The following is a 72,089-nucleotide window of genomic DNA, read 5'->3' on the forward strand; positions in this document are numbered from 1 at the left end:
GGGTAGGTTTCCAAAAGCACATAATACTGGACTAGCGTTAGGTCAGTGCTGGGCACTTCCCAAAATCCCACCCTAGTTGGGGCTCCGGAGCTCATAGCGATAGATATTTAGCTCTGAGCATTTGCTGTAAGAAAATATCTCAGTAAAAGTGTTTTTAAAAGACAAAAGTGATTGTGGAAATGACTTCTTGAGAAGGCTGGGAAATAATCCCACCCACCCACACAATGCTGAACTCAATGTGTCAATTATCATATGCACCCCCTCCCTCCCCCCCCCAAATAAGTGTATGGCTTTTGTGTACTGGAAGTAGCAAAGCAGACTTGCCAACAGGAGAAAGCTATATTAGTTAACTAAATAGTGTCATTGACACCTCTTTTCTTCTCAATGGTTGTTCGCTGTTCTTTAAGGTTAGAAAGCTTTTGCAGTTAAGTTCAGTAAGTTCCCATTCATATACAGCTGCCTAGTCACACTTGCTTGTTTATACCACAGTTGGGTCTCTTTTGTTGTTTGGAAAGTCAAGCACCTCAGGTGATGTTAGACTGTGGAGTCTATACACAAATACTGCAAGTCCAGCTCCTTGGTCTCAGGTAACAAGTAATCTTTATTCTTCTTTTAAAGTGTTGTAAAGCCTTATCTTCAGATGAATTGGGTTAGTTTTAGTTGTAGTATTTGGGTATTTAATCTAAGCACTATACCCAGATGTACAGACACTCTTTTCTCAACCTATGTATTACATACTATTTTTAACATTAGCTTTAATAAAATTTTTGGGTGGATATGGATAGATAAAATTGAAAATGCTTAAAAGGCTCCTTTCTGCTTCTATTTCAAGACTGTGGTGCATGGTAATGAACAGCCTTTCTGTGGCACCTCTCCTCCCAAGATCCTCAAATGCTCCAGAAGCATTAATTCTCACAACTGCATTATTGTCCCCTTTTTACAGAGAAGGGGTTAAACTGAGGAACAAGAGGTTAAGTGAGTAACCTTCAGCAAATCTCTTTGCAAGTCAATGGCACAGCCAGGAATAGAACCTAGGAGTCCTGATTCCCAGTCCCTTGCTCTAAGCAAACTGAATTGGCAGTACTGTGTGGCTGGGGAAGAACAGACAGTCTGTTTACACCATCACTGACAGTAACTTTTACAACTGCTAAAAGAGATGGGTTGGGGGAAAGAGTTTTGTTTAGTCAAGTTTGGGACTGTGCAAAGCTTGGTGGTTTGGGAGCCACGGGCCTATGAAAACCTGTTTTTTCCCACCATTTCAGTTTAGACCCTCCATGTTTCATTCTGAATTTTGGGTTCAACAGAAAACAAAAACTCAAAGAGAAACTCAACCAAAACTTCCAAATTTTGCTTGATTGTGAGTTGAAACTATGAGTTTATCATGGCTTCCACCTGCAGCTGTAAATGGAACCCAGGCCAACTTGAGACTTGATCAGAGCTGGTGAACTTCAGCAAATGTTTCAGTGAGTCAGAGTTTCAACTTTATACACACCTCCACTCTGAACTCAGGTGAGTTTTGCCTTGCTTGGGCTTTAAGATCGTTTTGCACTTTTTCAGTTTTGGCCACAGCATTGTCATTGCTCCTTTGCTATTACAAGTAACATTTCCGCATTATTTTTCCTGCCTTCAGTTTCGATTGTCAGCTCCTCAGGGCAAAGAGTAAATCAGGGTAAATCAGGAGTTACCTACTCAAGTCAATGGAGTTACACTAGTGAAAAATGAATGTGATCTTTAATAAAATAATAAGTGTGCATTCTGCCTTGCCAGCTATTTAAACAAGCCACACCAAAAAATGTGCAAATAAATAAACAATGCCACACGCTACAACAAATTTATATTCCAGATGCCTTCAAGACTTCTTAGAAAAGACCACATGTGTTTTTCTAAAAACATTTCTTTTGGCAGTTTGTTCCTGGAAGACCAGGGGCCTGAGATGGCACAGGGGCTAAATGAACAACTCCTGTGGTGATAGTTACAAGGTTAGCTGCTGTTGTAAAGATTTCTAGGGCGCTTGGCAAAATAACAGAACAAAATGTTATTGAATTAGGTCTCAGATAATTTTTGAGTGATTTTGTTCCCAAGAGACAAAATATATCACAAGTTATTCGGATCTTCCTATCATGCACAAATATAAAGTCCGTTAATACTAGACCTTTGAATCCAGACTTTGTCAAGGCCAAATATATATATGTGTGTCCATTTAGTTTCAGTCTGTAAACATTCCAGTCACTGTTCTAAATGCTGGAGGGATTTCAGAAATGCTTCTTCCACTGTGTACTGGAAGGCTAAAAACAGAGGGACATATTGTACCATTGGTTTTAAGCAGAACTCCCTAGGCGTTTTTTAGGTTCCAAAAGAATTGTGGTTAAAAATGGTGGCACACACAGCTTTCTATATAACCTAAGAATTAGGAGCCTGATCATCAGTTGGTGTAAATCAGCAGTGGTGTGATGCTGAAGATGTGGTTCCTACACCAGAGTAAATATGTTGATGCGGAGGATAGGAGCATATTGTAACTTCGCTTGGGGCTTGTCTGCGCTACCATTTACATCAGCAAAATTGATGTCACTCGGGGTGTGGAAAAAACACCCGAGTGACAAGTTTCGCCAGCTGAGTCCTTGTGTGGTCCATCACGGCATAACTCACTAGTAGATTTTTTTTTGAGCGACTCAATGGATAGCAGGTTGGTATCACTACTGTTGCAGGCTCAGTGGAAATCTGGCTTGGAATCACACACGGCCAACATTGGAGCTATAGAATCTCTATAATTTAGGACTCGTCCACACACACAAGTTGCCCTGCTTTAAATATGCTGGTATTGTTAAAGCAGTACAGTCCCCCCCTAAGGGTGGACACGGGTATGTGGGTATAAAAGGATTTATACTGGTATAGCTATTGCTATATGGAAAGGGGAATAAGCTATACTGGTATAAGCCATCTCTATAGGGGTATAACTGTGTCCACATTAGTTATTGTACTGATGTGACGTTATTGATCTACTCTGGGACCATATCGATCATTGTTGCAACCAAGGTCCTGTAGTGGCACCCAGATCTTGTATAAAGGGGGTCAAATGGGGTGTCTAAGACAAGGTTATGGTTTACTGGTTATAATTATGCTGTCTATATGTGTGTATCAATTTTGTAGTTGAAGTTATGAATATTGGCTCTATACTGTCTGTATTTCAGACTTATGCTATGCTGCTGGGTGACATCCCAGACAAAATGGTGTTAGCTCTGCCTAGCCCACTTGATGTCCCATTAAGGACCATCAGCTATACAATGGACCCATTGAGAGAAGGCAGATACGCCTTGTAACTCAGCAAAGCATGCAGGGACTAGCCCATGTGACTCCAGACTCCATTTTGCTGTAATTTTCCACAGTAAGAACAAAGGTGTTCTTACACCTGGAAAAGACTATATAAGGCGGATGCCTCATCTCCATCTGGTCTTCAATCCTGCTTCATGCCTCTGGAGGAACTTTGCTACAAGCTGAAGCTTTGAACAAAGGACTGAGGACCCATCCCAGTGGGGGATGTATTCCAGAGACTTGATTTGAACCTGCAGTTTATTCTATCGCTGCTGCAAGCCTGAACCAAGAACTTTGCCATTACTGTATGTAATTGATTCCATTTAACCAATTCTAGCTCTCATCTATATCTTTTTCCTTTTATGAATAAACCTTTAGATTTTAGATTCTAAAGGATTGGCAACAGCTTGATTTGTGGGTAAGATCTGATTTGTATATTGACCTGGATCTGGGGCTTGGTCCTTTGGAATCAGGAGAACCTTTTTCTTTTACTGGGATATTGGTTTTCATAACCATTTGTCCCCATAACGAGTGGCACTGGTGGTAATACTGGGAAACTGGAGTGTCTAAGGAGATTGCTTGTGAGACTTGCGGTTAGCCAGTGGGGTGAGACCGAAGTCCTCCTAGTCTGTCTGGTTTGGTTTGCCTTAGAGGTGGAAAAACCCCCAGCCTTGGGCTGGAACTGCCCTATTTGAGCAATTTGTCCTGAGTTGGCACTCTCAGTTGGGTTCTGCCAGAACCGCATTGTCACAACTGGTATAACCGTACTGGTAAAATATCACACCCCTAATCAACATAGTTGTACAATAACTGTGTGTCGACCAGGCTTAAATCAGCATGACCCATTGCAAATACAGAGGTCGGAAGTTGAGCCCAGACCAGGAGGAAGAACTTAAATGCTGTTGATGGACTGTAATTCTGAGTTCATTCCTTCCTTTCTGGCCTGTAAAACAGTACAAAGGCACTGATTGGAGCACCCATAGAAAAAAATGGTGGGTGCTGAGCACCCACTAGCAGCCCCACCGATCAGCGCCTGCTCCTCCCTCCCAGCACCTCCCGCCTGCCGTGGATCGGCTGTTCCGCAGTATGCAGGAGGCTGGGGGGGGGGGGAGGAGCGAGGGGGGGGGCACACTCGGGGGAGGGGCAGAGAAGGGGAGGAGTGGGGGTGGGACCTGGGGCGGAGCCAAGGGGAGCATCCCCCGGCACGTTAGAAAGTCGACACCTATGAAACAGTATGTCTTGTTGCAAAGGCAGTTGTGTTACAGGTCACTGCATCAAGATGGAGCATGATTATGGAAGTAAAATCATAGAAAACAGGTTATTTGAAATCTGAATTTGGACACTTTTTAGTAGGCTTGTATTATTACCATCCAGTCAGCTCAGCGTCAGTCAACTGGGGTTTTAGCACATTCTGATTGAGTCAGTCAGAAATTTGTAACAGGCTAGATGCTGAAAATGCAAGTAAGTTGGTAAAAGAGTATCCGTATCTAAGGATGGAAACAAAAGAGTGGGGTACCTAGTTAGCTAGTAAGTTGGGTCCTTGATTATTGTGTTTCCTGTGTTTTGCTTATATACTTCCACGCTTTTCTGACAACATTTCTGCCATTTTATGGCTGAGAAAGACAATACGTATTATTGTTGATATTATAACAGCCCCAAAAGATCCTAACTGAGATCTGGGCTGTTCTGTGCTAGGCACTGTATATACGTATACTGAAGCCAGGTCTACACTGGAAAAGGTTTGCCTGTATAGCTATACCAGCAAACCCTCCGAGCGGAGGCATAATTTACACCAGCAAAAGAGTGCGTTTGTGGTATACCGTATACTCGTTCCCCAAGTGAAATAAGCCATCCTAGCAAAAACACTTTTATACTGGTGATAACCGTGTCTACACTAGGGTTTTTGCTGGCATAGAAATGCCGCCAAAAATCACACCCCTCACCAACATTGCTTTACTGGCAGAGGTTCTAATGCAGACTTGGCCTGAGAGACAGTTTCTGCCCCAAAGACTTTATCATCTTAATAGACAACGACAGATGAAGGGAAGTGGGGATACAGAGGCACCAGATACTACAGTAATGGGGGGTATATAAGTACTAAAGAAGTATCAAGGTACAGAGTGATGAAGTCACTGTCCCACTGCCACATAGCAGCTCAGTGTCAGAGCTGGGAGTAGAACCAGGTAGCCTGACGCCTCAGCTAGTGTTCAGTCCGCTGATCTGCACTTCAGAGTCAAACACTGTATGGTTTGTGTTTTACTTCATAGAAACCTCTCTGGATTTTTTCAGCCAGCGAAGAATCACAGCAAGCCTGTGCAGTGCGGAGGATCAGGCCCTCCATGTTACTGGAGAGGATACATGAGCCAGAAAGAACACATCTGGATATCACAGATCCCAGGTTGAACTTGTAGTGTGGGCAGTTAGAAAAAGTAACTTTTTCCTTGTAAACTGAGCAAAGTTGCTATGATGTCATTGAGACATAATAAACACAGAATTCCACAATGCCATTTGTATAGTCACTTTTCTGAGTAAAACCCCGCTTCAATATTACTTTCACTTGAACTTTAATGTAGCTTCTACTTAATGTTTTAACAGTTTTATTACTAAAGGCCCCAACAGAAGAATGTGCCATTCTTAACCTCTTCAGGGTCGCTGTCCTGAGCTGTGAATCTGCTTTGTCAGTAAATTCGCTTAATACCCCTTTCTTATGAACTGTTGGCAGAATACATCCTAACTCACTTACCATCTGTTGGGTGAGTGCATTGCTAGGCAGCTTTATTCTGCAAAGTATTGATTTGATAGATTGTAAATGTATTCAGCCATGCCACCTTGTACTATCTATGTTAGGCACTTATGTGACTCCCACTTCCAATCATATCAGCACCTCACAATCTTGAATATATTTATCCTCACAAGCCTCCTGTGAGGCAAGGCAATGCTATTACCCCCTTTGTACAGATGGGTAACTGAGGCCCAGAGAGGCTAAGTGACTTGCCTAAGGTCACCGCAAGGAATTAAACACATGTCCTAACCTAGCACCCTAACCACTGGACCATCCTGTATTCTCATTGGCGCTCGAAGAAAGCTCTGCACGATGAACTTTTGCTGGCATAGCTGTGACACGGTGGGATCCCTGACTGACAAAGCTGGGCTGGCAAAATCCCTAGTTATACCGGCAAAACTTTGCTTTGGCAGTATAGCTCATTTCATTTGTGTGCGAGGTGCGGGCTGGAATGGTGTGGGCTATCCAGGGAAAAGTGCGGTTTTGCTGATATACCTGCGCACTGTGACGGCTTTGTTGGTATAGCCACACCAGCAAGACCTTCCTAATGCAGGCTGGCTGCAGTCAAAGCAAGGCCAGGTCAGTACTTAGATTGGAAGCCTACAAGGAAAACTGAATTACTGCAGGAGATGCTGTCTCTTTTTATATGTTCGTTCAGTGCTTAGAACAGTGGATCCCTGGCCTCTGGATACTACTGGAATGTAACTATTAAAAACTAGTGTTGCTGGTTTCATAGAGCAGCTGTCTGCCATGGTGGTAAAGCCCCAAAGATTGAACATCTGAGTTTCACCCTTCTAAGTTGACAGTTCTATTGTTTCAGTGGGATGTAGCTGCCAGGGGAAGCCAGAGTCCTGCAAGGTGAATCTGTCCCTGCAGGGAAGTTGGACCGATCCATGGAGAGATTTGTAAATGAGGACTTGAATCTGGTTTGGTATTCAACAGGGAGGCCAGGATAGAGTGGAGCATGGGGCAGTGTGTTCTTGGGTGGCCTGGGTTGCTGAACCGACAGCTGTGGAGTGAACCAGTTGTAGATTTTTTTTTTTTTTTAAGGTCAGCAGGTTCATAGCTAGGTAAAAGAATTCAGGAACAAAGAACTTAGGAATTGACAGCTCAGAGGGTCATTCATCTGGCAGGATGAGGAGTATTTCCAACTAGTGACAAGGCAGGTCATCTGGGTGCCTAGTGTGGGGGATCCGGAAAGGTTTCAGGCAGGTGGGAGGCAGCGTTGCTGAGCAGGACCGTGCCCTCTAGACAAAGGATCCAGAATGCCCAGAAACCCTGCCTGATCTCCCTCACTAGCGCACGCAGCAGTCTGGCCTCCCAGCACTTAAAGCATTTCGTTCCAGGAATCATCCACCTGAGAGCTGCTCGGTATTCTGAGGGTTAAATCAAATTTGGTTTTCATCCAAGACCTTGCAGCTGAATTTCAGCCCAGAGTGAGTTTTTATGGCTGAATTATAGACCCCAGAAAAAGGGGTTTATAATGGAAATTATGACAGACCCTTAATCGTAGTAGCAGGAACCGCGCCATTGTAATATACTTATAAACTGGCATTATCCTGCAGGGTATTATAAAAGAAAAAAGGCTGCTGCCGTGGTCTGCACCACCAAATATCAGTACAGGTTGGGGCCTCCGTTGGAGGAGGAAAAGGCTGTCTGCCAAAACGAATTTTGTTTAAAAAAATTTATCCCCTTCAACCCACTGTCAAATCCCATCTCTGCTTAGGAGCAGGATTTAAGGTCAGTGTCTGGATAAAGCCTTTTTGCAGCCCTGAGAAAGGGAAAATAAATGCGTAGGACAAATACAAAGTGATGCCAGGTATACATTGATCAACTCAAGTTATACTATACAAAATGACACCGTGTATATCGTAGAGAACAGTTCTGTGCTGACCCAAAGGGAGATGGCCTAGGTCAGTGGTTGTCAACTTTTCCATACCGTGATCCAATGTTATAAGAGAAAAAAGGTTCAGGGCTCCCACTCTCCCACCAAGCCATAAAGAAAGGGACCTGTTCACAGCCCTCAGGTTCCAAACTTAGGGTCTATTCTAAGTGTCCAAATTAGGTTCATCTGCCCCCTCTAGGATCACTTAAATCAGGGGTCGGCAACCTTTCAGAAGTGGTGTGCCGAGTCTTCATTTATTCACTCTTATTTAAGGTTTTGTGTGCCAGTAATACATTTTAACGTTTTTAGAAGGTCTCTTTCTATAAGTCTATAATATATAACTAAACTATTGTTGTATGTAAAGTAAATAAGGTTTTTAAAATGTTTAAGATGCTTCATTTAAACTTAAATTAAAATGCAGAGCCCCCCGGACCGGTGGCCACGACCCAGGCAGTGTGGGTGCCACTGAAAATCAGCTTGCGTGCCACCTTTGGCACACATGCCATAGGTTGCCTACCCCTGACTTAAATAATACAGAGCTGAATTTACTGTGGCTCTGGCAGAAATTGAATGCAGCAAATGATAACATAATAAGTGGTCAAATTTTATTGGCTTATTCGCTGATGATTTCTTGAAAATGACTTATGGGAGCTATGATTTATGCTGCTCCAGGCTTTATCTGCTGCTGTCTTGGCTGGCACATCCTTATTACAGAGCATTATGGGTTTCAATTGACTTTCCCAATTAAATAAATTAAAACAAATATATATACTTTAATGGAAGAGACTTTATTGATGGCTAGCTTTAAACGCTTTTGTATGCAGCATAGACCAGATCCAAAATCCACTGACTTCAGTGAGCTTTGAATCAGGCCTTATCTCGGCTTTTAAAAAAAAATTACTACCAACAATCGTGCAGTAGCCTAACTCCACAAGAATTTAAAATTAGGTTCTGTTTCCCCAAAAAAGCTTTTCCATGCAAGGCTTTTAAAGTTCAGCACCTCTGGGGAGGCACAGCTTTCAAGATATTTTAGTAGCTGTTGTTTGAAGACTCAAGATATTCCTCCTGTAACGAACCTCCCCTTTTTTACTCTTCATGCCAGCCATCCCACCCTCTCAATATCTCCTAGCGAAACATTTTGCAATGCATCACACACTGTTTGTGGCCAAACACATTTTTGGCTCCTACATGTGATGTAGAACCTTTTTCCAACTCTTTAGACACTTTCTCAGATTGTTCCTTGCCAGACCTTTTTTTTTTTTTTTTGGCCTGGTGGAATGAACAAGAGCTTTCTGCCTCTCTCTCTCTCTCTCTCTTTTTTTGAGTTTAAAGATGCTTTCTCCCACATGTGCTTTGAGCATGTCTGGCTTGTCACTTCAGTGTCTGTCTCAAATGCATTTTATTTCTCAAACAAACATTTGGTCCTCCTCCTCTCCCGCCCCCATAGCTTTCTAAAACAAAACAAAAACAAAAATGGAGCAATTACACACTATTTTTGCACCGGTGAGAATAAGATCACATGAAAGTGGGTAACACAAACATTATTAACTGGAAAAACATGGGAGTTGTCCTGCAAAATATTAGGATGACTCAGTTATCTACTTAAAAAAAATAATAAAGTGGCAAATTTAGGGACGTTGTTAGCATCAGGTCATAAACCACTGCTGTTATCACGTGTCTCAGAGGTGGGGAGGGGAGACTAGAGGTAGGGTCAGATTCTCAGCTGATGTAAACCTCAGAGTGTGACTCTGAATCAACTTTTAGTGCCTCATCCTGCCCATGGAAGTCAGTGGTTCTTTACCATTGACTTCAGTGAGTACAGGATTCCTAGATGTTCAGGGCAGAAGGACCACTGTGATCATCTAGTCCAGTGGTTCCCAAACTTTAACAACCTATGAACCCCTTTCACTAAAATGTCAAGTCTCATGAACCCCCTCCTAAAAATGAGTATTTCCAGGGATTTTCTCCTTTACCTGAGTATAAATTATAAAAGCAGTGATCTTGGAAATACAAAATTTGTTTTTATGACATACTTATTACACACTATTAATTATTTATAATTACACTATTTTTATTACATTATGAAAATGGCAACACTCTTCCAAGATCTTACTTCCGTAGCTTGTATCACTCTGAATAAGTCTGTTATAAGACAAGGCTCCTATGTTTCATCAAGGAGTATCAGATGTGAAACAGCATGAAGGTATTTAAGAAGCCAACTCGAAGAGTTCCTCCTACACAAGCATTCAGGTCTTGAGCAGTCCAGGCAAACAACGCACGTTACAACAAAGCTTAAACTTGTTCTTCATAATAACTTTAAAAACAATACTAACTGCCTATTTAATTTTAAAAACAGCAAAAAATATCCACCTCCCTTTCCATTTCTTATAAGGAGTCTTGAAGTTTAAATCTCCTCAGTGTGATAGATATGCTTGCTTTAATCTGCTTAGCTCTTGGAAGTCCAGGGGCTTCAGGCTGCTGGTCCCGTGCTGTCTGGAGTCCCTACGGACAGCTCTGTCCGCCATTAGGGAATTTTTTCCTGAGAACCCCCTGTAACATTTCGTGAACCCCCAGGGGTTCACGAACCCCAGTTTGGGAACCACTGATCTAGTCTGACCTGCACCACTCAGGCCCAAGAACCCTAACCAAGTAATTAATGCACAAGCCCGTAACATCTCTTTGAGCTGTGGCATATCTTTTGGAAACATCAGGATCAAGCCTTTGGAGATGATGGGCAGTAAAAGACAAATTACTTGTTTCAAATCATCTGTATACACGCATTCCGTTTAGATGTACCAGCAACAAAATATGCAATAATATAGCTCTGGCCATTTCTCTACCTAGGTAATTCTATGATCCCTGACCCCATGGTATCTGTGTGATAAGTATTTAAAAATAGAAATGATTATTTATATTTTGCTAGCGCTTAAAGTCTCAGTAATGATCAGGGCCCTGGTGTGCTAGGTGCTGTACATACACATGGAGACAGTCCTTGCCCCAAAGAGTTTACAGTCTAAATAGACAAGTAGTGAAAGAGGAAACAGACATCATAGCATCATAGAATATCAGGGTTGGAAGGGACCTCAGGAGGTCATCTAGTCCAACCCCCTGCTCAAAGCAGGACCAATTCCCAACTAAATCATCTCAGCCAGGGCTTTGTCAAGCCTGACCTTAAAAACCTCTAAGGAAGGAGATTCCACCACCTCCCTAGGTAACCCATTCCAGTGCTTCACTACCCTCCTAGTGAAAAAGTTTTTCCTAATATCCAACCTAAACCTCCCCCACTGCAACTTGAGACCATTACTCCTTGTTCTGTTATCAGGTACCAATGAGAACAGTCTAGATCCATCCTCTTTGGAACCCCCTTTCAGGTAGTTGAAAGCAGCTATCAAATCCCCCCTCATTCTTCTCTTCTGCAGACTAAACAATCCCAGTTCCCTCAGCCTCTCCTCATAAGTCATGTGCTCCAGCCCCCTAATCATTTTTGTTGCCCAGGAGAACTAGAACTAGTTTCCTGAGGGCTAGCCCAGGGCTCCGCTCACTAGACTGTTCTTCTCAGTTACACTATGCTTATGATAACAGTCTGTAGGAGCTATAGCTTGATTAGTTGGTTGGTTTACAGGTGGCTGTGTTGGTTCTACGTATTTGTGAAGAATTAATTGAGGGAAAGCTAAGGCCCTGTCTAAGGAAATTTGAACTGCTGCAAATGCCTACAGCAGATGCACCAACCTGGTACACAATGAGACTTATACCGATGCAGGTTAACCCACTCGTACCAAAGGTGGGCGTGCGTCCATTAGGGGTTTGCAGCAGTGTAATTCTTACCGACATATGGCCTGTGTTATACAGGAGATTGGGCCGTTGATCACAGTGGCCTTTCTGGCCTTGGAATCTATGATGTTGTTACGCTGGCGTGACTTTCCTTAATGCAGACTGGGCATCCGCCCAAGGAATGAATTTTCCGTTTAGTTCTGAAAGTGGAGAGCTCCTTCTTTGCTCATTGCAGTGGACGATCACAATAACTGGCGCAGTTTGTCCATGCCTGCAGTGAAAGGGCATTTCTTTCTGGGGAAGATGTTACAATGATTTCCTTACAGAGGTGCAGCCACAAAGGGTGGGTGGCTCAGAGGATTCCAGGCATCTGCAGGACGCCAGTGCCATCTGCACAGAAGCCCTGCTACCTGAGTGCTTGCTAGTGTAACCCCAGTAGAGCTATATCTGGCTGTGGCTTCTTCCAGGGCAAAGGGTGTGTGTGTGGGGGACAGACACCCATAGAACAGTGAATATGAGTCAGGGCTCTATGAACTGTTCCAGGGAAGTTTCACTGGGCTGGTGGGAAGACGACGTACATCCTCCCCTGTTCCCCCACCACCTCATGGACAGACACCGGACTTTGTGGAGAGCCCCCTACAGGGGAGAGGAGGGATGGTGCCATGGAGACACCCAACCCCCCTTTCTGCACAGAAGGGGTGAGATCCATGCTTGTAGGCGCTCACCACAAGCAGGTCACAGGGTCCAAGGCCTGGCCACGGCATTTCTAAAATTAAGTATAGGTTACTAAGGGTTGATCCTTGCTGCAGTTGTTATTCAGGTCAAACACCAACCGAAATCCTTCAGTGCGTGCAGCAGGGCTGGAGGATCGGGTCCAGTGAGTGGAGTCTGTCCACACCTTTCACATTTTCAGACAGGTTTTAGAGCTATTTTGAACTTTACATGCTTGCAATACGCTACCTTTTCAGCCTCTCCATTCAAGGCTGAGGTCTTCAGAGACTTCCAGAGACATATTAGAGTTTGGCACATAAGAAAAGCACACCATTATTTTTCATTCTTGATTTACCTCAGAAATCTTGGAAGCCTTTTCTCTCTCCCTCTCCCATAGGACCTCAGTCAGCACTCTCCCTCCCCCAGCAACATGCCCATTGACCTCAGTGATGGGTGGGAGGGAGGGAAGAGGGGAATGTTGCCTAGTGAGGAGAGCTAAAGAGGGCCCGTATCTTTTTTCTCAGAATGTTACCTTGATGAATTACCTATAATTTTCCTGTCAAGCTCTCTTCTTTTTAAGGGGCGCGATGATGGATTTCAAACACCGTTGCACTTCATCTAAGAAAGAATAAGAATCATGAATATTTACCCTGTAGATTTCCTTAGTTAAAATGAATATTTGTTCTGCAGATTCCACACAATTAAGTGAATACGTTGATACGTAATAGCCTGGGTTGCCTGAGAGCGGGAATGTGTCCAAGTGGTAGCATAGCAGTGCTACAAGGAGGGGCAAATCTGGAGTAACACAGTGGTGAATTAAGCCCCGAAACTTTGAATTGCCCACAGAAATGTTATGCTTTGGTGTGTTCCTGTTTTGAAAATGTTTGGCATGCAGAAGAACAATGAAATCCATCACGGCATTCCTTATTGTTCAGACACAAATAGTTACACACTTGGTTATGATGTCACAGGTGTACATGAACGTCAATATTCTGTTTCACTTTCTGGTTGGTTAGTTTAGAAAGAAGTGTGTGAGTGTCTGAATAATCCAAAAGGGATTCTATGGCAGTGTTCATATGTATATGTCGAGGTGTGTAACTCAGATGTTTATAGGATGAACCAAACAGCATAATCAGATTTTTGTAAGTAAACAGAAACATTAACTAAACAGTCAAATTGAAATCAGGTAGTAGAACATATGCAGCTTCTGAGAAAAATCTGAGCTGTCATTAAAAGAATCTGCCTCCAAAATTTTCCAGGTACTTTTGTCTAACAGTGAAAGTATGGTTGGTGTTACTGGGAAACAGCTTTTCTTCATTATTTCCTATAGAGAACATAAGAACGGCCATGTTGGGTCAGACCAATGGTCCATCTAGCCCAGTATCCTGTCTTCTGACAATGGCCAATTCCAGATGCCACAGGGGGAATGAACAAAACAGGGCAATTATCGAGACACCCATCCCTGTCCTCCACTCCCAGCTTCTGACAGTCAGAGGATTAGGGGCATGCAGAGAAGAACATAAGAATGGCCATACTGGGTCAGATCAGTGGGAATCAGGACCGATGTGTTTTAGCCTTTAAAGTGTGGGGCCTGATTTTCAGAGGCCCAACACTCGCAATTGGGGGCATGTTTTCAAAGGTGCTCACCGCCCAGCAGCTTCAGGCCACGTTTCCAAAAGGGGTCAGCTCAGCTGAAAAATTGGCCCCTTATTTGTGGAAAATCTGGCCCTGACTGTGTGTGCGGAGTGCTTGAAAACCTGTTCTTGCTGGGGTCAGCAGGAGTTTTGCCATTGACCTCAATGTGAGTAGGAGGGATCTAATGGGTAGCAGTGAGAGCCTCAAACAGCACGGGGGTGGGGGAGAATATAAGCTATCGCCTAACAAATTTAAGCAAGTTTTACAAGGGAAGACCAAATAAAAACCTAACTCTATCTTGTACAGTATATGGTTACATAGCCAAGGGTGTAGCTGATAAAGGATTTCCTAGTCCAAAATGTTCTAAATTTAGTTTTAAATTACAGTGTTTTGTTCACATTTAACAGTTATTGTTACCTTAAGTTATATGTTGATGGTGATCTCCGTTAACCTCCCCCACCTACCTCCACCAGAATATACAGATTTCCCTGTATGCTACACAGAGAAATGTTTTGTTGAGGCAGGAAAACGCTGGACCACTTTGTAATTCCCCCACCTTGGTGCTGTATGTTTTATATTTCAGAAATAGAAGATACAGCCAACTATGCCACCCCGCCCATGAGAAATATGGGCCCCAATCCTATAATGAAAAGCCCTCATGGAGCCCACAGCAAGATCAGAACCATCATTAATAACATGCACTTGTAACATTTATATGTGTATTCTTCAGGGGCCTGCTCAAGCGATTAGAATAAAGATTCTGTCACAAGTTCTAATATTTAAATGCCTTTTTTGGGGAGTGGGGGGGGGAGGAGAGAGAAGGGGAGTGGTTTATTCTGCCAGAAAAACTGGCTTCAGATTTAACCAAGCTATTTAAAAAAGCTATTATGATTTCCAAGTTAAAAACAAATTGATTTTTTTTTCCCAAATGTACTTTTGTTCTAACTGGAAAATTATTTCCTAAACGGAGCTCGTCATTTCAGGGGCCAGATGTGCTCAGCCTCCACCATCAGGGCCAGAGTTGCAGAAGAGCTCAGCTCCCAGTTAGAGTAACCAGATTTTCACAGGAGCCCAGCGTGTTTGGTGTGGAGCTGTTTTGAAAAGCTGTCCCTTACATAGATAAACAGGAGCTGAGCTCTCCGGAAAATCTGGCCTTTAGGCTACTCTGACCCTTAAGGCCCGGCTCTTGCAGTTTTGTGCAGGCAGAAGTCATTGTTGCTCCACAGAGATGCCTGGATCCAGCCACATGGGACAAGGTGGAGAATCGGGGCCTGAAAGAGAAACTAGCAGTGATAATGAAGCTTAACCAATGTGTCCTGAGCAGCCGCATTGTACGGTCTCACCTGCCATTCACACAGGATTGTACATCAGACAGGTAATATTTTCATGGATGAGCATAACGGCACAGTCTCATTCTTTTATGTGATTTTCTAGTCATGGTGGCAAAATGATATTCAATGGCTCAGTCATTTTTTAACCACCTAGAAGTTCACTTTGGAGGGGGGCGGGGTTGTGCACGTCTGTTGTCCAAGCATCTCAAGCTGCTTGATGGACACCCTGTGGTGGGGTCAATGTGCCCGCTGCACCCTAGCAAGGAAAGAAGGGTGATTCCTTGTACTGCAGGAAAAATACCTGTCCCGCCTTGGAGGGGCTGTTCAGGTTCTGCCCCTTGGAGAGAGGGCCTGACAGTGAGTTTTTTATTAAGGAATGAGGCCTCTAGAAGGCAGTGTTTGGGGCACAGATGGGATCTTTGCTTCATGGGAGGAATATGCGCTCCACAGACTCCAGGCTGAAAGGTCCTTTGCTGGCACGATCTGCATCCCGATGGCACAGAGCTTTAAAGAGGTTGGGCTTGATTCCCCCTCACATCCCTGAAGTCAGTGGTATTGCACTGGTGTGAATGAGAAGAGCACCAGACCCTCTGAGCTTAATCTACATTAGGGGGCTCGTGGTGTAGCACCCCTGGGGAACCAGGCCTGATTGCTGAAAGTTTAGTCATCCCTCTCACGGGGACTCTAGAGTAAAACCCCACAACTACAGTATATCTTGGTGTGTGAACACTTCTGTGGACCATTCAAGGTCAATTCCTGTCGTCGTCCCCCACTGACTCCACAGACATTGAGGGCCCTGCCCACTGGGGAAACAGCATGGCTCTATTGCACTGAGTGGGCAGGGGGAGGATTTGGGGGATTGTGTATGCTACAGAGCCTGCTTCCACAGGGGTTCGCTCAGTGATGGGATCCATCAGCCATCCTTGCCTCCAGACCCTGAAGAGAGGAGCTGCAGAAATCCCCTGACTTCCCAGGCTTTCTGGGCGGATGGTCCCTCCTCTCTCCAGCCTTGAAGGAGATTCCCAGTATTCTCAGCATTGTTCCCCAAGCTGTGTGCTGGGGGCAGGAGTTGATGCTATGTCTCATCATAGCATCCCTTTAGTAAACAACTACCAATGCACAAAAAAATCAGGAAAACTGTTATTTAAGGGCAAAAGGAAGGGGGTGGGTGGGCGGAGAGAGCGTTATATAAAAGATAACAATCCTTATATCATAGAAGCATCTGCTATCCAAGATTTATGAGGTTTGATTTGGTTTTGTTTCATTCAAAAGCCTTCTTGACTCTTGCTGATTGGTAATCCCATATTTCCACTGCTAAGCCTTTGGCGGTTTTCTTGTTATAGAAGTATTATTGTAGCCATTTCACAGATTGGGTAAACTGAGGCTCAGTAAGGTTACATTTCTTACGCACAGTGAACCAGTGGTATAGTCTGGAACTGAACCCAAGAGTCCTGGCTTCTGATTGGCTGCTGAACAGCTATGCTAACTCTGTCCCAGTTCAAAGACTGTGGAAAATAGTGGCAGTCTCATTGTTTCCTTGTGCTCTCCCGTCTGTCTGTCTGCAGCCACCTGATGTTGTCTCGTGTCTCATACTTAGGCTGTAAGTTCTTTGGGGCAAGGACTGCCTTTTTGTTCTGTGTTTGTACAGCACTGTGCACAATGGGGTCCAGGTCTTTGACTAGGCACTGCCACAATCCAAATAATAACTATTAATAATAATAAAGGAAGGACCACACCCAGAAAAAAAATTCAGACTTTTTAGAGTTAAGGACTAAGGGCTCGATTCTCTTATTACACACACTGGTAGAAACTGTAATAACTCCGTTGAACTCAGTGTATAACCAATGTGAGAGTAGAATCACGTCCCCAACCTTCAAAATCTAGGCAGCTTGTGGATTTCTGACATGATCTTTCACCTCCATGTTGGGCTTAGTTCTAGGAGGTTTAATACTGACTGTGAATTTCTGTATTTTAATTTTGTTTTCATTATTCCAGGGCATGTGAGTGGGGGGAGGAGGGGGAGAAAACACCACCCGTCACCTCATGAGGTGTAAGATGCTGTTTATTTTCATGAGGTGCCGCAGCTGCCTCATTCTCAAGAAGCTCTGCCAAGCAGATTCACAAGCAAATGAGTACGTCACCCAGGGGACCAACCAAAAGCCTTGTTTTTCACCCTAAAAGGTGAAATGTCTTTTAAGAAGGCCTTTGTGGAGTGTTAAAAATTAGATATTAAAAAAAAAAATAAGGAAGTTCTTTTCTTTCTGCGGTCCTCTTTCCTTGGGCACAGCTGCGTGTTTGGTAAAGCAAGCCTCAGGCAGAGTGGGAGTTTTGCCTGAGGAAGGACTGCCATGCTGGGTCCTCTGTGTGTAGACGTTCTCACCAGCTGCTCCACTGAAAGGACAGGTCGAGCTGGGATCAACTGTCTTCGAGTTCAAGGCCCCTTGCTTGTACGCCCCTGTGGTGTAATTTCTCCCGAAATCCTTCTCCCTCGGCTTTGTCACTTCTGGCCTCTACTGCTCTGTCAGACCTTGATCCCTTGCCGCTGCTGCTCCTGCATCTCTGGAACAGGCCGTCCAACCCTTCTGCCCCTGGACTCCCCCACTCCCTTTTGAAACCTACCTATTCCACCTACAGCAAGGAGAGGAAGGATTGTCCAATGGTGAGGGTGCTAACTTGGCACACGGGAAAACTTGAGTCACTTCTCTGCGTTGCTGCCAACTTTCTGTGCCACCCTGCGCAAGTCACTTCATCTCCATGTGCCTTAGTTCCCCATCTATAACATTGAGATAATGACCCTGCCCTACCTCACAGTGGTGTTGTGAGGATAAATACATAAAAGGTTGTGAGGTGCTTGGATACTATGATAATTGCTGGGTGGCATACGTAATATAGTCAGAACTACTGAGCTCTCAACTGTTCCCCGTGAAGGTGCTTAACAATTACCAGCCCTTCTTGGGGCTCTCATCTGCTTTCCCCCCCATCTTCTTGCTCAAGTATTTCCACTGCTGTTATACTCACCATGCTTGTGCTTTATGTAACATTCTTGTGCGTGAGACCTACCTCTCCCACCTCAGCCATCTTCCCCTGGTTCACCAGCCACCAAATCAAACTTAGCACGGTGATCTCGTCCAGGCCCTCTCAGAGGTCCCGAGAGGGCCGGGCCACTTCCAGCTTCTGAGGCCTCTAGCCATAATAAAAATAACAAAAAAAATTATCTTTTACTAAATCACATCTCTTATTTGCTTAAATTTGCAGCTCTAAGCTGAGAGTGTGTCACATTTTGGTCTGATAGGGATGCGCATAAAAACAAGTTGTGAAACTTATCAAATGCCAATCAATTAACAAATGTCTAAATTTGAGGCCCCCTTTGAGCTTGAGGCCCATGCCAAATGGCCCTCCTGCCCTCCCCCCGCCCCGATTGGCCCTGATCTCTTCCCAAAGCCCACTCCACTACCCTCCCTCTCTCATGTCCTCATGGATTTGTTTCTCTCTTTCTACCCTCCCATCATGGTTGCTGTGAGAAACTCGATTGTTATTTCTCCACCTCATCTCCACAATCAGTTGGTTCCTCTCCATTCCCACTAGCACAGTCCTGGTTCTGGTCCTGTTCAGCTCCCCGTCCTGTCTAGCCCCCTGAGTCTCACCTGATCCACCAGCAGCTATGAGAACCATCTTCCTTGCTCACTGCTCTGACCACATCCAACTCCTCCTCACACCCCCTTGCTGGTTTTCTCTTGACTTCTGCATCACATTGAAATTCAATTGCCTCCCTTTCAGACCTTGCATCACTTAACCCTCTCTGACCTGGCTGGCTAAGCTGTGTATCTAACCCACTCACTTCTCCTCTTTCTTCCACTCTTACTGCTGTGGTTTCCATGTAACCTCTTACATCCAGAATCCTCTTCCTGGTCTAGTCTGCCTTGCTTCCACCCTTTCATCCTCCTCAAAACACACATCTTCCAGGGATGCTCTTTCTTAAGTGTTATCTCACACATAATAAAACATTAACATGCCCTCTGCATGCTGCTCTCAGCATGCTTTCAACTACCTGACTAGCTGCTTTCAACTACCTGAAAGGGGGCTCGAAAGAGGATGGATCTAGACTGTTCTCAGTGGTAGCAGATGACAGAACAAGGAGCAATGGTCTCAAGTTGCAGTGGGGGAGGTTTAGGTTGGATATTAGGAAAAACTTTTTCACTAGGAGGGTGATGAAGCACTGGAATGAGTTACCTAGGAGGTTTTCAAGGTCAGGCTTGACAAAGCCCTGGCTGGGATAATTTAGTTGGGGATTGGTCCTGCTTTGAGCAGGGGGCTGAACTAGATGACCTCCTGAGGTCCCTTCCAACCCTGATATTCTATGATTCTAAGAGCAACCAGAAACACCCTCTAAACCTCTCATGTCATCGTCACCATCTAAGGCATCAGAGTCACAATCATCTTCCTTTTCTTCTCCTCCCCAGTGTTTGTGATTATAGATTACAATAATAGAGCTGGTTGAAGTTTTCAGATTTTGTGATGGGGGAGGAAGAATTTAAAAAAAAAAAATCATCTGTTTTTCCAACCAACTCTAGGGTTGGTTGGCAAAATTTGAAATTCAGCTAAGAAAAAAATAAATAAAAGTGTTTTCATGAAAAAGTTTCCGAAAAATGTTTCTAGTTTTTGACCAGCTCTAGCTGTAAATTCTTGGGAACAGGAAACCTTTTCTTTATTTGGTGGTGCCTGTCATGTGTACACAAGGCACTGTAGAAATAATAAGAGTAAAATCAACATTCCGCATATAATAATATTATCATGTGGGGTTATACCTATTTCATAAATTGCATTTATCACACACCTTTGTCCACCTCCCCTTCACTCTGCTTACAAATCAGTCTCTGCCAGGACTTATTCTAACACGCTAGCCCACTGAGCAACTTCACAACAGCCACCATTACAAAATATGAATAATCCCGTCACAAAAATGTCTCCTCCTTCCCCCACAAATGTGGAATTTCTCCCCACAACTTACACTGGCAGAAGCCAGAATGGGCAGTATTCAGTCTGGTACCGGTGCCAGTTTTAAAAGTCTGATATCTCATGAGCCCTTAGGGATAGAAATAGGTGCTATATGTTGTGCTAAAGGGCATGCTCCCTAACTGGACACTTGTTTCTCGTCCTGGAACAGCATAAGATATTGGACTTTGAAGTCATGACGTTTGTATTGTACCTATTTTAAGTAAAAGATTTTAACATTTAATAATCATTCATTTTTCTCTCCTTCAGGGGACTGTGCAGTTGGATGGATGGGTCTAATTCTCATTTACATTAAGGCCTCTTTACTCCTCTCCAGCAGTGCATAGGGGCCTTGGTGTACATGAGAATTACACCCATAGTAACCATGTCACCTGGCTTTACAGGTGGAGGGATATGAAAAAATAGCTCCATTAAAAAGTCAAACTCTCAAATATTTTCAAAATCGCTTTTTTTAATGCCATATGCAGAACACACAATAGAAATAGAAGAAATGTTTTACTGGCCCTCGTGTGCAATGACCTCACTTGTAGCAAACAGCATCTTCCATGCATGCTGATAAAACCATTCTACCACACCGTCACAGTATACATAACTATGTCATATTAATAAACATTTACACAGTGCCATGATTTGGCACAGCGCTTTGGAGATTTTAAAACAAGGACATGGTCTCTGCTCTGGAAGAGTTCACACTCATAGGTCACAATTCTGCAAATTCTTATACACATGTTTAACTTTATCCATGCGAGTAATCCCATTGAGTGTTTGTTTTTAGGTGGCGTGTGTGTTTGTGTGTGTGTGTGTCTGTGTGTGATGAACTATAGAGCCTTCCACATGTGCATTGCTGGTTCTAATTCAACCCAGGTCAGTAGTAACTAAAAGTTGTCACGGTCTATTATTGGCTGTTTGATGATCTCAGTTCAGTTCTGGTAGTCAGGGATTCACATGAAAAACAACTCTCTGCAAAATGATTAGGCTCTTTGATGACAGTCTGCACAAGGGGTCAAGAACTAAATGCCCCTCTCCATAATAGGTTTGAGGCAGGGGGACAGAGTAGTGTGGGCAGCAGCTTGTGCTGCTGTTGCACCTGCGCTAATGGATGACCAGACAAATTCGGTTTCCAATCCAGCAACTTTCCTGTGTACTTTTTTTTAAAAAAATGCATAAAAATGAATCTGAAAATTCACAGTAAAATGACGCTGTTCCCCACTTCCCAGCCAACCCTTTGGGACTAACGCATATATTTACCAGAATATGCATCCAAGAGAATATTTGTCCTACTTACCTCTGTGCTAATAATTTTTAGAGCAGAAAATAAATACTTTCCAGATATACAATATACAACACACTGGGGTTAGGTGTCCAAATCCCATTGAGTTTCTATAGGAGTGGGGTGTCCAACTCCCTTGGATCAATTCTCTCATGGATCCTTTTCTGAAAAACCTCTGGAAAATATTGAATCAAGGTACCTTCCACATCTGTTTGTGGCCTTAAGGCTTCTAGGAAATGTCAGAGATCTTCATGATAGCTTTGTACAGCTTGAAGACATTAAAAACACAAACATTTATCCAGGTAGCTCTCTATTGGCTACACATCTGAAGAGAATCCATATTATTCCATCGAAAACCATGTGGCCCAAATGATGTCCAAATCTACCTGAGAAAAGCAGGACTCAAAGAACTTCGATATTTTGGTAATAATGGCCCTGATTCAGAAAAGCATTTAAAAGCACATGCCTGAGTCTCACTGAAGTCCGTTTAAACACATGCTTAAAAGCTTTGTTGAATCAGGATCTAGAGAGCTGGTCTTCACAGGAAAGTTGTTCCAGAATAAGGTGGGGTGTGAATTTAAAGTGCAAGAACTACTCCAGGATAGCTCCCCAGGTGAACACTCTTATTCCAGAATTATTATTCCATGGGATAAGCTAAATCAGAGAATGGCAGTCTTATTCTGGAAGCTACTCCGCAATAGCTGCCCTGCACAATTGCCCTGTGGAGAATCCAGAACACCAACTTGTTGACAATTAGATCTGAAGAGCTGCACAGTTTTGGAGGACAGCAGAATGCCAGGAAGTTAGAAAAATTAGGAGTCTCAATCTGTCCAAGTGCCCACCTGCAACTACCACCCACTCCCCCCCAAACATTTAAACAAACAAAAACAGACACTTTGTAAAGCTGGTGGCAGAATAAATAAATAATAGGGTGGCTTTGGAAAGTTTGGAGCACAGATTCCAGATGCTTTATAAGTCAGGTAGCAAAAATGGATAGTGATAATATGTGTTTAAATGCTGTATTTCTTCCTACGATAAAGCCTGGTAAAAGCATCATCACATACAAAAGCCTTTTCTCAAGGTATACCTCTAGGACACTCTTCTCATCCTACTTTAAAACTCAAACTTTTGGTCCTAAGACCCCATGCAATGTGTTGTTAAGTATTCCTACCCCTCCTCATTCACCTGGATCGCACAGTTAGACTGATTGAGCAAAAGGGCATGGATATTACAGCAGTTGAGAGCCTTTTTGTACCAATTTGTTCTGAATTCATGGCAGACATGGGGGTTCCTAAATCCAGATTTGTCCTGTTCTGTAGGCACTTGAGGCCCGTTTGAAGTACGCAGTAATCTTAAACCCTCATTTGCTGAGACTGTCTTGAAAGAAAAAGAACCTGATGTAAAAAAAAATTGAACTTGCCATTGATTAAAGAAAGATCAAATAAGCGGAGTATCATGAAAGCTAAAGGTTGACAGTATGATTCAATAAAGCAGGGCACATAATATGCTTTTTATTCCAGCTGTCAAATTGGAACTTCTTAGCTTTATCAGAACAGGAAATCCAGTTAATAGACCTGTTCAGAACAACCAAATGAAAAATGTGGTTTGGTTTTATTTGGGAAGTCAGCCGTAAAGACAAGTAAACACTGGTCACCCTTTGTAAAGGTAACATTTAAGGTTTCCGGTTAAAATATTAACTAGTTATTGTTGCTAATCATTAACTATTCATTATAATAATGTAATAGCAATCTTAGTATTATTTCTTTGTAGCTCTTAGAACATATATTTGTAGAGGCAGGTAATTTTGAATGCAAAAAATACTACTGCAAAGTATATACCACTAAAATATCGTGTGAGCTTTATCATTTTGTGTATCACCTAGGTTATATGAAAAACAAATAGATAAACAATTAATTAGAACAAGTAGATCGGAATAAAAATAAAGGAAGTTACCAGCTTCATACACCCAGTCTTTCCGTTGGGAAATCGACCCTTTAATCTCAGGGAAACTATGACAGTTCAAACTAAAATGTGTTGTGGGGGTTTTTTTAATTGAACTTCAAATGTATAATGAACTGTTTATTATTAGGCATTATTGTATTACTGGAGTAGCAATTGTACTATGACTTTTCTGTGATAAATTGCATTGAGCAGGGCTACTGTTTGGTGCAATACATGTGCAGAAATCTGGAGAAAAGAGAAACTTTGGAAACACAATAGTCAAACTAGTCAGAACCTAATTCCCAATCATAATTGAGAGGCTCATCATTTCTTTCCTCCTGACTTTAGCTGAAGTTTATGCTAGTAACCCTTGTTTTGCCAGTTCCCCAACACTCCTATCTTTACCATAATGTTGTACTTAGTCCTTGTTTTGTAGGGCTTTCCAGGCAGATGTCTAGGAGGCTTTTATAAAGTAAACATTTCCATGTTGTCAAGTATCAGAGGGGTAGCCGTGTTAGTCTGAATCTGTAAAAAGCGTGTGATGACCCTCTGTTGCCATTTCCATGTTGGTCTTATTTGCTTCGCTGATAAAATGAAGTGGAATCAGCCCTACAGAACTCCCTTACAAGGAACTTTAAAGTCCCTTCTCTGTTTTCTAGAGCCTGAAACTACCTGCCGTCTGGTCTTAATCTTTTATTTACCAGGAGCGGGAAAGGAGTGTGCGTTTGGGGGGGATGATTGCTGAGAACACTGGAAAATACACGTTCTTTTTTCTGAATAGATCAAACAGTCATTTGTCCTGTTTTAAGCAGTAAATCCGGAGTGCTTTGTTATGCTAATACAGTCTGACATCACTCCACAGATCAAAGCCACTGGGACCCCATATAAGCAGGTTCTTAAGGCAGAGAGGGCAGAGGCAGACGCGCAGCTGGCAATGTGCTCATGACACACACACACACACACACACAAACACACATTATCCGCTGCATCTTCACGCAGCCTTTCACTTTTGTCGCTCTTCCCTTCCCCTCCCCTTCTCTGTCCACCCTTAGCGGAGTTTAACAGCTTTTACCTCCGGCTGACCTCCAGTGTTGGGATCTGTATCTACAGTATTTTGTCTGTTGCTGCTGCAAAACTTTGTGTTTGCTGGGAGAAGGGGTCAAGGCGAAGGGGAGCCGGTGCAGCTTTACCGGGAAAGGTAAGAAAGGGGATTCTTGCTGGTGGGTATCGATTGATTCATGTCTAATCCCTCACCGTTAAACCTGGTTAGGGGCAGAGGGAACCAGATCCCCGAGTGGATTATTTTTCACTGCTGCCAGGGAGACGCAGGTTTGGCTTCCTCAGAAGGCGAGGACTTAAGAAATGTTCACACGAAGGACGCAACAGTGTCAGAGCTAGGGGAGAAAACCCCTCTAACTTCCCAAAGCTCACACCAACCCCGAGCGGGGCAAAACGGCCATAGGATGGTCTAGCTGGGATCCCGTCTGGGGTGATGACACAGCAGAGCGCTGCGAAAAGAAAGAAGAGATTCAGAGCCTGGGACATGTTGGTGAAAGTTTGCTGCCAATGTTCAGGGGCCATTAACGAGGGACGGGCGGGTGTGGGTTTGCCTGGGTGCAAGGCGGGGGGTTGTTAATGTGTTCCACAAACCCGAATTGTTAAGAGATTGTCAATGGAGATGGAAAATACAGAGCAGCGCAATCATTATTTAGTTGGGAATTGGTCCTGCTTTGAGCAGGGGGTTGGACTAGATGACCTCCTGAGGTCCCTTCCAACCCTGATATTCTATGATTATTATACACACATCCCCACCCCTTGCCTATCTGGTTCATCGCTTTGCAGCGTGTTTACCTTTAACGTGTGTGTGTGTGTGTACACATCACATAGCGATCAGCTCGGCTGTAATGTAGAGGATCTGTGCTGTAGCATACGTGACACACAATCACACGCCCTGGAATTTGAAGCCCGGTCCCTGGTTGGAATGAATGGGACAATAATACTATAAAGCTTAAGAATGACCCGGGTTGTTTCTCTTTCCCTCTTGGCGGACAAGCTGTGATGTGAGTTTTAGGGAGGGGAAAAGGTACGTGAGGTTTTTGTGGTGTTAGTTATCATCATTATCGGTTTTCTGATGAGCGAATTTTCTTCAGCGCGGACGTAGCCACCGAAGAAGCGGCTGCCAAGGGCAGCTGGTCTGAAACATACAGGGGCAAAGCAAAGCAGGACTTTTAGGAGAAAACAGGTCGGGTTTAGACAACAAGCCCCCTGCTGCTGGCTTGATCGGTGACCTAGGGCTCTTCGCCCTTGTAAACAACACGTCTGATGGCTTGAATAACTGTTTCCCCCCCTTGCCAGTTTCTCCTGAATTTGTAAATTTAATCTGTTCCGGAGCGAGAGGCTGGAAATCCGGTGATAATGATACAGGCTGGACCGGAGTTCTGGTCCGGACAGTGTCCGGTCTGGGCTGGGGGAATTCTGCAGAGCCGGGTTAGATCGCTCCCTCCCTTTCAGGGACGCTGTAAGAAATTTCACACTGAAGTCTGTGCTGTGCAGCAACTTCGTGAGAGACAGATAAGGGGTCTGAAATAGCCCCCAGGCCGCCCGATGCATGGTCAGGATTCAAGGGTGAAGGTTTCAAGTGTGTCCTTGGTTTAAAAGAAAGATAAAAGACCCCGGAATAAATCTCTCGCTGTGCAGACGCAGGAGATCAGGGAACATGCCTCTCCGCAAAAGCGGCGCGAGCGCTGCTTGCAACTTAATAAGAAAGGGAATAAAAATCGAGGCGGGTGAAATCCTGATCCAGTGGTACAATGTCACTTTCCCGACAACAGTGTTTCGGGGACTGGGTTCTTACGCCAATGGGGACACCCTGAAGGAAAACCCAAAGTTCCCGTGCGGGAACTCGCACGTTTAAACGGGTTTCCAAAGTGGAGTCCTCTCCTAGGGGATTAAAGAGTTGACCCTTCAAAGAGCGCAGTTTGGAAGAGAGCTTCAGGCAGCCCCAGACCTGGGAGTCAGGCAGGCATTGAATTATCAACATGAAGGGCATGATCCTCCCTCCTATTCTATTGAATGCCAGTGGCCAAGGTTTTCCGAAGTGACTGGTGATACCGGCTCGTCCAGTTTGGGGGTGGCTGACTTGAGACACCTTCAAGAGGCCTGATGAGAAAGTGCACTAGTGCTCAGTAATTACTGAAAACCAGATCCCCCTCTAATGTGTATGAAGGGCCTAATTGGGCATCCAAATTCACTAGCCACTTTTGAAACCTTGCCCGTTGACTTTAAGAGGAGCAGCATCTGGCACACTTGAGAAAAACCACTGGAGGTAAAGAAGAAAAGAAGACCCTCACTGTTGTCTAGAATGAGTGATGGGAGAAAATCCCGATTGCTTTATTACTACCGTTGTTACAGGGAGCAGGGCTAGCCCCTGTCTGGGAAAGGGAGGACTCGTAAGAATTTAGGACTCATGTGCCTTGTTTGTTTAATAAAAAGCAAAGAAAGGGGGATCCCTGAGATCTTTTGTTTGCTGCTGGACGCTTCTTTGGGACAATTTCGATTGTAATGTTTACTATGGGGCCAGAGTGGCGGGCACTTCCTTGCGCTCCAGGTGCTCGTGTATTTGGAAGAAGCGAGAAGCAAAGTTAATGAGGTGAGAATGAAAGCAGGAGGGAAGGAACAAAACACATTTGTTTGTAACAGATCAGACAGACGGAAACATGTGCAGAGCAAGAGCACCTCCATTAGTCAACACATGTATGTTTAATGTGTCTTTTTTCAGAAATATCTATCTATCTATCTATCTATCTATCTATCTATGAAGAGGATTAGCTAAAACAGAGACCTGAGATTTGTATTTCTTCCCTCCCCAAGCAGATTTACAGAACCTGGGGTGGGGAGAGGAATTGAAACGGGGAATGAAGTCTTGCCATATGCCGGGTTAACCAGAAACATACAATCAGACTATAACTCAAGTCATAATTCAAGCCATACGTTTTGTCTGTCTGTTGACTGTAAAGGTTCTATCAAGAATTGGGGGGAAGGGAATCTGAACTTTTTCATGATTCATAAACCACTCCTTTGCAATTTGGATGATAAATGTCTCTGTCACCAGGATTCACAACACTTGAGTGTTAACCATACCTTTGTGCTTTCTCCTTGATTTCAGGGTGCTGTGCTTCAAAAAGGAACCACATCTAAACTGAAGGAAATACATTGTTCAGAAAATTGGGAAGATCCCCTTTTAAGAGTTGATTTCCTTCCGAAAGTGGGTGGCTGTGGAAAAATGAAGCTGAGTCTTGCAATATTTCTGTCTTTCATTTTACAGACTGGGATTTGCTCTGGAATAAAATGGCTGTAAGTATCTCTCTCTCTCTCTCTCTACATTTTTACGAGCAACACGTTATTTTTTAAAAAATCTTGTCATATTTGCTGTTGTATGACAGTCATAGCTTCAAGTAGAGCACTCTTGGCTTTGGACACACTGGAAAAACATTTCGAGACTGATACTGCATTCCTTAGGGCACCAAAAGTCTCACTGATTTCAAGGAACGCAGGATCAGATCGACTACGACAATATGTATATGCTTTATTTCTAAAATGTACATCCTTTGAGCCCAGCTCTCCCCTCATTTACATCAAAGGAAGAACTGGACTAGCCTGACCCACTTAATGAAGCATTTAATGTCAACTTCTACCGAACACTTTCCCACCAGGCACTGTATCGGGCGGAGCACAAACTAGGAGTGATAGGGCAGGCGTTAAGATAATGCTGCCAATCTCTCGCCAAACGGAATAGCTGACAGATAACATGTTTTTGTGAACCCTTTACCCTTAGGATTTTGAGAGCAGCGTACTGACTGTAAACCGGCTAGAGCTGTAAAGTCTGGATTAGGGTTTCCCCCCAGTGTAATAACCTGGCTCAGTGTGCAAACAGCAAAAGATCATTGACATATTTCTCCACTTAAATAAACAATCAATTAGCTGATTATCACAAAACAAACAAACAAACCAAACGCTAGAACAGTCATCTGGTTTCACCCTCTATGTGGCTGGTGAATGATCTCTTGTTTTTATAGAATGTAAGGCCAGGCAGAGATTAAATGAGGCAGGTTAGCCCCGAATGATCGCAACTCAGTTAGTTTCTGTGCCTCAGTTCCCCACTGGTAAAATGGGGCTAATAATCCTTTCTTTCTCCCATCTTTTTATCTTGTCTATTTAGACTGTAAGCTCTTCAGTGAAGAGACTGACTCTTGCTACATGTATGCACACAGGCTAGCACAATGGGGCCCCAGTCCCAGGGGGGCCTTAGGCATGATTGTAATGCAACTAAAATTCAGGGTGCAATAATACATATTAATATTGAAAAATAGGTTTTAATAGTATCAAACGCCACTTATCTATGCAGTACGAGTGGCTCACTGCTTATTGAGGCCCTGATTAACCACTTAAGCACGTCCTTAACTTTAAGCTTTGACTGTCAATGGTAATCCTTATGTGCTTAATGTTAAATGATCTGCTAAAGCAAAGCCCGAAGCAATACACTCAACAATTGCATTGGGAGTGTTGCCTGAGAAAAGAGTGTGGAGCGAGTGCTGAAATCAGCCCTCCGAAAGGCAAGATTTAGGTTGGTTTCAGGGAAGTTCCGTTGCAGCACTGTAATCGGATCAACACACCAGGAAGACTTGAGGGGTCTGAAATAGCTCTGCCAAAAAAAAAAAAAAAGGCTTTCAGCATTTATGTTATTAAACTTTCAGTTTTGGGGGGAGGAAAAAAATCAATCTAAGGAATGGCCTTTCCCCCCCAAATGTGTCCCCCTATCTGAATTTTAGTATGGAAGATGAAAGTTAAGATTAAAGTGACATTTGAAGTATGAACTACATCCAGATGCCCTGCTGTGCGCCAGTCACACCTGTTCGAACCCCGGTGGAAATCTGCACTAACGATCTGAGTGCACTTTTCACAAGTGGAGGGCAGCCAGCTGCGATTTTAGAAAGAACTATCTTTTTTAATTTAAGTTATTTTCACTCTCCTTCTTCACCCCCCCAAAAAGAACAGGAGTACTTGTGGCACCTCGGAGACTAACAAATTTATTTGAGCATAAGCTTTCGTGGACTACAGCCCACTTCTTCAGATGCATAGAATGGAACATACAGTAAGGAGATATATATACACGCATACAGAGAACATGAAAAGGTGGGAGTTGCCCTCCCAACTCTAAGAGGCTAATTAATTATAAGCAATTATCAGCAGGAGAAAAAAAACGTTTGTAGTGATAATCAAGATGGACCATTTCAGACAGTTTGACAAGAAGGTGTGAGGATCCTTAACTTGCGGAAATAGATTCAATGTGTGTAATGGCTCAGCCATTCCCAATCCCAGGATGGGGCAATTTGTGCTCAGTTACGCTGGTGTAACTCCATGGAGTCACTCCTGATTTACACTGGTGTCAATGAGAATTGTTTTGGACCTAAAGGGCCACTCCCAGTGAAGCCAGTGGGATTTCCTCCTGAGTAGTGACTGCAGGGCTGAGCCCCTAAATTACTTGGAGTTGATTTTGATTGTGCATTTTGATTTAAAATGTGATGTAAGGGGGTGGGGGATCAAAGCTTTGTGATAAACTATTTAGAGCTTCTATGCTACGTTTCAATTATCAGAGGGGTAGCCGTGTTAGTCTGAATCTGTAAAAAGCAACAGAGGGTCCTGTGGCACCTTTAAGACTAACAGACCAACGGAAGTATTAGATGTCTTGCATCTGAAGAAGTGAGGTTCTTACCCACGAAAGCTTATGCTCCCAGTACTTCTGTTAGTCTTAAAGGTGCCACAGGACCCTCTGTTGCTCTATGCTACGTTTGTACATCTGTAAATTAAAAAAAGAAAGAGGAAAATGCAATAGAACATGAAAGGTAGCTATTTATTCTAATTATATGTATGGGTACTGTGGGCCAGATACTCAGATGGCATATATCAGCACAGGTCCACTGACTTGGGGTTCTGCCAAGCTGAAGGACACCAGCTGAGGTTCTGCTCCTATATGTATAAATCCTGGACCTTGCAGAACAGTTACTTGCATGAGAAACTTTGTGCTTGGGAGGAGTCCCATTGAGCTGAAGAGGATTACTCGTGTGTGTAAAGCTATTTACACCAGCGTGGGTGTTTACAGGATCAGATCTTTAATTACTGTGCAGCCTTTTCAGAAACTGTTATAAACCCAAAGTTTGTATGCAGTGTTGTTGTAGCTGTGTCTGTCCCAGATATTAGGGAGAGAAGGTCGGGGAGGTAATATCTTTCATTGGACCAACTTCTGTTAGTGAGAGAGACAAGCTTTCAGGCTTACACAGAGCTGTTAGCTTGTCTCTCTCGCCAACAGAAGTTGGTCCATTAAAAGATATTACCTCACCCACCTTGTCTCTCTAATACACCCATAGGGGAATTTTTGTTTTATGAATTTGTTTTTCCCGATAGATTCTTTAGACTGAGGGAAGGTTGTTGTTTTTGTTTGTTTGGGTTTTTTTGCAAAATAAGATATCATCAGAGAAGCTGTGTGCATTGTCTTGCTGAGTATCTGGCCCACAGTACCCATACATATAGTTAGAATAATTTAAAATAAATAGCTACCTTTCATGTTCTATTGCATTTTCCTTTTTTTTTTAATGTACAGATGTACAAACGTAGCATAGAAGCCCTAAATATATGAACGATCTGCGAGAGCAGAGTTGCAAGGGGCCATCCTGCACCAGGGCTTTATTGACATGATTTGTGATCAAGCCTTCCAATTTTTCCAGGGAAGTGTGAGAGTTGCCTAGCGGGCACCAATTTGCAGGCAAGCTACTTGTTCATGACTGTGACAAGTGAGGGGAGCACTAGAGGGCGCTCTGTGCAACTGCACATGTTGCATTGCACAGGCTTAAGACAGGTAACTCTCGCAAATGCATTGAACAAGGTGCACTGAGTCTGCTGAAAGCAGCAAAACATATCACCCACGTTTCCGAATTAGAACATTCATCCTTGTGTGAGAATTAAGTGGTGTCTAGCCTTTGTGTTGTGCCTCTGCCGAGGGGTGAATTTCATCCTAATGAAAGAACTAGTATAGAGGCCCGATCCTGTGTTCATTTTGCATGTGACACTTGCGCTGAAATCAGGGCTTACAAAACAGCTGCAGATTCAGGCCCAACCATATTTTCTTCTTAATGGGTGTGATGTTTAAATAGGCTCTTGACAACCTGTTCACTCGAGAGACTGATTGCCACACAGTAAATGGAGTTGTTGTGACACAAAGATGTGTTTTGTTGGCATTGCGACTTACCAAGTTCTCTGAGGTTTTCTCTTACAAAGACCTGTTTTCACACTCTCCTGTTATCTCTGACTAATTTATCTCTGACTCAAGCTCCCTGGTATCCCACGTTTTAGTTATTTAAAATGTTGTTGCCTTGGGCCTGATTCTGCAGTCCTCACTCCTGTACAACTCTCAGGGTAAAATCCGGCTCCCATCAAAGTCAGTGGCAAAACTCCCATTGATTTCAGTGGGGCCAGGATTTCACCCCAGACTGAGTACAAGTAAGGACTGCTGGATCGGGTCCTTTTCATCTGCTGCAAACAGGTTAGTTTAATCATCTTCCAGGATTTTCAGAGGAACATTTCTTTCAGGAGAGAAGGGGGGAAAAAAAGAACTTTGTTCTTCCTCTCAGTGGGCCTGAATCTCTCCTCCCACTGATGTAAATCGGCAGTAGCTCTGCTGTGGTATACGTGAAGGGAGAATCAGGACCGTTGATGCCAATGAGTGAGTTGCATGGGGAAAAAACTACAGGATCGGGCCCTCGGAAGGAGTTTTGCTTTGAAGTTTGCTCTTCCCTTTTTAGCCCTGCAACTGCAACTGGGCTGTTGATTTAAACCAAAGCCAGAGAGCTAACCCTCGGAACCTCCTCTTTGCCGTGCTTAGAACTCTAAAAAACAAAACCACCAACCTTAATCTTCCTGAAATTCAGTTAAGATAGAAAGATTTAAATAAAATTACACTGGGAGTGTGTGTGGGAGAGGGGTGAAGGGTGCAACAAACTTCAGCAAAGGAGGGCTGGTGATTTTGCACTGGCTATCACTTAAAACATTTAACCGGAAGGAACAAAGGGTTCATAGATTTAAAGGCCAGAAGGGGCCATTGTGATCATTTAGCCTGACTGCCTGCATCACATAGGCCAGACAACCTCACCCAGTAATCTCTGAATCAAGCCCGTAATTTGTGTTTAAGGCTGAGCTATGTAGTACGTCTTTTGGCAACATCTCTGGTCTTGACTTAAAGACTGTAAGTGAAGGAGAAGCCACCATGTCCCTCGGCACGTTGTTGCAATGGGTAAATGAATACCAAAGCTTTTTCAGACAGACAAGTGGCATTTATAGAGTAAAAAATAAAACGAAGAAAAGCCCTAAAGTGAAACCTTACAATAAAAAGTGCTTTCCAACCTGGAACCAAGTTTTCCACTGCAAGCACAAGTCCATCGGCTTCAAATCCAAATCCCCTCTGAAGTTACTGCCAGCTGTGATTTGGCGGATCTATTGCAGAGAGGGGCCAGTGTGGCTTTGTCCAATTTTGTTTAGCTGCCCAGGTATCCACGGGGCTCTAAAATATCCGAAAGTATGTGAAAGGATATTCCATTCCTCCTTTCCCCGCAGGTTCTCCCTGGAGAGCATTCCCCCATTCCTACAATCCAGGAAGACATGGCTCTGCTGAAACTGTACTGGGGCTGCCGATTTAAACCAAACCCAGAACCTCCTCTTTGCCAGGCTTAAGAGGACTCTAAAAAACAAAACCACCAACCTTAATCTTCCCGAAATCCAGTTAAAATAAAAAGATTTAAACAAAATTAGACCAGAGGTGTGAGGACGGGAGTGGAGGGGTGTGTGTGGGGGGGATTGTGCAACAACCTTCAACAAAGGAGGGATGGAGATTTTGTACTAGATATAGAGCCTGATCCTGAAAAAACCTTAAGAAGTGGGCTGTAGTCCACAAAAGCTTATGCTCTAATAAATTTGTTAGTCTCTAAGGTGCCACAAGTACTCCTGTTCTTCTTTTTACTCATGTGAGTAGCTCTTTGTCATGCAAGTAGTGCCAGAGGATGACGGATTGTGCCCATGCTTCCCAAAGCATTAAATACTGTAGTTTATTCATATTTTAAAATGAACTTATTAAAACTGTCCAAGATAATTAAAAGAATAAACAAATGTCATGATCTGAGCATGCATCATATTTCCCCTGTAATTATGTTTATGGTTTTCTGTCAGTAGCCATAACTTCAACTGAAAGCCTTAGTATGTTTTATTTAAGGCTGAATAAATTTGGTTTGAAACCTGTTTACTTAAAGGGAAGGGTTGAATAAAAAACCCAAACCCTCAGTCCTCCTCAGCATCCTGGAGAATGAAGGATTGTTTAGGGTAGTAAAGGGAAGGGCAGCTAGAATTATGAAATTGTAAAAAGTGACATTTATGAAAGAAAACATCCAATAACACCCCCTGCTCTGGAGTCTCTGTGCAAGTCCACGCGGGAGAATGGGGGGTAATAGTGGCTGTGTCGCAATCTTGTGCCCCTCCGATTCTCGGGCCATCCCCTGGTGTGAACCCCAGCATCCTAAAGGCTGTGTTAATCTGGGCCACCTGCCCACAAGAGTCTGTTGCAACCTCTGGGATTAGATGGGGTGCAGGGAAATCCCCTCCATGCCCCCTTTCTCTAGACATTCTCCCTCTGCCAGCAGCTGGGGTGGGGGTGGAGGAGGAGCTCCTATGGAGACTCCCTGCCATCAAAGACTCCCCCTATGCAGTGGGGGCTCCTCATAGGACAAGGGAAGGTGGGTTTTATTTCTTTGGGCCTCCCTTACCTCACAGTGTCTTTCTAAAGAGACCAGGGGCATGAGGTAATATCTGTCACCCAAAGAGGAGCTCTGTGTAGCTCGAAAGCTTGTTTCTCTCACCAGCAGGAGTTGGTCCAATGAAAGATTTTGCCTCACCCACGTTGTCTCTCTAATATGCTGGGACCGACACAGCTACAACAACATGGCAAAGAAGCATCCTTCTAAGGCACAGCCGGCCTTTCCACCAGTGACACCAACTGTCATTGTAAACGAGCAGGATAGGGAGCATAAAATGTCAGTTATGCTATGAAATAGCCCGCTGATGCGTCATTTCTGGAGTTATTTAAAATTAGATTGGTTGGGGACAAACCACTTGTGGCTGCGCAATAGAGATCAACCAAACCTGCAATGTCCGAGACACGCACTAGATCAGGGATTCTCAACCCGTGGATTGGGACCCAAAATTGGGTCGCCAGAATGTTTCAAAGGGTTGTGTGGTGGCTCCTGTCCCATGGGGCTGGCTGCTGGGCTCGCCTCCCTGCACCCTGCAGCCTCTGGGGTCCCAGCACCACTCAGGTCTGGCCCAGCCATCATCATGACAGGCCAAATTTGAGTGAGTGGCACTGCAACCCCATGGGCCAGGTCACAACTGCACTCACACAAATTTGGTCCAGTCAGGGGCGGGGCCAAACCTGAGCAGGGCTACAACCCCAGAGGTTGCAACGCCCGGAGCAGAGAGCCATGCCCAGCCAGCCCCACAGCACAGGAACTGCAGGAACTGCCAGAGTGGGGTGAGTGCCAGGCAGGGCCCAACCCCCCTGCTGGGGGGGGGGTAGACACCAACCGAAGCCACCCCCTGGCCTCCACCCCCAGGCTGTTTACTGGGTCGCAACAGGCCATAAACATTTACAAATGGATCCTGAGCCCAGAAAGGTTGAGAACCATTGCCCTAGATGACCTAACGTGTCTCTTGCATCCCTAATCTACGTGATATATAAATATGTATTTCATTCTTTGCAAGTGTCTCCAATAAATATGAGTTTTCTTTTCCATCGCCATTACTCTCTTCATTTTCCTCCTGACACTCAGAGATGTTTCCAATTATAAATTCTCGTAAGCTAAGGCATGAAGCTCAAGCATGTGAGTTGGTCACAAAATAGATTTCTGCATCCTGTGTTTTATTCATGGCCGGCTCCCCAGAGTGCGACTTACTCAACAAGAAACAGCGATTGCCTCCAATTCCTGAATTCCTCTCTTTGGATTTATAATGCATCCCTCTCTCTTTGCCTTATTGCAAATCCTTCCACTCTTCCTAGTTTCTTATGACTGCACGGTCACTTTGAAACATTTTATCCTTAAAATTCACCATCAATATCAGCAAGTGCTGTGGTACCACATTTCGCTATGAGCCCCTCTGTTCATATCACTCCCTTCCACTGCACCATTAGCACTGACATAACCTGTGATGCTTTCCAGCCATCTTTCCTTTGCTTTCCCTTCATCTTCTGATGGGCCTCCCCTGGGCTGCAACATTTCTTCCTCTAAATGACCTCAATTTCTGCTGGCTGGGTCCCTGAAATGCTCAAGCTTCCTTTCCATATAAACATCTTGCTTTATTCCACATTGTTGCATAATGCTCACTCATGTGGCTTCTTCCCTGCTGGTGATAATCCCACTTTATCTGGAGCAATGCCATATTTCAGCAGGCTCCTTTCATGTCTCCGTGGTCCTGGTTTCCCAGCCATATCAAGCAACAGATCAAATCCGTTCTAAGTTGTCCCAACCTGAACTTCAGCATTTCGGACACACCTGTTTTCTCTCTAAATGAATCCAACCTTCCATGCCCAGTCGGGGCAGTCTAGTTCTGCAAGCCTAGGCAGAACTCTTTTACTTGATCAGACTTACTGGGTACGTCTACATTGCAAAAAAACCCCCAACAACACCGCTCCCCCCCCAAAAAACCAAACAAACCCACAAGGCAACGCGTCTCAGAGCCCAAGTCAACTGACTCAGGCTTGTAGGGCTTGTGCTATGGGGCTAGAAATAGCAGGGTAGATGTTCCCACTTGGGCTGGAGTGAGGGGGAGGATCTCAGAGGATCTTTGGAGGATCTTCAGCCTGAGCAGGAATATCTACACTGCTATTTTTAGCCCCGAACCACCAGCCCCGCGAGCCCAAGTCAGTTGACCTGGGCTCTGAGACTCGCTGCCACGGAGTTTTTCCGCAGTGTAGATGTACCCGATATGTTTGTTTATTTTGTGGCTTGGAATATACTGCTTCCCAAGCAGCCATCACCCTTGTTGTATTTATGATTAGGTGTGATCTGAATCTCACACTAGTTTTGGCCTCTTGCCTAACTAGCTTTTGAGTCAGTTCCTGAGAGTTGCTGATAGTCACATTTTCAAGGGTTTTGGATGCCAAACTTTAGACGCCAAGTGGCAGATCTTTTGCTGATGGAGCTGGTCCCAAGGGCCTGATTTTCCAAGTTACTAAGCACCTGCAGCTCTAATTGACTTTAACTCTGGATCTACCTGTGCCAGTCTTCAGACAGGGCAGTTCCTCCTTATAAGTAGTTCATATGCTTATAATAAGGTGATGCATTATCTTCCCAGCTGCCTGGCCATATCAGTTGTGTCAACCCATGGTTATCTAGTTCTATATCACTCAGTATGATGCTCAGGTAACAGGAAATTCCTCCTCCTCCTGCCAGCTCATGAGAAGCAATGAGATTATTTTCCAGAGCTGCATGTAGGGACGTTATAGACAAAACCTGATAATGAAGAGCACGGTGAAAACTGACCAGGGATTTCTGCAAAACACTCTGCTTAGGCTTACCCTTGAAAAGCAGGCAGACGTTTCAAGTGATGCAGAATGCTATCTATCAACCATGGGAACTTATCTGGCCTTCCTTGCAATAGTATCTGAGCTCCTCACATTCTTTAATGTATTTATCTGCACAACATCCCTGTGAGGTGGGGCACTGCTATTCTCCACAACTAGGGAACTGGAACACAGGAAAACTAAACTCCCAGCCCCAGGGCACAAAGGAAGTTTGTGACAAACAGGGAATTTAAGACATTGTTTGGGTTTTCGGGTTCGGTTCATCTCATAGTCGCGGTAAGGGCCAGTTCCGTGAGATTCAAATGCAGATATGAATTCCCCAAGGGTGGGCATGAGAGTGGGGAGCAAAGAGCAAGTGTTGCGGTTTGGGCCCATCTCGAAATCTGTTTTGGGTTTTTTGTTTAAGTTGTGAATCACTTATCTGCGGTAGCAGTAAATAAAATAAATGTGCCCATTAATCAACAAAACTCACCTAGGAGGACAGGGTGGTATAGAATGAAACTGAAAGGCAGCACACTAAATACGGATAGAAGATACGTTTTATGGCAGCATATCGCCAGCCTGTGCAGGATTGTTCACCGGTTAATGACGCAGTGAGTTATAAACTAGTTTCATGATCAGGAAGAATATTTACAGCTGCACTAGGTAGATCATAAAGATACAAAGGCAGCCATGTTCTGTTCTTCAGCTGACCACCGGTGGGTGGTTAGGGATGAATCACATGCCCAAAGATGCTGCATGGCATAATCAGTTCCCTTGTTTTCCTTTCACTTGATGCATCAAATGTTGGCAACTGCTGGAGGAAGGCTACCAGAGTAGGTGGGCCAGTGGTCTATGGTGTATTGTTGCCTTCTATGTTGCTTCATGGTAATGTTTGCGCTGGTGTTTTTGGACTAGCTCTCAACTTTCTCCAGGATGCTGCCTTTCCATTACTGTCATTTTGCTGTTGCACCAGATTTTTGAAGATCTTGACACTAACTTATCTAAGCCTAATGGTAATTACACTGGTGGAGCGGTTTGCTTTAACTCAATGGTGAAGCATCTGTTTTGGAAACTCGATGGGTTTTTTTCTAGGCTAAGCAGCGGATTTCCCCCCCTGTAATTACATACTTGGACATTTAGCATAATCCTTTGCGGGTGTGTGAGGTGGATTCTGAATGCAGAACACTGATGGTGCCTATGTAGCTTGCTTTCTTAAAGCCAAAGGAAGATCTAGCTATCCATTATGGAGCTAGTGGGTCATTTTCCAAGTGTTTGGGAGATCCTTGCACTAGCACACGGAAAATAGCTGTGTGAACACTGCAGCACCAGCGGAGGCTCAGGCTAACCACCTGAGCTCAGATCCAGGGGCTAGGGTTGGCTAGTGTGAGCCCCTCTACAGAAGCTCGCTCCTAGCTGCAGGGTAGGCATGCCCAAAAGAATTCCCAAAGCATCTCTGTTGTTCGATCCATGTGGCATTCTGAGAGCCTTTGGGTGGATTTAAGTGTTTTCCTTAGTTAAAAAGGAGTGGGGGGTACGGTGTGTCAAAGGCAAAGTGATTGCAGGTGGTTCTTGGGCAGCCTGGCAGAGGAGAACCTATGCCAAATGGAAGGTTAACTTTCTAATGGCTTTGGTGATGGTTTTGTTCCCAGAGCTTTGTCCAAGACTCCCTCCGTCCTTGCTCTGAATCAGACCCAGCACTGCAAGCAGCTAGAAGGCCTGGTCGTGTCCCAAGTGCAGCTCTGCCGCAGCAACCTGGAGCTCATGCAAACCATCATCCAGGCCGCCCGGGAAGTGATAAAGACGTGCCGTAGAACTTTCGCCGACATGCGGTGGAACTGCTCCTCCATTGAGCTGGCACCCAACTACCTGCTGGATTTGGAGAGAGGTAACCGTCGGCGCTGGCTTTGCAGGGCTCAGGGAGAAGTGAGTCCAAGGTGTGTGGGGGGAGGCAAGTTTTATCGTGCTGTGCAGAGGGGCTGGAGCCCTCGTTATATGCAGGGAAGGAACTGCATATCGTTCCTATTCTGCACACATGCTTATCCTGCACTCATCACTGGAGTAACACTCTCACATAGGGCCAGACCAAACCTTGCGCTGGCCACACCCATATCCCTCCCACACCCCCTGTGACACGCGCCCTCAGGCCAGCCTGTCCAGCTGCTTGGGTCGCTCGCTCATAAAACCGAAGCGCCAAGGTACTCCTGGGTAGCACCAAGTTTGGGTTGCGCGGCAGAAAAGATTCCAGCCGCGCTTCTCTACTCTGCGTGTTTGAGACGTGTCTTCTCTGAGGCAGGGGCTGTGCAGGCCTCTCTTTGGAAGGTACCCATCACGTTGGCATCGGTGGCTGAGTTGCAGTTCTTCTGTCTTGCAGGTACAAGGGAGTCAGCATTTGTGTATGCCCTCTCTGCTGCAACCATCAGCCACACCATCGCCAGGGCCTGCACCACCGGGGACCTCCCTGGCTGCTCCTGCGGTCCCATCCCAGGTGAGACACCTGGACCTGGGTATCGATGGGGAGGATGTGCTGACAACCTCAACTATGGTCTTGTCATGGGGTCCAAATTTTCAGATGCTCCCATGAAGATGAAAAAATCAGGATCACAAGCCCATAAGCTGATGCATCTGCACAACAGTGAAGTAGGGAGACAGGTAACAAACCAAAGAGAGCTACTGTCATTGTACAATCCTCTGTAGTGGTTGATGGCTTTGTGAAAGTTCAGTGTCTCTACCAGCTAGCTACGGAAGCAGGCCTTTACCCAGTGGCCTGTATAAGCGTTGATGATATAATTCAGTCTCTAGAAATGTAAATTCCTTTAAGTACTCATGGGCATGAGCAGCAGAGAGAAAGGCGTGGTCATGTATCCTAGGCTGGGCACTGGGAACTCCTGAAGTCTTAGTTCTGGCCTGGACTGTCTGTATAAGGTACTTATGTGGCCCCTGTTACCACAGTGTCGGAGCGCCTCACAATCTTTAATGAATTTATCCTCACAACACCCTGGGCGATAGGGCAGTGCTGTTCTCCCCATTGTTCATCTGGGAAACTGAGGCACAGAGAGACTAAGTGACTTGCCCAAGGTCACATAGGAAGTCTGTGGCAGAGCAGGGTTTTCAGTCCAGCTCTCCTAAGTCCCAGAGTAGCGTCCTAATGATTGGACCACCCTTCCTCTCCCACTGAAGTATCCTTCCTCTCCCTTTGTGAGCCTGGTGCATCACCTAACCTTTCTGCCTCAGTTTCTTCATTTGGATGATGGATGGGTTGGGAAGCACGAGTACAGGCTGGGTGTCAGGAGGTCCTGAGATCTAATCCTGGCTCTGCCACGGACTCACTGTGTGACCTTGGTCAGGCCACTTCCCTTTCTCAGTTTCATCATCCGTAATGTGAGGATGATGTTTTCCCCAGGATGTGTTGTGTGAACTAATTGGTTAATGTCTGTGAAGTACTTTGCCCATGTAAAATGCCATGTAACTGGTAAGGAGTACTAGCTGTACGCTGAGTCAGCAGGGCGGATGCTTTTAAATTGTTGTGTCAGTGATGAGTACAGTGTCTAAAGGTTTGTCTACACTTAAGCGGCAGCGGTGCCACTGTAGCGCTTCAGTGAAGACACCACCAAATAGGTACCCCACCTCCCCGAGAGGCAGTAGCTTTCTCCCGTCCACCTGGTGCTGTCTATACTGGGGCTTAGGTTCACGTAGCTGCATCGCCTAGGGGTGTCGATTTTTCACCCCCCCTGAGCAGCGGAGTTATACCGACCTAATTTCCTAGTGTAGACCAGGCCTGAGTGAGCCCAGGGATTAGTTTTCTCCAATAAAATTAACTTGCAAAGTAACCAATACCATGAAGGTGGCGCTTTGCAGATGTTAACAAACGAATCCCCTCAACAGCCCTCCGCAAATGGAGAAATGGTTTCAGAGAGATTGGAGGGGAAACCTGGCTCCAGTCACTGTGGCTGCAGAAGTTCCCTTCCAGTGGATTCCACTGCTCAAGAGGAGGCTGGATGCCTGGCTGCTTCGAGGGTGCACCCCCACTTTTCGAGGGGTGGAGCTCAGCTGCAGGGCTCAGTGGGTGGGGGATAGGCAGGGGCAAAGCTGGTAGATCTGCCATTACTCAGGTTCTCCTGTCCTCTCTCTCCCCAGTGGGCGGTTCTGGAGGCTGCTCCAGCCACTGTGCTGGGACAGTCTGTGTGGCGCACCTCCGTAACCATTCAGGGCACGTCTACACTGTATTGTAGACCTGGGTCTGTGGGACCCGCACCCGTGGACTCGTTTACGAGCCCGCTCTTGAACGTCCACACTGCATTGTAAACCTGGGCTTACCATGGTGGCCCCAGGTTTCCCAGCCATACAATGCATCCACATTGCACTACGCAGACCTTCTGACTCGAGTCTGTGGACCCGAGTCACGGTGGCACTCGGGCTCGGACCCACTCCCCTGCCAGGGTCCTAGAACCCGGATCCCGAGTGCTGGCTGACCCAAGACTGATTTGTGTGTGGACAAGAATGAGACTTGGGCTCAAACCCGAGTCAGAGCCCCAGCTGAGTGTGCTAGTGTAGACATATTCACTGTGGCTGGGGGAGAAACATCTTCTCTCCCTCCCCTGTATGTTTCCCAAATGGCTGGCCCAGCTACTCCCGCTAGTGCCAGTCTCCTAAAATTTGCTCCTGAGAGACTTGTCCATGGCCACACAGGGAGTCACTGTATGCGGAGTTCACAGCACTGCACCACATCTCTCTTTCTATTCGCTCCTTAATGTCTCAATTCTAAAGGTTAAGCCCCTTTGGCAAATTCTTGTCTAGTGTAAAGGGACACGGCTCTGTTGATTCCCACCCCCAAAGAATCTTTCCTGTTGCCTTCTGGGAATTATGCAAACTGCAAAATCAAACGATATAATGCATAATATAGCAGTTCTGTATTACAGCTAATGTGGAGATATGGTCATTGCACACGGAGTTGGATAAATCTAAGCTTTGAAATCTGCATTATCAAATGTATAAATATGCGGAAGGCACAAATTCCATATTGATTATTTATTTGCAAATTACTTCAACTTCCAGCTCCTCAGGAGTTTAAAGGATGTGTCCAGCTCTGTGGGAATATGATAGAAAACTGTGGCACCGCTCTGTGTGCTGCCTTAACAGGTGCCACAGTAAAAATAATATCCAGGCTGACAGCAATCTTCAAGCTGTGAGCTGTGTTTCACTTTGCACAGTAGGTACTTTAACCTGGTTGTGCAGAAACCAGAGTAGTGAATACTCTTCACTGCAATCCAGTTAAGACATTAATTTCTTAGCAATTCTTTGGGAGATTTAAGTAAAGAGAAGGCCACTTCATAACTCATTGTGGTTGTTTTTTCCATAGGCCCTGAAAGCCTCTCTTGAAATGAAATGTAAGTGTCATGGAGTTTCTGGTTCCTGTTCTATCAAGACCTGCTGGAAGGGTCTTCAAGAACTGAGAGACATCGCACAGGACCTCAAAAACAAGTACTTGTCAGCCACAAAGGTGGTACACCGACCCATGGGCACACGCAAGCAATTAGTACCAAAGGATATTGACATCAGGCCAGTTAAAGAGACAGAGCTGATTTACCTGCAGAGCTCGCCTGACTTCTGCATGAAGAATGAAAAAGTGGGATCACACGGGACACAAGACAGGTAAAGACTCACAAGTCAGATTTGTATTGTACTTTTGTTTTCAGCTGGTGCATAGAAGCAGTGATGTGAGCGTAAACATCTCTGTGCAGGTGGCATTTACTATCGGGGATGGTTGAAGTGCCACTCACTGGGCTAATGCCACCCATGGAAACCGGCAATATGGTCCACAGCTGCCCAAGTCTTTAATGGAACAGCCAATGGGAACTACAGATCCCAGCATGCAGCACTCCAACTGGATCATAGATGGGCACAGTTTGGATCCAGCACCAAACTGCCTGCAAGTTCATGGTTGGTCAGATCCAGGGTTTTGCTTCTGACCCATCTCAAACCTTGATCCATGCCGAGGGCTGTTTGGGATAAAATGGAATAATGTCTGCTGGGATCTGTAGTCTCTGCAGGATTGAAGTTGAAGGCAGCTACAACAGATTTATTTGATGCAAAGGGCTCTTGGAATGTAGACTCCCACCCCTGTGTTATTTGACTTATTTATTGAAATGCCACAGGACTGTAACGGAATGAACTTGTCTCTTGGGAAATGGACGATGATCAAGCCGCCCGGCCTAATGGTTCACTAAGCCCCTCTTATCTGCTCTAAACAATTACAGCTCATGTGGGAGCTGCTGTGGTGTAAGCGCTCCTCTCTTTGGGCAGGTAGGACTCAGTGTAATGCCAACACTCCCAAACAACATTAACAACAGAGACGTTGATCTCTATTGCCAAGTCTCTTGGGTTTTCGATTCCACCTTTTTTGTTTTGAAAAATCTCAGCGTGACCTGTGTATAGCTGCTGTTTGTGCTTTCAAGGAGGCACCGCAGGATCCCTTTACTACTAATGACTTAGGGCCATCAGTACTGTTCACATTTCCATCAGGCACAGCGGAGTGCTTGGGCCTTCCTACTCACGCCACATAAATTCTATGCTACTGGAATCGGAGTACTGGTAAGTGAGTGGCAACACCTTAGCCAGATAACATGTACCCTGTGTGTGTATCCAGAGTGCTGTGGGAAATGGTGTTAGTCACTCCACAGAAATATTATTTCTGCTGAGCCAGACATGAACCAAGACCCCAGTAGGAGGTTATAAGATATGTGCTGCAGGGGGTGCTGTCTTTCGAATGAGACATAAAAGCTGAAGTCCTGACCACTTGTAGCCATTCAAGACCCCTTTAGTTAAGAGTGCTGTCCTGGCTAGATTCTAGTCTGGATAATTACATTCTGCCTATCTCAGTCCTCGTTAAATACCATAATCCTCTTCACTCCCTGTCCTGGCCTCTTGTGCAGTATTGCTGTGCATGTTTACACAACTGCAACATTCCCACTCATCGGCACCTGAACCTGTATAAACACAAGATGTGTGTCTTTTTTGGCCAGGGCCACAGTCTGTTTACTCAAGGAACACCATTGTTGATGGTGATGGGCATATCACTGTGTATTGTGTAGCTGGTCCAGAGGGATTCAGTAGAAAGAAATGCCACTGTAACAGACACTAAATACATTATATACATATATCCTGCCAGTACATGGGCATCATATTGCAGAAGGGAAGAGACTACAGGGGAAATACACATCTGGGCATTGGGAGACATTCGTTTTATAGTGGCTTCTCTCTCCAGAACCATGGTAATTCCCTAGCACCCAGTTAGTGCACAGAATAATTCTGCAATAGCCGGCTGGAGCAGACCAGAAGATGCTTAGGTAATGCAGATCTTAGAAAAGATCGGTCTGATTTTCTGATACTTTACGGTAACTAGCTTTTCATATTGCTAGCTGGAGCAGAAAGTTATAGCCAGGACTGGAGGTCCATGTTCTAGAGAGCTCACAGAGTTCCAGAAAAGGTACCTTATCCAAGCGATGCTGCATGGCAGACCACATCTACCTTTTCCAAGCTGGGATGCAAAGTTTCATATACTCCTCAGGTTGAAGATGGATGATTTAGTTGTGGTTGGTCCTGCTTTGAGAAGGGGATGGAACTAGATGACCTCCTGAGGTCCCTTCCAACCCATATATTCTATGATTCTAGTAATTAGCAAGTGAGGAAGGGATCAAGCAAGGGCTATTGTCATGAGTCCAGTAACAGCAGGGATTGTGAGTGTGGAAGAAGAGAAGCCACTGGAACTGACGTTGGTTGAGGCTGCAAAGGGCCAAGGTGGTAAGGCAGGAAGGAGGTGATGACTTTTGAAGGGAGCCCAGTAAAGCGATACCCTTTGTTCTCAGACAGGGCAAGGTCGGTGTTGACTCAGAGGCAGGTAGGAGGAGGACAGAGATGGGCTGCAGTGTTGACTTGTAGGTGTAGCATGTGCTAAGTAGTATTATCAGCTGGCTGTTTATATATAAAATAATTTTCACAGTTGTTAGTCGCTGCTTCTGCAGAAGAAGCCCCGTGTCTCAGAACTCGGCTATGTAAAGTACCATGTAATAGAGGCTTTGCTATAGTAGCACAAAGAGAACAGGAGTACTTGTGGCACCTTAGAGACTAACAAATTTATTAGAGCATAAGCTTTCGTGGACTACAGCCCACTTCTTCGGATGCATATATATATATATAACCCTATAGTAGCACAGTTTCTATGTTAAATTACCAAAGGAAATAGGTATAAAATCCCCACAGTGCGTTTCCAGATCACTGCTGTTCCCCTCGGGGGTTGCAGTAGCTAATCCAGACCCCTTTTTTTTTCAGTTTTCCTTTCAAAGAGAACACTTTTAATATCTTCTCAATACGGTGGCCCCATTCCAGCCCGGCATGTAACTGAGAGATAGTGCCTAGTGACAGAGATGAGGAGAAAGAAGCAAAAACCAGTTGCTGTTATCTACAGGAAATATATATATATGTAGTTTGCATTTACTACACAAAGGTGTATAACATTCATTTGGAAATATCCCAAACAGGGTTTATTTGATAAGTAGGGTCCCAAAGGCATCTTAATATTTTATTCCTTCTACACTTTAACTTTCAGGAGATCTCGCTATTTCCTTCAAGCCTGATTTTTTGAAGGAACTTGAAAGTGAATGTAACTAAAAGGAATTTCAATGAAGTCCCTCCGCCTGTTTCCCATCTCCTCCGCACCTACCCACTCTCACTCACTTTTTGGCCTCTTTTCTGGCCACTAGAACAAGAAAAATGTTTCCCTTCAGCGGTGCTGCCAGCAGCGCTCCATGGAGCAACAGACAGGAGGTGTTATAATCACACTGCAGCCAGGGCATCCTCTCCTTTACCTCACACCCCTCCATCACACACAGTCCATCCTGATGACCAAGCACATCACACCCCCTTTCCAGCTACAAACTGAGAGAACTCCAACCTGAAGTTTTTTTGGCAGATAGTTTTTCAGATCTGCTAGCTATGTTTAAAAGTGCACGGAGGAGACAGGCACACTTGCAGCTCCCTTGACAAGTAAGGCCTGCATTCTGTGTTCCCTCTTATTATTTTAGATTGCATTACATGAGCTCATTCCCAAACCCTTAACCCAAGACATATTTGCTAATTGTGCTGCTAACTTTGAGAGTCTAGTGAAATTAACAAGGCAAAGCAGAAAGAAAGCGGGGGGAAAAGGGAAATAAAACCATCCCATGATGTACGGTGCTTTTAAAGAATCTAATTTTCATAAAACTCTAAGTGCAGAATTTATGAGGAATCTTTTTTCTAAATTGGATCATTAATTTTCAATATAAAAAGGGGGGAGGGACTTTTCTGGCTCACGTGGAAAAAGACGGGTACCTCAATGTCCTCTGAATCAGAACATGTTTTGATCATGTAAAATGGGAGGTTTATAGCCCAAGTTCTACTGTGCTGAATATTGGATTTCATTATATACTGTAGGGAACAATACTGCACTGGCTGACAGGTGGATGGAGTGAATAGCCCCGTAGATCTTTTCTTTCTCTAACTTCTACAGTTATCTAGTTATCCCTCCCATTGCTTACACTAATCATGGAGTTTGGGGAGTGGCAGGGGAACCAACTTTCTTTGCAGCAGAGCTGTGTGAAATGTTTCACTTAGAACTGAGCCCAGGATTAATCAAAAGTCTTTCAATGAAATCTTAGGCCTTATTTTGAATGAACCTGGGATCATGTGTAAGTCAAACTGGGCTATTTTATGTTTTTATGTTGAAACTAGACATGGTGTTGGATCAAAACCCACAGAAGTCAAACCTCATTCCAAGCCTGAGATCTGAACACTCCCAGACCTTTGAAGTGTACAAAATCTGGAGCAGGGTCTGAATTTTGCAGCTTGAGTCCCTTTCTGTTAACCACTGTCTTGCAATGGATCCGTGTTTTTATCAACGTAAGACAGAGCACATCAATCTATGAATCACTGCCACATTTTTTATATAAAAGAAAAATGGTCTTGAGAGAAAATAAATAACCAGAGCAGCTGACACATGAAGAAGGTCCCCGAATTTATGACTGTCAATAACTAGAACAAGTTGAACCACAGAGAAAGATGGTTTAAGATTTCGGGGCTTACTTGTGAGAAAACACTCTATAACGTCTCTTCAAAGAGGTATTTCAGAAAATTCATCATCAGTTTCAAATCAAAGATAAATTATACCAGATTATGAAACTGGGATCCAGTCTGTGGGAAAAGAGGCAAAGGCATTCACTTTCTTTATCATTAGGGTGCAATGTATCATATTTCAAATATTGGTTTAAGTCCCATCGGAAAGTGATTGAAAGGGAAATATTGCCAGGCACACAGAAGTCTTGTACTGCTAGAATCCCACAAAGATTAGTGAGCTGTTTATTACTGATCTGTCCCAGAACAATCTTGGAGCCCAGCGGATGCCACTTCTCATTGCTGAGGTCGAGGTTTCTGGGCAGCAGAAAATCATTCTGCAGTTTTCTGGAGGCTAACCAGTAGGGCTGGTTGAATGCTGTAAAACAGGGCCCAGGAGTTCTCTGGAATTCTGAATGAGTAGCTGTTTGGTTTGGTCACATTTGTGTCTCGTGCCATCCCGCTGTTCATGAACATTAGCGCAAACAAGGTTTTCTTGTTTGGGGAATGGCTGTTTCTAGAACAAGCACCAGCATTTGCGTGTGGACAAGGGTATTTGTGTGTGAACAGCAGCACTTGCTACTTGTTATTAATTATTGTCCTGCTTAAGCTGTTTCAGTCATCCAACCAGGAAGCAGAAAGGATGTAATGAGGACCAATCATTCACAACTAATAATCGCACCATACTACTTGTCCCTCTAACATGCTTATAACTTGTATTAATCATTTATTAAACTTTTTAGAAACATATCATGCGTTTATATATATAAACTTTTCATAAAGCGTGACCCAATGAATACCCATACTTATTTTGCAAATGTCCCAGAGGCTGAAATTTGATTGTATAAGCCAGGGCAGAATTTGAAAAATATAAAAGTAGTGATACGCTCCCAAACTCTACCAAGTTCAGCCTACCTGAGACATCACTCACAATAGACGGTTAAGATGTTCAGATTATGAACATATGTGCTATACTGGGTTCATTGGGCTTGGTTCTGCCTTGGGGGTTTGGATACACCTCACTCAGTGGAACTTGGATGCCCTCTGGGCTCTGCTATGAATTATTCAGCAAATACTTTGCAAATAATGAATATATTGGCGCCAAAAAGAGTAAGTTCACAAACAGGGAAAATACACTGGGTATCGTATTCGTGATGAATAGTTAGCCCAGTTCTGCTAAATACATTCAGTATCTCTCTGCATCCCACCAGTAGCATGGTGACAGGCTCTGTTCATTCATACAGTGTTACATGGGTTCATGGTGTCTTAGAAGAATTTAAATAGACAGAACCCTGTGTCAGAAATCGGACCTTGCAGCGGAGCCAGTGTCGAGCACCCCAATGGGCACAGCTGGCCTGTAGCAGGTTGCCTGATTGGCTACACTGCCTGGCTGGTTGGAAGGGTCAGCCACAGACTGGCTCATAAGCCCAGCAGTTGTTCTTGTTGTTCAGGGCTGCTCAAAGCGTTCGTGTGATAGCTCCAGTGCCTGCTTGTTCCCAGCCTTGCCTCACTGCAGGTAACCCAGTTCTGACCCTTGGCTCTAAGTCCTGACATCTGACCTCTTGCTCTGACCCTTGGCTCCAGTCTCTGATTCTGGCTCTGGCATTTGGTCTCTGACCCTTTGCTCTGGCACATGGCCTCTGACTCTGGCTCTGAAACTGAGTTGTGGTTCCTGGCTGCTGACTCCCATTCTACCCTCTAGGCCTGACTCTTGCTCCAACCACTAGGCACGACCATCCACATCCCAGTCACCTGTCACCCTGCCCTGCAAGGCTTACATCGTAGGGATCCCTTCCTGGTTTGCTGTACATCTTACCAGACTGCATTTGTTTTCACTTCTTCTAAAGGATGGGAGAATTAGCTGGCTCCTCTCTCTCTCTCTCTCTCTCTCTGACTCTCTATCAATTTGATACTACCACTCATCACTGCAATCTGAGTGCCTTCCACATAAAATTAAGAGCAATGGCAAAGGCCCTTGAGGACTCCTATTCTACTGCCAACACAATGGTCAGTTATGTCCGTATTGCTGATGATGGATCATATAAGGCACAGAGAAATCTCAGCTGGAACTAGAAAAATCTGCCTGTATAACCAGTAGACTGAACTGATGTGAGTTGGGCTCCTTTAGAGATGATAAACATGACAGCTCTCAATACTGTTCTTATATCATTTATTTATTTGTATTACTACAGTTCTCAGTTGCCCTAGTCATGGACCAGGACCCCACTGTGTGAGGTGCTGTACAAACTAAGTTACCCCATTTTGTTTCTACTTCATAGAATATCAGGGTTGGAAGGGACCTCAGGAGGTCATCTAGTCCAACCCCCTGCTCAAAGCAGAACCAATCCTTAGACAGATTTTTGCCCCAGATCCCTAAATGTCCCCCTTGAGGATTGAACTCACAACCCTGGCTTTAATAGGCCAATGTTCAAACCACTGGGGTGGTTCCCAATTATTTCTGATAGCTCAGCAGTTAGAGCACTCACTTGGGATGTTGGAGACCCAGGTGTTCAGATCTCCACTCTGCCTAATTTAGAGCAGGGATTTGAACCCGCATGCCCCACCTGCTAGGTTAGTGCACTAATCATTAGGCTATAGGGTAGTTGAGTCAAGGCTTAGATCTTCAAAGCTGCCTAGGTGATTGAGACACATCGTGCCTATTATATTTTTATGGGAATTGTGTATCTAAATCCCATATATGGTTTTGAAAATCTCAACCCAAATGGCTTCCTCCCCACCCTCTGCCCCTCCTCCTCTCCCTCCAATGTCACAGTAGTACTAAAAGTAAGAGAAACAAATTGTCTTGTGGAATTATCTTGCAAGGGCTCTTTTGGCCTCTGGCTTTGGCCTGATGTATAAAATAACAATTTATATCATATTAAACATCTGTATTATTTCCAGTCCATTATGAACTAGAACAGCTCCTTCCAGCACTCATGAAAATATGGAGTTATACAATTTTTAAAAAACGGTGACATGGTTTTAAGTTTCCTGTTTCCTGTGTGATACGTCATCGGAAACTAGCATAGAGCAGTGCCTAGAGCACCATCCCGCAGATTCATATCTACACAAAAGGACACGATAGCTCCCAACAAGTTATTCTAAGTCTTGTGACACAAGATGAGTAACTTCATGATGCAGGACAATGGGCCATCAGGCCACGATTTGATTTGACTTAGAAGAGCTTGCTCCAGTTCTCACTGGACTACCATGTATAATAAGAGTAATAATCTTTTATATTATTTATATAGTACCTTTCATCCCCAAGTGCTTTGAAGAAGTTGGGCTACATGCTACAGACTCTCTGCAGCATGGGGCAGAGAGCAGCAAGGTGTGGCTAAAAAAGATGCATACCCAGAACTAGGAGGAGAGCTGCGGCTCTGATGCATTCTCTGCCCTGGGCCCTAGACACTGTAGAAGCCCTTCTACCTGGTCAGGGTTCCATGGTTTGAGGAGTGGCTAGGAGTGGGTGGAGCTAGACGCAGCTGCTTTCCATCTCATGCTCCCCTCTGGCATGGCTGGATTTCTAACTGGGAATCTGAGTGCAAGATCAGCAGGGACTCCTTGAAGCTACAATCCCTCCGTCACGGCAAGACCACTAGTAGGGAATACATGGTAGCCTAGCTCTTGAGGGAGCTCTGGTAAAGCATTTGGTCTTTACACTAATGGTCTTTTCCCCTGGGCATGGTCTGGGATTCACACAGATCTTGGACCATCAGGGAGTTGACATGGTGGAACCACCTGCCAGTTCCACAGGGGGCCCAGAGTGAATGGTTCAGAGGATTCTCCATGTGTTTGTGCTTGTGGCATTTCTTAGCCTATGCTGTCTGTGGGAAGACTCACGTAGGTATAACCTGTGACCCTGTGGGTTCAAGAGTCTCTTAGGTCGTCACTGCAATACAGTCACTTCTGGGACGCGATGGAGCTGTTCTGAACCAAGGACTACTACACAACAGTAGCCACAGACGTAAAGAGCACTGTTGGGAAAATTTAGCTGGGCAGAGTGTGAGCGAAATTTGGCTAGGCTACTGGCTAACCTCCCCTCTCGTTGCAAAAAAATGTCATGGCGTCTTTAAGGTAGGTCTGGGGCTTGTTTTATGTCTCATCTGAGGTGGCTGGTACATTATTTTCTATTGTTTTTGCAAATATTTCTAGGAATTACAGTGCTAGGTTCGAAACCAATGGGCCGGATTCTCACTTGCAGTGGAATTGCACTGGTGTCAATGGAATTGCACTGGATTTACACAAGTACAAATAAGGCTCAGTCTAGCCGGGTGGGATTAGAATCAGGCTCTGTGACAAGCCAACATCAAAGGATTGTTCCTGTATATAAAATATGATTTGTCTGCTAATTTGGACAAACTTGTAGGTCCTTTCCCTGCTCGTGTTTAGCTACTCATACACATAGGTCCGGAAGAAATACTATAGGTACCAGCAGCTGTTTCAGTCTGTAAAAAGATTTGGGTATTATTCACCCAATCCCAACACTTACAACAGAGACCGAGATAGTTGTTTAATGGTATTGACACAAAATCGTTCAAAAAGCATGTTTGGGGCAGAGGTGGCCTTAACAGGCTGAGGTTTTGCGAAATCAAAATCAGAATGATTCAGCTCTGAGCTCTTTGATCCAAAATGACAAAATGAAGGGAAGATTGGCATTCTCTTATAATGTGTTCTTTTCCCCTCTCTCTATGTGAGGCCAAGTGGGGGTGAATTTAGTTTTGGAAAACTCTAACTCTACAGGTAGTACAGGATTGGATTCCATTTGTATCCAAACCTTCAGTCTTTTGGTGGGAAGAAAGGAGGAGGGGGAAGATTTTAGATAAATGGTACCAGTTTTGCTCCATGTCTAGTTTGGGGGTAACTTTGATCATAATGTGCTAAATATATCTCACTACAGAGCCATATGAGTGTCCCTATAAGACATAGTGTCCCTGACACTATACTAGGGTATTGGTTCCATAACGACTCAGAGGAAAGAGTGACATCAAATCATCCATGCCACTTCCTGAAGCAGCTGTGTGTGTCTTGGAGAGCCCCATCTAAGTACTAGCCCCACCCAATTCTGCTTAGCATCCGCTGAATTGTACAAGATGGCATGGATGCATCGCATACCCAAACATGTGAATTTTATGGCCTGTTATGAACTCATGAGCCTTGCAAAATGAATCCAGTGGCTTCAACCTTCCCAACCTCCGTCAAAGCTGACTAAGCCTTTAAAGCCCCTCCATAATGTTAATATTTATGTATTTGAACCTTTGCTCTAAATATTTAACGTATTGACTAATATGTTTATGAGGAGTCATTCTGAGGTTTCCTGTTGGAGGGGGCGCAGGGTCACAGGCGTATACGACACTGCCGCTCGTTCAACGTTAGGTAAACACACACAGTGTGGTTATGGACTGAGCTTTTGACTGTTGGTCATAACAATTATGAGCGGGTTTTGGTTAACCTACCAGAGGTTTGTAGATATGTACCCGCACTCCCAAGGTGGGGGAATGAGTGGGGAAACTTTAAAAATGGAACCTGGCCATGAATGGAGGTCAGAAATAACCAACAGAAGGTCGTACCGAGTCAGAAATAAATAAGGGAAGAACAAGAACAAAATTCCCAGCACTTCATTAATCCTATAACGTCTCATAAAGCATTACCTCATGAGGAATTCCTATAAATCACTTGGCTTCATTTCCAGCTGTTAATGGCGTGCTCAGCACAGGAGTCCAATTCTCCCTCCTCACTCTCCGTTCTCCTCTCTCCCACCTCCCCCCGATCTGATGTAAAAATACTTCTGGCCAAAATAACCTAAGCAAAATGTGATTTAGAAAAGATGTCTGAGCAGTTTCCTAGGGAAATGCTTCTCACTTGATATTAGCGTCTAGAGGCTGCAGCTAAGTCTGGGGTCTGGTTGTGCTGGGTGCTCTAAGTACACGTAGTCAGAGTCTCTCCCCTAAAGAGCTTACATTCTAAGTACTCAAGAAGCATTATTGGTATTGTGCAGATGAGAACCAGAGTCAGAGCGAGATTAAGAAACTTGTCCAAGGTCACACAGGGAATCTGTAGCAGCGACAGGAGTTGAACTCAAAGTTTTTGAGTGGCCAGCTAGTATTTTAGCCATAAGACCAGCTTTCCCCATATGCTGGTTTTATTCACCATGGTGCTTTCTCACTGCAGTGTTTGATGCCAGCCTCAGAGCCAGGCAAAACTTGCACCACTTTACCAGGTGGACATGAACTTCCCACTACCCACATTTCAAAAGTGACTAGTGATGTTTGCATGCCCAACTCGAGACACCTTAAGGGGTGGGGGCTGGTTTTCAGGAAAGGCTGGGCATCTACCCTCAGAAAATCAGGCCCTTTTAAAGGTGTGTCAAGGTGACACCCAAAATCACCAGTTACTTTTGAAAATGTAAGCCAGCATTGTGAAATGATTCCAGCTGACAACCCAAGAGAACCATACAGAAGTACAGACTGACTCTCAGGAGGATGGGTTTAATTAAAATCAGAAGAAAGAAAACAAATAAATCTGTATGATAAGCTACATGTATCATTCTGCACTACTCATGTGCCCCACGGCCGGCCATGAGATGGAATGTCAGAGCCAGGCACGGCCTGGTGTTTGTACACGGCTGTGAGATACTCATTTGGAAGGCCCCACAGAAGTGCAAAGTATTACCCCAGGGCGATTAGCTGTAATGTACCTGACACAGTTGTGGCTAGACCATGGCTTTAAGACAGGGAGGTGACTTTCCCTGTCTCAGGCATTGTGCAGCTGGCCTCTGCAGTGCCTCAGGGAGTGCGTGGCCCTTTCTGCACCCTTTCCAGGGTCGGCAGTGCTGTCGTCTCCGCTAGCCCGGTCCTGCTGGCCAATGTGCAGGCATATGGGCAATGGCACAAGGGTACTGACCTAGTCTCATCCCTCCCCACCCTTGCGGGGTTACTAGTGCTCTTGTTGGGGCTAGAATCTCCAGCGCTTGCATAGTAGGGGATTCTAAACTCCCAATTGACTTCAGTGGGCTTTGGCTCAGGCCCCAGAACACAGGGACTGAGAATTTATCTGGCTTCTTTGCAGGTGCGGCGTGCTCCTTGGGCAGATCCCCAGATAGCTTAAGCATCCAGTTAGCCCAGCTGAAGATTAGTCCCACAGCCCCTCCTCCATGCCTGGCACATCCGCACAAGCCAAGCCACAATTGCAGACACAGACGATTACTTCATTTCTAAACAGACTTTGTGATGATTTGCACTAATTCCCCCATCTCCTTTATTCCAGGCAATGCAACAAAACCTCCAACGGCAGCGACAGCTGCGACCTGATGTGCTGTGGCCGAGGCTACAACCCGTACATGGACAAAGTGGTGGAGCGGTGCCACTGCAAATACCACTGGTGCTGCTACGTGACCTGTAAAAAATGCGAGAGGACTGTTGAAAGATACGTGTGCAAATGAAACATCTCCCACTCGATCAAAGAGCTTAGATGCCAATGGCACCAAAGCACTATTCATAGAGGAGGAAACCTTTCCTGGACTAGATATCGTTTATCTTGCAAAGACATGGACTTGGAGATGATATAAAGAGAATTCAATTACAACAGTAAATATAACATTGTTTTTTAAAATGTAAAAAGGGGAAGGTTTTCCCACCAATCAAATTCTTCCTGAGAAGACAAGAGGCTTAAGCCAAAACTCATTTTGGATCGTACTTTCTTGCAAAAACATGCCATATGGTTGCCAATGACATCCAGCTAACAAGTGCCTTTAGTACTGTAAGAAACAAAGAGAAACTTTCCCGGGGAGGAAAAACAGCTGTGGCTGAAAATAATACAGGCTAACATCTGCTCATGCATCCTACCACAAAGGGCCTGGATTCTCCAGTAGCCTACAGGACAATCCCTGACAAGGGATGCACTATAACTTCAAAGCAATCATTGTATTTATTTCCAAAGACTAAATTTTTAGGACGGGAGAATCCACTCAGCATGATAAAGCCAGAAACATTCCTGGTTCTGCCCCTGAAACGAAAACACATGCAAATCAATTTAACCCTTTTCTTTTGTCCAGGGCTGAGACTAAAGTTATTGTTCTACCTAAGGACCGGAGGTCTTGTCCCTACTTAGTATAGGCTGCAGGTGTCAAATTCAAGTTTTCACAAAAATGTATTGGACCCCAGTGTCAATGTGATCCGGGTGTAGTGAGAGGAGCCCATTGGACACAGGAGCTGAGTGACCAGAGAGCAGCCGTGGGACGTAACGAAATACACAGTGAAGTCAAAGTAAAATGGAAATGGAAAGTCGACTCATGTGTATCCCTTTCCTCTCTCTCGACCATTGGATGTTACTCCCTAATTCACTGTTACTCCGATGCCTTGTCCCATCCAGTCCGAACATAAATATGGCACCATCCCTCCTCCCTCAACGAAGCTATAAACTCAGAGCCAAGAAATTGCCAAGACATCAGCAGTGCGGGAGGTGTGTTTACATCTTTAGAAATTCCAGACAAGGCGAGATGTCAGCTATTCTAAGCAGACCTAGCCGGAGTATGTGAATGAAATGTATGGTCCTGCCGTGACAACAGCACAGAACCACTATCTGTGGATGTACATATTTTATTTTGTATGCAGAACATACAGAAATATTTATAAAATATATCTTGTGCTTTTCTCTATTCTACTTTATATATAAATATATCTATTATAAACAAGCTTAACAATAGTATGAAATAAATGCTGAAATTACTCAACAGTGCAAAGAAAAGAGCTTATTATTATTATTATTATTTTATTATATCTAAATCTATAACATTGTCTTCTGCTTGGACAGATGTCTAATTTTCCGTTCCACCATTCTCCGTCTCCCCGGTCCATTACCTCCTACATGTGATCAGTTAAAAAAGATTAATCACAGATTAATTGAAGCAGAAGTAACCAACATTTAGTTGAGTGAGGCAGATGCATACACAATAGAAGAGAGAGAAACTATGCTGTTTTCGACAGGTTCTTATACCACCCTCATTGCCATAATACCTGAGTGCCTTCACATAGTGCATTACGCGACACGTCTAACATCTTTCCCATCTGGTTTGTTCTCTCTCACATCCTCTCTCCCGGGGGACAATTGTGTGCATGCTGTGGAGTGTTTTGTTTGGGGGGTTTTGATTTTTTTTTTTATTGTACACACTGCTCTGTGTTTATATTAGAGAAGGCAAGATTGAAGAAGTGCATCTGGCATTTGGAGTGAACGGTGGTGAGTCTGAGATGGTGCTTAGTCCCTGCGGGAGTTTGTTCCACTGTCTGGGGACAGCACAGATGAGCTTTACCCTTATTCAGTGAGGGGGAAAAAACAATAACAGGAACTGTGAAAATGGCAAAAGTGCTAAATGACTTTTTTGTTTCAGTTTTCACCAAAAAGGTTAGTAGCGATTGGTGTCTAATGTAGTGAATGCCAGTGAAAATGAGGTAGGATTAGGAGCTAAAATAGAGACGCAACAAGTTAAAAATTACTTAGACAAATTAGATGTCTTCAAGTCACCTGGGTCTGATGAAATACATCCTAGAATACTCAAGGAGCTGACTGAGGAGGTATCTGAGCCATTAGTGATTATCTTCGAAAAGTCGTGGATGATGGGAAAGATTCCAGAGGACTGGAAGAGGGCAAATATAGTGCCAAGCTATTAAAAGGGCATTACAAACCAGTCAGCTTAACTTCAGTATCTGTTAAGTAATTAATTTGCACACACCTAGAAGATAATAAGGTGATGAGTAACAGTCAGCATGGATATGTCAAGAAAAAATTATGTCAAACCAACCTAATAGCTTTCTTTCATAGGGTAACAAGCCTTGTGAATGGGGGGGAAGTGGTAGATGTTGTATATCTTTACTTTAGTAAGGCTTTTGATACTGTCTCGCATGACCTTCTCATAAACTACCGTAACTAGGGAAATACAGCCTAGTTGGAACTACTATAAGGTGGGTGCATAACTGGTTGGAAAACTGTTCCCAGAGAGTAGTTATCAGTGGTTCACAGTCATGCTGAAAGGGCATGTTGAGTGGGGTCTTGCAAGGATCAGTTCTGGGTCTGGTTCTGTTCAATAGCTTCATCAGTGGTTTAGATAATAGCACAGAGAGCATGCTTATAAAGTTTGTGAATGATACTAAGCTGGGAGGGGGTGCAAGTGCTTTGGATGATAAGATTAAAATTCAAAATGATCTGGACAAACTGGAGAAATGATCTGAAGTAAATAGGATGAAATTCAATAAGGACAAATGCAAAGTACTCCAGTTAGGAAGGAACAATCAGTTGCACACATACAGAATGGGAAATGACTGCCCAGGAAGGAGTACTGCAGAAAGGGATCTGGGGGTCATAGTGGATCACAAGCTAAATATAAGTCAACAGTGTAACGCTATTGCAAAAAAAGCAAACACCATTCTAGGATGTATTAGCAGGAATGTTGTAAGCAAGACACGAGAAGAAATTCTTCCGCTCTACTCCGTTCTGATTAGGCCTCAACTGGAGTATTGTGACCAGTTCTGAGCACCACATTTCAGGAAAGATGTGGACAAATTGGAGAAAGTCCAGAGAAGAGCAACAAAAATGATTAAAGGTCTATGAGGGAAGATTGAAAAAAAATGGGTTTGTTTAGTCTGGAGAAGAGAAGACTGAGGGGACAGGATAACAGTTTTCAAGTACATAAAAGGTTGTCACAAGGAGGAAGGAGAAAAATTGTTCTCCTTAATCTCTGAGTATAGTACAAGAAGCAATGGGCTTAAATTGCAGCAAGGGTGATTTAAGGTTGGACATTAGGAAAAACTTTCTGTCAGGGGGGTTAAGCACTGGAATAAATCGCGTAGGGAGGTTGTGGAATCTCCATCACTGGAAATTTTTAAGAGCAGGCTAGACAAACACCTGTCAGGGATGGTCTAGATCAGAGGTTCTCAAACTGTGGTCCGCAGACCACTAGTGGTCCATGAGCTCCATTCAGGTGGTCCGTGGATAGTCCCTTCTAAGGTGCGCACCTGGGCGGCCGCACACAAGAGAATGAAGGGCCACCCACCTAATTAGTGGAGTCGCGCAGGTGTGGCTCCACTAATTAGGTGCCTGGACCCTGGAGAAGACGCACATGTAAGATGAGGTGGTGGCCTTGGCGTGAGAAGAGGGATTGGGGGGAATTTGGGACATGTGGGGCTGCAGCGGACAGAGAAAGAGGCGACTTTCCCCAGCTCCAGGGTTGTGGCTGCCAGGGAGAGATAGCCCTCCTTCCTAACCTCAGCTCTGTGGCTGCTCTGGCGGGGGAGAGACCAATGGTACAAACAACATTTGGAAAGATCCAGTGGTCCGCCGAGACCCTCAGCAATTTTCAAGTGGTCCATGAAAAAGAAAGTTTGAGAACCACTGGTCTAGATAATACTTATCCTGCCATAAGTGCAGGGGCCTGGACTACATGACCTCTTGTGGTCCCTTCCAGTCTTACAATTCTATGATTCTATGGTAGGCATAGGTGCTGGAGCTAGAGGCACAGGGGATGCTGCAGCACCCCTGACTCTTGAAGTGGTTTCCATTATACACAGGGTTTACAGTTTGGTTCAATGGCTGTCAGCACCCCCACTATACAAATTGTTCCAGCGCCCCTGATGGTAGGAAGTTCCATGGTGCCTGAGAAGCAGAGTTGTCTACAATGGTCTTCATCCTGGAGCTTCAGTCAATCTCTTAGATATCCTGGGCCCAAGCCATTGAGAGCTTGACGATAAGGACTAAGGCCGTCAACATGGCTCTGTGTTCTGTCGGGGGCCAGGGAAGAGAGCAGAAGATGGGTGCAATGCGCTTGCAGCAGCCCACATTGGGGAGGAGACGCTGCAGTGTTCTGTACCAGCATGACTGTCCCAGATGGCTTCCTACCTGCAATTAATACACCACACACACAGTCCCTAAAATAAATCTATGAATCTATAAACAGCAGCCTTTCCTGTTACAAACCAGACTCAGGAAGACAATGCAACTGAGTGGTATGCAATTTCTAAATCCCTTAGAGGGACAACAGAATTTCACTGACTGTCAAATACTGTATCATGCGCATAACATACATAGGTCTTTTGGGAACCCCGTGAATGCTCCGGATTCTTAAATGCCTTGAAGCCCCACGCCCAGATTGTGGTTGATGCTACTGTGCCTTTGCACCACAGTGGGAGTGCAAAGGGGCTGTAAAGGCAGCTTGGCCAGCTAGCTGAAAATTCACCCATCCTGGGGGAGTCCCTGGGTGGTGCCCAGCCAACATGATGCCCCTTCTTTGCAGTCCCCATGCATGTAGATGGGGCCATGGCTGGGAGGGAAAGGGAGCATGTGTGGAGCGCTGCTTTATTTCACTGATCCCCAGCAGGTGTGACAACCCCTTAAGGATCATTGCAGTTGGCGTAACTTAGAGCAGCCTTTGGGGCAGGGGGATGTCACAGACGCAGGGAGCCAAAAAGGTGGTTTTACCCTCTGCTTTTCAGCTGCACTGAGCAGAGCGTATCCTCAGCAGAGAATTGTGTCCAGTGTTGGGCAAAAAAGGTGCTGAATTGATCCCCGGGTTGTTTTGTTATCAGCCTACAAAGCCCCATTGACAAAAGGTGTAACTCACCCCAGTGAAGAGGACCAATGCAAATCTCTGTGAACCACGAAAGCCCTTACGTCCAGATGGGCTCCAGCTGAATTTAATGGCAGGACCCCCAGTGCCTCACTGGGACCAGAATTTGGCCCATGACTTGAGATTTAAACTGGCGACTCGACTACTTTTTAAAGTTATTTTTAAAAATTCCACTTTCTCAGAGGGTCCCTATAAACAGGGTGTCCTGATTTAAGACAAACACATTTGCTTAGATTTTAGTCTAGAAGGGCTTTTCTGTTCCTCTGTTGATGTTTATAAGGGGCTCTCAGAAAGGGAAAAAGTAGCTGACTAGACAGGTGAAAATGACGATGCACAAAGGCACCACACTTCTCCCCCCCACTAAATGTCTTTCATTGCTCACTACCATAGGTGTTACATGTACAAAATTTGCAGACAGAAATGCAATTGTCAAGTTGATGGTGTGGCCCTTTAAGAAGAAACTCACTGGCGGCAGAGAGATTTGTACAGACTTTCTTGACTAGGATAAATTTCACCCACAGAGCATCAGAGGTCACCTCTAATGACAAACCAAAATCAGCAGTCCCTGCTTGGGATTTCTAGAATGGTAATTCCCATCTCAGAAGAATCAAGGTCAATGTACTATGGCTTGCCAAGATTTAAGTAAAATCCAGCTTGCACATTTATCAATACAGTTTTTTGCATCCCAAAAAATACTACTCAGGTAGGTTAGAGGTGCCCCATATTTCAAGGAATTAGTCAACATGTTACACATCATGCCTGATTCACCATTCCATGGCATCAATTTTATCTTGGTGTAATTCCACAGAAGTCAGTTTCAGTGGAATTATTCTGATGAAAAATGGAGTAAACGAGTGGATAGTCAAATTCTCTCTATTATAGATAGATATAATAGAGTTTAACTATATATATACACACATACACAAAATTAAGTGCAAAGTAAAGCACTCAAAGAGATTTATTCAGCCCTCTTGTGCACATACATTATGATACAGTCGTTAATTACATGATCACATATTGGTTTTTTCCACAGGACCCTGCCTCAATCACTGCAGAGGATGGATGGGACTCACCGAATGGCTAGCTATTCAATATTTCTTTGTATCACGAGATGTGGGCCCGCCCCCGCCTTATTTATTGAAAACCAGGCATTGAATACAGAATTATTAATTTCCTCATGGGCTTTTCTATGTAAAGAATTTACCATCACAATGCTCTTGTGAGGTAGGGAGATCGTATTACCCCTGTTTTACACCTGGGGCCAGAGGCATAGAGATTAAAGCCAAAATTGACCAAAGCATTCACTAATTTTGGATGCCAATTTCAAACACCTAAGGCCTGACTTTTCAGAGTACTTAGCATTTTTCTCACACGCTGTATGTTCAGAGTACAGTTACCATTGACTTCACTTGCAGTTGTATGGGCTTCCCACCAGACCTCAAGAGTACGTCTCCACAGCAAAAAAAGCCCTGCAACAGTTAGTCTCAAAGCCCAGGTCAGCTGACTCGGGCTCACCCTACAGGGCTAAAAAGAGCCGTGTAGACATTTGGGATTAGGCTGGAGCTCAGGCTCTGAAACCCAGTGATGGAGGAGGATCTCAGAGCCCCGGGTTCAGCCCGAGCCTGAATGTCTACACTGCTATTTCAGCCTTGCGGTGAGCGGCCGAGTCAGTTGACCTGGCCTCTGAGACTTGCTGCTGTAGAGGTTTTTTTTACTGCGTAGACATCCGTAGGTGTCTCAAGGCAGGTAACCAGAAAAGGAGGAACACAAAAGTAATCATGGCAGGTTCGTGACTCCCATATTTGGGGAGGCTGGGCCTGAGCGCTAGAAGCTCCTTAGAAGTGTGTGTGTGGGGGGGGGGGGGGGCCACCAGCACCGAGACCGTGGCCCTGCTCCCTGCTCTACCCCTGGCCCTGCTCCTGCTCAGCCCCCCCCCCCCCCCCCCCCCGAGAGATCCCCTGCTGTCATGCCTCTCTACCCCCTCCCTCAAAGGCCCCCTGCCCACCGCCCACACCTCTCAGGGGGCGAAGAGGCATGAGCAGCAGGGGCAGGCACAGGGGAGGGGTCGAAGAGTCGTGAGAGGCAGGCGTGGGGGGCCGCAGGGGAAAGGGGCAGAGAAGCATGAGCAGCAGGCGGGGGAGGTCTTGGGGGAAGAGGCAGAGGGGTGATGGGAAGAGGAACAGTGTTTGGCAGGGCCGCGGGAGATGAGTGGGATGCGGGATCGGGGCCTCCAGGTGGAGCATGGGTGGGGCCATGGTCCAGTCAGTGGCGCTCCAAAGGTGGCAAGCCGGCAACGTGCCTCCAAAGGGAAGGGCACCACATCTTATTTGGAGAGACTTAGCCTCCCCAAGCCTATTATACCCGCCGCCCATGAAAGTAGTGGACCTAGGGAAGAAGTTGGTTTAATTAACTTGCCCAGCATCCCATAGGAATTCTGTAGCAGAAGCAAGGAGAGAATCCAGTGCTTCCGGGTGGCATTCAACCATTTAAACCACAAGATCATCCTCTCTTTCCCTGCACTCTCATGCCTCATTCACTGCACACCTTCCAACTTTTGTAACAAATGAGGCAGAGGTCTAGATACTAAAACCTCCTTCACTACACACTCTTAATGCAGCCACAGCGTACCGTCCATTATGTGTACTGAATGAGGCAGGGGTCACAGGGGAAAAATAGCATGTGATCATGTAATTAAAGACTGTATCATAATGCAAATGCACAAGGGGGCTGAATTAGGGTTACACAGGCAACCTTAATTTTGGCATTTCCTAACGGCTGAGTACGGGACTTTGCAACCTTAATGTTCTATTAAAGTAGTTTTTTAGGAATGTAATTCCTTGATTTTAAAAAAAAACAAACCGAAAAAAGAAACTCTATAATGTGGAACCATGTTGACTGCATTCTGCCCCACGCACAGCCAGTCTCCACCGTTATCCCCCTGCAGCCTGTCTCCACTTTCTCTTACCGCCTCTCCTCTACACTGCCTGGGACCCAAGAGGGAAACTCTGAGAGCACAAGACAGACAATCTTTCTACTCTCAGTTCTAGTACCTGGCACTACAGCTGCTGAGAAGAGCAATTGAAGGGAAAGTAATGGTCAGCTCTTGCAGCCTTGGGATGGAGCATGTGTAACCCCAGTCATCGGCAGGTGGGATTGAACCAGGAATCCTTGGAGCTTAGTGTATGAGTGTCTACCTCAGGGGTCGGCAACCGTTCAGAAGTGGTGTGCCAAGTCTTCATTAATTCACGGTAATTTAAGTTTTCGCGTGCCGGTCATACATTTTACATTTACAGGGGCCGGCAGATGGAACCCCAGACTGGCAGCGGGCTGAGCGGATCGGGGGCTGGGACCCCGGGCCGGCAGCAGGCTGAGTGGCTCAGCCCACTGCCGGTCTGGGGTTCCGTCTGCCAGCCCCGGTCCCAGCCGCCGGCCCCGCTTAGCCTGCGGCCAGCCAGGAGTTCCATCCAGGCCGGCAGCGGGGACCCCAGGCCGGCAGCAGTGTGCCACAGTAAATCAACTCACGTGCCGCCTTTGGCATGCGAGCCATAGATTGCTGACCCCTGGTCTACCGCATGAGCTAAGAGCCTACTTGCTGTTAGCAAAGGCTGTAGAGCAGACTCATTTTCTCTCTCTCTCTAAGTGGTCTCGGCGCCACTAGATGGGACTAGGGTGACCAGACAGCAAGTGTGAAAAATCGGGACAGGGGGTGGGGGGTAATAGGAGCCTATATAAGAAAAAGACCCTAAAATCGGGACATCTGGTCACCCTAGATGGGACAGAACACCACACCAGGAGGTGTGTGGGTTATACATGCTCAGTGCAGATGGAATCGTTGGAGACTTTAGCTGCCACACAAGTCTCTAGTGAACGTGTGTGAACTGAGATTTTTGTATCAGAGGGGTAGCCGTGTTAGTCTGGATCTGTAAAAAGCAACAAAGAGTCCTATGGCACCTTATAGACTAACAGATGTATTGGAGCATAAGCTTTCGTGCGTCTGACGAAGTGGGTATTCACCCATGAAAGCTTATGCTCCAATACATCTGTTAGTCTATAAGGTGCCATAGGACTCTTGGAGATTTTTGGAGGCTCATAACTCTGCCAAATCTTAGTGGATTTTTCACAGGCTTAGCAAAATGCACATCCCTGTCAACAGGGCTCCCCCCCACCCCCAGCTACACACATTTATAATCCCTTGCTCCATATTACAGAAGGCACTAGAGCTTCTCAACAAAATGGTGGTAAGAATTTTTTTTAACATATGCAAAACACATATTTTTACCTACTTTCATTTTTTTTTTTTTTTTAAAGATAGTTACCCAGTGTGAGGCATTTCAACCTAAATGGTTCAAGCTCAGCAAAGTAATGAGCAATTGAGAACAGGGACTTATACTGGAAAGTGTTAAGCAACCTTAACTTTAGGTTGTGCCGCCAACTCTGCCTCTAATAACTCATTTAACCAGTTCCTCATAGCTGGTGTAAACTGGTCACATTCCATTGCCTTCTGTGGAGCCATGATGATTAACCCTAGCTGGGAATCTGGCCCGTGATCTATAACTATATCCAATGTAGTCTCACAAACATTTTTATTTCAGAATGTTAAAAAAGCTGTTTTGGAAAGAAATTTGTCAGTGGCTTCATAGCATTTGTTTGAAATATTATTCAAGCTTTAATAAAATGATTTGTCCTTAACGTTATTGTGCAAATCCTGGGGTTTAGCTCTTTTTATGCATCCAGCTGGCTCTGTATTTGTGGTGTTTTTTTCAACTCCCTTTTCATCTTATGTTATTTAGGCTGCGCTCCTTGTCTACATGGATTACATTTGTTATAGAAAACTCCCAACCGCTTGTTTATTTTAGACTGCAAGATGGAAAGTGCCTTAATCATACTACAGCAGACAGGGCAAGGGTGTTCCACACCCAAATACAAAAGGCCTTTGACAGGGGGGGAAAAAAAGGCAAAATCTGAATACAATTAACAATGCCTTTGTCAGGAAAGTGATAAAAGAGTCCCAGAGGGAACATCCCTGTTTCCTGTTAGAAAACAGACCCTGAAGACAACCACTAATGTCTTCTGAGTTAACCACTGTGTGGTGCTTGCTTGAAAAACACATCCAGCCACTTTGCTTTTGCTGCTGCTATCTGCTCAGCAAAAGGTTGAAAAGGGAGATCTGGAGGTATGTGGTTACCCAGCTACTGGTGAATACAATTCTGGATTTCCACCCAGGTGCTTTTTCTTTACCTTCCAACGCAGCAGCAATACAAAGCAGAGATGGAGGCAGCTCCTCCTCCCCTGCTTTCTCTCAGAGCTTGTTGCAAATATGTTTCTAATGGAATCACTCATGGCATCAAACAAAATCCCAGCAGGAAATGAAGCTTAGTGCAGTGGAACTTTCGTGCACTGTCTGGATTCATTTTTTTCCAGCTTAAAATCTCACCATGCGCGTCTCTTTATCGCAAAAGGCTGCAACGAAACCCCACGCTGGCTTGCTGCCGATTTTACCCACCAACACAATATTTGCATTTCACTGGTTGGGCAGAGGGACATGAAACGGTGTAGCTATGCTTGCCGATTTATTACTGTGGTCTCCTGATCCAAAGGATGTGAAACATCGACCTCTGAAACAAACAAAAAACGAGGGCCACACTTAGGAAAGAAAGAAAAAAAGCAGGAGGCGGAACAGGAAGCTTGAAATCCATGTGGAATTAATGACTTTAACAGGTACAGCGTGTTTCTTCCCTAGGACCAGTTTCATTATTCAGAAGGCATTGATTAAACATCTCAGCAGAACTATGGTTTATTCATTTAGCATGAAATTCACCCTGTCGAGGGGGAACAACACATGGTATATGTACACCACTTAAGACAAGTCCTATCGTTAGGACTTATGTGGTGCATATATTGCTGCCAACTGCCAGCGTTCGAAAATCCTGAGTCAGGCCCCCAAATCATCAGATTAGCTTAAATACCATGAGGTTTTTTTAAAGTACATTTGGGGTTCTTTTTATTTGTCTTGTACATGAACTCAATACAAGAATAAGTGAATGAAATTTTATGGCCTGTGTTCTGCAAGCCGCCAGACTAGTTGATCTAATGGTCCCTTCTGATCAGAAAGACTATGTATCCTTCTGGTTATTCATCCTTTTGGGTTCACATTTTCAAGCTTTTCTCCACAACCCATAAGGGCTGGAAATTTCCAATTCCATATAAAAATGGTAGATGAGATTATCACATAGCCACATGACTCTAAGAGCCGGAACTTTAAGAAAAAACACCAAATAGCACAACACTTGTGACAAAATTGTGAGAGCTGGCAACACAAGACCTTGTACTGCGCTCTGTACTAGCATGAATTTCACCCTTAATAAATGGATTAAATTTCTTTTATATTATGCTGGTTCTAACTGTGACAGCATTGATTTAAGTGGGACTATTCATATGATTAAGCATGTGCTTAAATGTTTTGCTGTATCAGGGCCAGAGTGGTCAGCATAGGGTGACCAGACGTCCCGATTTTATCGGGACTGTCCCGATATTTCCTTGTTTGTCCCCCGTCCCGACCGACGTGCAGTCGGGACACTGGACAAAGAAGGAAATGTGCCGGAGCCTGGAGCCCGGAAGTGCTCGCACACACCCCCCTTCCCTCGCACCGACTCCACCTCCTCCTCCCCCGATTGGCTCCCTCCCCGAATCCCCGCCTCTTCCCCAGGCTCACCATTCCTCCTCCCTCCACAAGCGCTGGAGGGAGGCCCGGGAGACGCAGGGGAAGCGCGGGGCCGGTGTGAGTAAGAGTCCGGCCTGGCCCCGAGCAGGCAGGACTCAGTTGGGCGGTAGGGAGAGGAGGGGGGCGGCCCGCGGGGCCAGGCGGCGGCTGTTCTCCCCCCCGGGCAGCGGGACTCGGGAGCAGCCGCTGCTGCAGCTCCCACTGCCGCGGGGGGAGGAAGCGGCCGATGGCCAAGCTCGGCGGCTGTGGCTCTGGCGCCCCCGAACCCCCCGAGCCGGGGCCTGCTGCGGGGACCCAGCAGTGCGCACGCTGTGCCCAGCCCCTGGCCAGTCGCATCTGGGCTGCTGCCCAGCTGGTGCTATCGCGCGGCGGCCCCGGGGCGGAGGCATCAGCAGCCCAGCCCCGTTCGTTCCCCTGCGGGACCCGAGCGGGACGGGGGGGCTGGGGCCTGCTGCCAGCCCTGGAGCACCCACGGCGTCAGTGCCTATGGTCAGCACCCTGGAGAACTGAGTCCTACAAGGGGAAATTACTGATATCTCAAATCTCTTTAAGTGGAAACTGTTGGTAAATGCTGTCCTTTGGAAGTGGAAACCTGCTAGACTTCTATATATTAGAGTCAGGCCCCAAGTCAAAGTTCAGATCTGATTCAATTGAATTTTCTGAGTGTGGGGATATTTAGATTGGGCGTCCCATTTGGTCCAACATAAAGCAAACCCTACATTGTGAAATACAAATCTGGACCCAAATACCTTCAAAAATTCAGTAAGTTGGGGGCAGAGGGAAGGGATGGTTTCACAACCAATGTTGCGGCCCATCTCTACTGTTTACAATTAAAGAATTGCTATTCTCCATCAAACAGTGTTGTTGCCCAATTTGCTATTTGAATAATATAAAGTTCATTCAAAAGTATTATCTATGTAACCTTTCTGGCAGGCGCTAATGGGAGTAACAAAGGCCAAGTTCAAACTGTCCAGGGGGTCCTTTGTCTAAAATAAAAGTGTGGCTCGAGCACCTATCCAGAGCCATAAATTCTCGCTCTAAGAAATTAAAATACAACCTCCCTGTTCACCTTCCTCTTGCAAGCACTCAGCAGGCAATTGGGAATAGGGAACTGGAAGTATTTTTTTTATTTGGGGAAAAGGGAAAACAATAGAAACACGTTAACTTTCTATCTATTTACACACAAGAAAATGAGCAACCCACATCCATATATCAACCCCCACAGTTCCAAACAATCACCGGATTTAAGGAGGCCTGGAACTCTTAGTCTCACCACGACCCCTACATACTTAAAACTTCACTCATGGGTCCAACTAGACTCAGCGGTCGTTGCAGCGCGGCTTTCCTCCATTGGTTGCCCAGAAAGAACCACTCTGCCAGTGCCTATGTGCCGCTACTGTAGCTGGGCTGGTGGGCCAGGACACTGTGAAGTCAGCTCTGTAGTGCATCTATCAGCGGTGCTACACAGTCACCTCTGCACCACTGGTGGTCCGGTCATGTCTTACCTGAACCCTTCCTGTATTGTTGTTTACACTGGCAGCAAAATCAGTAGGGAAACATTTACCTCCTGGGACAAAGAGCATATTCCAAATGATGACTTGTAAAAAGCCAAAAGAAACTTCAAAGAATAAAACTGATGGGGTTGAATAACAGAAGCTGAGACGGAAAAGACCTATTGAGCTATGTAGACCTGCCAGCACAGGATTGTTCATTATAGAACATTTCCTAGTGCTTTAATTGGTCTCGTTTGGAACAGTGACGGGGGTTACCCCACTTCCCTTGGGAGTCTGTTTGACAAGCTGGAAACCTTTCCTGAAAGTCAGCTGAAATGTTCGTCTAATTTCATCCTTTTATCCCTTGCTATGATCCCTTGGGCCAGTCTCAAAATTCATCTCCATTCTTGTGGCTTAAACCCTTCTAATACTCTTAAGCACTCATGTTCCTCCTTTAGCCACTGTTTATACCAGCCCAAGTGTATGTCAGGAATGAGCTAGGGAACCACAAAGAAAATGCATTTGAAACAGTCTGGAGCAGCAAGCTTAGGCATTGAAGGCATCTCAAAGTGCCTAAATGACCCAGGCTGGCAGGAGGCCGGGCCCCAGCAAGTGCTCAGATGGCAGAGCAAGCCCGGTGTCTTCTTCCCCAGGTGGGACGTGAACTCACACGGATGCACTTCTGAAACATGGGTCCTCGCTGACCGAGGGCAACCACTGTGAGTGGGTGAGCAGAGGGGGGCACAGTAGAGGAACTTTTGGTTGTAGAACTCAAAAAAAATGAGGCAGAAGACTCTGCCCCACACACTCTGGGGTGGGTGTCCTGCTCACAGTTTTAGGTTTATGAATCCTGCTTGTGGCATTTTCCCTAATTAATGTCAGGTGACTTCCCTCCTGTCATTAAAAGTTCCTGTGCTGGTGAGTGGGGAAGTATTGCATCTCAGAGGCGCCCAAGGGCGGTGTGTAATTTCCCCAGGTTACTGAGTCGGGGCTTGAACCGGTTCAGTGTTGTGTTGTTGGAAAGGAACCGCTGGGTAGTGAACCCAGCCCTGGTTGCTGCCGGCTCCACCTGGCAGAAGGGTTACAGATACAAACCTAATCTTTCCAAACCCAGCTATATACCATGCAAATATTCCCAGTGGCTGAATACTACACTGGAAAAGAAACACATCATTGTATGGGTTGAATGTGCTGCCCTTTTTTGTGCCATAATTCCTAGTGAAGTTGAATTTCACCTGGTCTAGAGCTGAAACGTCGTAAAAGTTTCACCTGGTTTTTATTCAAAACTCTGGCCAAATTTTGGACTGCAACCTGACCTAGGCTTTGGATTGCAATGAAATCCAGAACCAGTGCTGCTGGGTTTCACAATCAGAGTTTTGCATAGCTTTAGCCAGTGGTAGGTAACACAGCTACAATATGTTAGTGATCCAGCCCATATTTATCATCATCCTGTAGCTGGGACTGACAGGAAAATAGATTAAAGTCATAAAAACAGAGGAAGAACATCTTCCCACGACGTTTTTTTAAAGGGCCGAAGTTTTCAACTAGGATTTGCCATGACAGATTAAAGTACATTTTCAGACTCCGCTTCTTAATGGGCTACATCTGCTTAATGTAATTTTGCGTTTGAACTGGGTGTCTTGTCAGGAACAGTGCCGTCTGAGCTGCATTCAGCAATATTCACTTTCCCCGGAATCAGATAAACTCAGCCCAATAAATTAATTTTACTGCTCTCCTTATCACCCTGTTATCATCCCGAGTGATTTAGTTTGTGCTTCACAAACTGAAATGAAAGAAGCCAAACTCCCAAATTGAATAAAAAAATACTTTTTTTTGGAAACACTTAATCTAATGATGGATAATTATTCTGAGCTCTATTTTTTCAGGATGTTTTGTTCAAAGGAATCTATTTCGTTAGGAAACTGGTGCCCAGTCCTCAGCTGGTGAGAATCAGCAGAGAGATTTATAGCTGTTAAGGATCTGACCCTTGGTGTTTTTAGTATGTCTGTCTTGTGACGTGCACACAGCTGAGATATTATATTAGCCACAGACAATTTTTTTTAAACAATATCAATACAGTTTTATTTTATGGAGCATGTTTCATACATACTATATCCTAAACTCCTTCACATAACTAAGCAACATGGGAGGAAGGATGGTTCTGTGGTTGAAACACTGGCCGGCAATATTGGTTCAAGCTCCCTGTCATTTAACTTTGAGGTGCTGAATGCTTCTTATGACATACTGACAGTTCAAATCCCGTAGAAGGCAGTGGTAGATAAGGGTACCTAATGAGCCAGAGGAGGCACTCAAAACCTGGCAGGACTGGGCCACAGGTAGGGAGGTCAAAGTGGCAGGAGTTGGAGATAAGTCTCTAACCACCCAAGGTGAGATTGTGCAGAGAGGAGCTCAGTGCTAGATGGGTGGAGAACCGGAAAACGTATCCGGGCTTACCTGAAAATTTGCTTTCTTTGAGCAATAAGGTCCACAGATCCATGACAATGGAGGCGTCAACCTGCCTATTAGAGAACCCGATATATCAGGTACTGGCAGCAGGGGAAAACCTGCCTCCTGAAATTTCCTCCAGCTGAGGTAATTTTTTACAGCCAGGATGATACAAATCTGCTTTCCAAAATTAGAGATGGTGTTAGATATTCTTTGAGGGAAAACATGACAATTTCTCCTACTGCAGAGCATGGTAAATTCCACCTGATGACAACAAACCCAAATCCTTGGATGTCCATTTCCATCTCCGTTCTGGATGACCCATTTGTCTCCAGGGTGGGCTGGATCTGTGGCGACCTGCAACAGAAGCTGGGAATAATAAACCTGGACAAGGGCATGATGACCTGCAGCAATGGCTGAGGAGGACAACCCACTACTTTCCCAGTCTTTTAGGCATGGCAGGAAGCCCATATCCCTCCATTACAACATCTCAGGGAGCAGGAGGAGGGATGTATAGTTATAGCTTGTCTAGAGCAGCTGCAGATCTCCTAAGAGTAGTTTCACAATCCTCAGTATTCTCTTGCCTGAAAGAGTCTGTCTTTCTTTTTCTTTTTTAAGTGATTTGGGCAGCTGGCCTTCCTCACCTACAGAGGAAGAAGTCGCTTTCTGGGAGTGTGTGTATACACACCCCTTCAGGAATCAACACATCTATGGCCTAGTCTTTTCAGCACTGATCTGCCACGCTGCACTCTGTGAGGTGAGCAGGGGAACCCAACATGGAGGATTATCTGCCATGGTGCGAAGGTGAGCAGAGGAACTAATGAGGTGGCCCTCTGGGTGGCGAGAGCACTGGACAGTGACTTAGGAGACCCAAGTTCTAGTCCTGACTCTACAGAGTGAAGAACCTGCCTGAAGCCTGGGAGGGACAGAGTGGTCAACTGGGCATGCCCCAGGACTGGAGCCCGGAGGAGCACTGTGCCAGGGAGGAATCTCCCGAGAAGGTCAAACCGCAGCTGGACCCAGTATCACTGCTGCCCAGAGTTGTATGGGGCTGTGAGTACTGGGGCTTGTAACTTTGCATTGGAAATAAAGAGAGAGGCTGTAGCTAGTTAAGTGGGGAGGTTGTCACTCTGTGTGGCTTTGCAGAGAGTGGCAGAAGAGGGGTTTGTTGGGGAAAGTTTTACTGGTGCCGAAGACGACCAGGAGCACCCAAGACTCATCACAGGACTTGAACTCTGCCCAGGACTCCTGAACTCTGTGTGTGGACACATTGCTCAGTGTCTGCCCTTTCAGACTGTGCTACCACTGGGCTTGTGGGGCCTTGTGTTGAATGCAACCCTGTTTTACCTCTCCCCTATATTTCCCCCTGTTG

General features: G+C 45.0%; 1 protein-coding gene across 3 annotated transcripts; it reads left to right on the forward strand.

Moving 5' to 3' along the window:
* The first annotated feature begins 24,547 nt into the window (after positions 1–24,547).
* Positions 24,548–56,171, forward strand: WNT11 (Wnt family member 11). 3 transcript variants are annotated; one of them, XM_054015833.1, is made up of 6 exons: positions 24,548–24,846; positions 27,814–28,001; positions 38,955–39,190; positions 39,677–39,954; positions 42,662–42,954; positions 54,712–56,170. In XM_054015833.1, the coding sequence occupies exons 2-6, from the start codon at positions 27,931–27,933 to the stop codon at positions 54,884–54,886; spliced, it is 1,053 nt and encodes a 350-aa protein (XP_053871808.1). In that variant the 5' UTR covers positions 24,548–24,846; positions 27,814–27,930; the 3' UTR covers positions 54,887–56,170. The 3 variants fall into 3 exon arrangements, with proteins under 3 accessions (XP_053871808.1, XP_053871810.1, XP_053871811.1); XM_054015835.1 differs by lacking the exon at positions 24,548–24,846 and adding an exon at positions 25,662–25,731; XM_054015836.1 differs by lacking the exon at positions 24,548–24,846 and adding an exon at positions 27,218–27,297 and having other exon boundaries at positions 54,712–56,171.
* Positions 56,172–72,089: the final 15,918 nt, after the last annotated feature.

This window comes from Malaclemys terrapin, chromosome 1 (genome assembly GCF_027887155.1).
Source record: "Malaclemys terrapin pileata isolate rMalTer1 chromosome 1, rMalTer1.hap1, whole genome shotgun sequence".
NCBI lineage: Eukaryota > Metazoa > Chordata > Testudines > Emydidae > Malaclemys > Malaclemys terrapin.

What these genes read in the sequence shown, in the direction of transcription:
- WNT11 (XM_054015833.1), top strand. Translation starts at nt 27,931, where the DNA reads ATGAAGCTGAGTCTTGCAATATTTCTGTCTTTCATTTTACAGACTGGG. An exon ending in ACAGTGAAGTAGGGAGACAG is followed by an intron (nt 39,955 to 42,661) that starts GTAACAAACCAA and finishes TTTTTTCCATAG; the next exon opens with GCCCTGAAAGCCTCTCTTGA. An exon ending in TCACACGGGACACAAGACAG is followed by an intron (nt 42,955 to 54,711) that starts GTAAAGACTCAC and finishes CCTTTATTCCAG; the next exon opens with GCAATGCAACAAAACCTCCA.